This window comes from Lampris incognitus, chromosome 13 (assembly GCF_029633865.1).
Source record: "Lampris incognitus isolate fLamInc1 chromosome 13, fLamInc1.hap2, whole genome shotgun sequence".
Lineage (NCBI taxonomy): Eukaryota > Metazoa > Chordata > Actinopteri > Lampriformes > Lampridae > Lampris > Lampris incognitus.
Window position 1 is genome coordinate 42,963,210 of NC_079223.1, and position 72,089 is coordinate 43,035,298.

The window sequence follows — 72,089 nt, forward strand, 5'->3', positions numbered from 1 at the left end:
GTTTTTACGAGGCGTTTTCTCACCATAGACGTTGAAAAACCCCTCTTTTCAGAGAAAAGGACGAATTGCGTATAAATGCGCTGACGTCACGTCCGAGCAGCGCGTGGCCTTATGCTGCGTTCAAGACAGCGCTGCGGTTTACCAGACGTTCGAACTTGGGCTGAGGTTTCTCCTTAATGCAGCCAAAACGATCCAAATGAAAGATATATTCATGATATTTATTATATTTATGATCCACTGGCGAAGGGCGAGAGACTGGGTGTGCGTATTGCCCCGAATACAGTCGGAAATTTACCGATCGCCGTTAAAACCTCGCCGAATCGCTGTCGGGATGGAAAGGGACCGTCTCAAAAAAGTCACAAATGGCAGATTGAAAAAAATCAAATCACACTTTTCAAAAAAATATAAAAACACACTTGACTAGTCATATAACCAGTTACCTAGTGAAATACCTGAAGTTATATACGGTGGGAAAAACCCCAAAATAATTATGAAAATATAAACAACAATACTGTAACGTCCATGGATAAGTAGACACGCTGGCCGCTGGCCGCTGGCTGGCGGGTCTGACCGCTTTAGTCAAGCGGTTAGCGACGTCTCCTGCGGTGCGGGCGGTACGGGTTCGCTTCCCGGGCGCGGCAGTTCCTGTGGTTGCGTTGTTCCCCCAATTCGCTACAATACATTCCAAAGGGTCCAACAGGCAATGCAACAGAATGCACACCGCTCATGTAAAAAAATTGCTCAAATGAAAATTCTGCCCTATTTGTGCGATTTCTGATTGCATCTTTAGTTAAAGTATAGGAAGGCACCCAATGAATAGTATAGCCAGATATGAGAAAAAGAGCAAAGGTATGTACAGCCATGAAACATCTTTTGTACTGCTCAGTATATACTCCCTTCTCTTGCAGTGTTGATGTATAATTACCATACAGCACGAAGGTATAGCATGGTACCGCTACAAAATCAAAACATGCGAGATTGTTTTTTCTTTCTTTCTTCTTTTTACTGAGGGCAAAGAAGTTTGTTACAAATACAATACAAGTATTACATTTATTTCGTTTAAACCCCAAACAGTTTAATTGGAAGAAGAAGAAAAAAAACCCACACATCTGCATCATCATGGGCAGCAGCATCGCTAACAGTACTAACCGTACTACCTTTAGAAAGAATGTATATATAAAAACACGTTGAGGTGTTAAGACACGGACAGAGAAATACAACTTCCAGCTCCCGGTGAACCCGAACGTCACCCCGAGTCTGACAACGGATCCGGGTGACACAGGGTTAAAAGACAAGGTGGCGTGCGAAGCCAGCCGGAGGGGGGCTGCCAAAACGTGCACTGAACCTTCATGCCCAAGATTCAGGGGGGCTGTAAATCCCCAGGAGTCAAATTAAAAGGTTTTAGTTTCATCCCAAGTTGAAGAACCCAAACCTGCGGCTACTCTTTAGCCACGGGCGGCCTTCCAGAAACAGCGGTGGGAAACAGGGAGATTTGGCCCTGCACTCTACAGCAATCAACCATGAGGCCCTCGACCTCCAACTCCAGTGAAAGTGCCCATTCCCATCAAGACAGCAACTGGAGGGGGGGGGGTGGGGGGGTGGGATCAAACGAGGTCTCCCAACATCTCCTCTTTAATGACAGACTCGCCGAAAGATCCCGGGTTTTACTGCACGCTTGCTGCAATACTGCCGCATTGTCACCTCAGTGTTGTGTTGTTGTGTTGTGAAAAATCCCAACATGGATGTTTTCAACCATAGTCCGTGAGCTGCAAGGTTGATGTGGGTTATGAATAAACCGGAGCGCTGATCATGGATCAGCTTTGCCCACCTTATCCTCCGATGGAGAACGTACAAAAATGATCACGGGTCCGCGTGCATGAGAGGGAGCTTAGCATTACCAGTGGCATGCAGAGTGTCACCTCCTGGAGGCTTCGTTTACACCGCAGCACTTGATGTCCAGTTGGCCTACATCCCATTTTTCTGACACCCTGTTTACATCCATTTTGAAAAGTGACCTATATCTGAAGTCCGTGCTTACCCCATATCTCTTTGGTTTACCCCAATTTGGATGGGCCTACACGAGTTCGGTCACTGATGCGAAAGTAAACAATCAACGTGTGCACCGTGTCCTTCAAAACGTGAAGGGTGTGACATTCTGAATTGTGTGCAATTCGCAATGCCCTGGAAAATCCAATGTCGGAAGAAAAAAAACAAAAACAAACAAACAAACAACAGAACTGAGTCACTTAAACCAACCAGCTGACCTAAACGTTGAGCGTTACTGCTGAAGTGGCACGGGTCAGATACGTATTACGACGGTGTAACCTGGAAAAAAACACATGGAATCAGATATTTTCAGATCCGGATAGGGATCTGATATTTCCAGACATTACAAGTCATACGTCAATCAAAATGCGACACACTTTTGACAACTCATCGCATTTTGAATGACGTAACATACACGTGTGGTTATTTACTTCTGCCCGTCAGTACTATAATACATCCATGGTCAGTCCGTCCATGCTGGCTAGCCAATCCGTTCAGCGCATGCGCAGCATTTTAACCCCTCTCCCTAACCCTACAGTGCATGCGCTGACTTTTGCGCATGTGCAGAACGGATTGGGTGGCCAGCACGGACCGGGTACTGCCACTGACCCGGTGACCCAACGCTTGCATCTGGGTTTTCACATGCAGACCAAAGAGTTATGGTGGAAGCACAGGAGTCAGATATGGGTCACTTGTAAAAGTAGATGTAAACAGGCAGTTAAGAAAACTGAATATAGGCAACAACAACAACAACAAAAAAGGAAAAGGGCATCAAGACCTGCGGTGTATAAATGTAGCTTAAGGTCCTCTTTAGAGCCAAGAGCGTGTTGCAAGAACGGGCTCAGGAAAGCTTTAGGGAGAAGCGAAAGAGAGTGAGATGGGGGCTTTCTACAGGAAATCGGCAGGGTTTTGCAAACCAAATCTGAAACCCTGAGAAAATAAAATGCCAATGCTTTGGGAAATACTTCAGATGATAGTTGGTGAGCAGGGTGCCTTCGTCTTCTGAATCTCTTAATATTAAAAAAGCAAGTATTTTCAACAACATAAACACAGGCAGGATTTTATTATTATTATTATTTGTTTTGCCAGTAAGAGTCATGGTAGAATGTATTGGTTCTGTTTCAAGTGAGCTCTAAGCTCTGGTCTCTGTTTGCCCTCTTTATTCTACAGGCATGCCCGGGTCTGGACGAGTTTAGGTACTTTTTCTTTCAGCCGCTGGGCTCCGTGGATCCACTGGAATCCGTGTGATGAAGTGAACAATGTGTTTCTATCCTTCCTTAACCCCAAAGTGGCTACAGCTGCCCTGCTTCTCTTCTTGGCTCGCATGTGTCCGTGTGCAGCGAGCTATGCTCGGTGGTCCACAGACACCGCTGCATGGCCGCCACGAGGAATCAAACCTGTGATGAACGGAGACATTTGAACCGAACTGTGTCATAGCACACCATCACAAGGATAAAAAAAAAAAAAAATCATGTCACTGACGCTTGCTGTGAAAATGCCCGTGTTCAGGAAAGACAGTGGATATACATGAGACACAATATCAGAACATCAGGAATCCATAAATTCTGCTACGGTGGTTACCGAACATACAAGAGCTACAAACATTTACAAAAAGACCCTTAGTACAATTACAGCATGAGTACAAAACCCATCATAAGAAAACAACAGAGGGAACAGAACTTCACCGAACCCGGCTGAGACGTCTGAAGGCCCTTTTTTTAACGTCTGTCTGAGACAAGGGCAGTGACTCGAACCCAAAGTATAAAAATAGCTCTAATTTCTAATCAAGATTTCTATTTTTATACTTTGCACAAGTGACGCGACTTTCATTTTCTCCGGACCGCTCCTCACTCCAGGTTGGCGGACGAGCTGAAGATTTTCGTTCCGGTGTGGCCTACAAATACTGTGAAAAGCAGCCGCTATTCGAAAGTGTGGACCGCCTATCCATTACAGGAAATACAGAAAAATAAAAACAACCCGGGGTCTGAAAAACAAAACTTAGGTAAACCTGCAAAAATACAGCAAACATTTTTCACCCGATGACTTCCGACCCCGAAGACCTTCTTGGATTCAGATCTTTCTGAATCTTTAACACCAAAAACAGTCACAAAAGCCTCCCATTTTACCACGAAATGTATGCGACAACCCTTACAAAAAATAATTTATTCAAGCGTACTATTAGTATACTTATTTTAAACTAAAAATCAGTGAGTATACTTTCAGTTTACTTTTTAAGTACTTACCAGAGTAATACTAAACAAAATTATACTTAAGTAAACTTACAAGTATACTACTAGTACATATACTTGAACTTTACTTAATAAAATAAACGTCAAGTATATTATATTTTTGTAAGGGAAATCACTGGATTATAAGGATATTGCAACGGATGCACAATTCTGGAGGACAGAGGCCCAACCGTTCTTTAAAGAACAACTTTTGGGTGAAATCTAAAGTGCAAAATGATGGATGCGTTCTGTGGGGAAAAAACCAAGTGGTGAAAAAAACACGTTTAACCGGCTGATCAGTGACGCGGGACTTCGCCATGGATGTATTATAGTAGAACTACTATAACAGTCACACTTATAGTAGAACCATTATAGTAGAACTACTATAATACAGCCATGGATGTATTATAGTAGAACTACTATAATACAGCCATGGATGTATTATAGTAGAACTACTATAACAGTCACACTTATAGTAGAACCATTATAGTAGAACTACTATAATACAGCCATGGATGTATTATAGTAGAATTACTATAACAGTCACACTTATAGTAGAACCATTATAGTAGAACTACTATAATACAGCCATGGATGTATTATAGTAGAACTACTATAAGTCACACTCATAGTAGAACCATTATAGTAGAACTACTATAATACAGCCATGGATGTATTATAGTAGAACTACTATAACAGTCACACTTATAGGAGAACCATTATAGTAGAACTACTATAATACAGCCATGGATGTATTATAGTAGAACTACTATAACAGTCACACTTATAGTAGAACCATTATAGTAGAACTACTATAATACAGCCATGGATGTATTATAGTAGAACTACTATAACAGTCACACTTATAGGAGAACCATTATAGTAGAACTACTATAATACAGCCATGGATTTCCCTCTCTTCAATCCGGACCACTTCCGGCTCATTACGGACATGCTGCCCTCTGGTGGTCATACCGTTTTTGACAGCTGAGCTAAAGCAAAACGTCATATTTCTTTTTGCATTGAGCATTATTAACACTGATCCAAGCTTGTAAATCAACTTGGACAACTCTCTCTCTCCACGTCGCCGACTCGCTCCTGACCAGTTCCTCTTGTCAGTGTACCGTTCAGAAACTGAACCGTTTTCCAAAAAAACAAAACCAAAAAAATATATATTACTTTTTATCTTGACAGATGCATCATAAAATATTCCCTGTAGCAAGTGTTGAATAGGCAGATAACAATAAAGAGGATGTTAGAACTCAATCCAGCAGTTTTGGACCCCCCCTCACCACCCACCCACGAATATTTTCAGAAGATTCCAGTAGAAAAAAACGGAAAAGTGCAAGTATTCACAAGAATATAAAAAGAGAAATTATTTTGCTTTGTTTTGGGAGGATGGGTGAAAGTGGAAGGCTTGCTAATACGTCTTAAATGTTATGAAACTGTGGGTTTGTTATTTATATTCTCAACTATTATTGGTGGTACTCAAAAAATGACCCATCCTCCCCTTTTGTTGGGTCCCATCTAAGTTCCTGTCTGCAGCTGAATGCACGTTCTCCTAGATCGACGCAATGTCAAGCTACGAGTTCTCCTCTCGCGTCAAAGTACTTCTTCTTCTTCTTCTCATCTCATCTCGTCTTCAGCCGCTTCTCCGGGGTCGGGTCGTGGTGGCAGCAAGCCAAGTAGGGCACTCCAGGCGTCCCTCTCCCCAGCAATGCCCTCCAGCTCCTCCTGGGGGATCCCAAGACGTTCCCCGGCCAGATTGGACATGTAGTCCCTCCAGCAAGTTCTGGGTCTACCCCAGGGTCTCCCCCCAGTTGAATGTGCCCGGAAAACCTCCAAAGGAAGGCGCCCAGGAGGCATCCTTATCAGATGCCCAAACCACCTCAACTGGCTCCTTTCAACGCGAAGGATTTCTTCTTCTTGGGTTTTTTTTTTGTTGTTGTTGTTTTTTCCCTGCCGTGCTGCAGCCGCTGTGACTCCACAGGTGTGACCGGATGTCGACCTTTTGTACCCCTTGTGTTGTGTTACATGCAACAACAGCCTCCTAGTGAGCCTTTGATTTGAGATCTGGCCACGATTCTCAATGGCTGCCAGTCAACTTCCAGCTGTATTCCACACAGCAAAAAAAAAACGCCACAGCGCCTTCATGAGGGCTACAAGGGTAAAGTACTTCTGTAACGGTTCTCTCCTCGACACTCTCTCTACTGGTTTTAGGGTTCTGCTCTCACCCTGTCTCATGGGAGAGCTGGGACAAAGTCCAAGAACACACTGTTATTCTAGCAGAGTAGCTGTGAAACAACGAGACAAGCAGGCAGGAAGAAACATCCAGTGAGACATCCGGTGTCCTGTGTCAGAGGGCTTACAGCAACAGTCTGACGGAGCAATCTAAAGAGCCAGACCACTGACAACAACAGCGTCCTCGCTGATGCTGGGAGACAGCGGGAGAAGCCTCTTCAATAAAAGAGTTATTTTCAAATCAACACCATTTTCTCCACTACAAAGCAGACAATACTTTGGGTTGTTCCTGGAGTTTTAAGAGTACATCCGTTTACACGCTCTCATTAGTTTCCAGGATCCTTCAAACTCCAAGACGGTTTCTGTGGACTTGAAAGCCGCCTGTGCTGCAGCGGTCCGCCAGATTTACTGCATCCATCAGTCTTCAGCGAGATGCATTCTTCACGTGAGTGGGCAGGAGCGTTTCAAGGCCCTGGAGAGGGATTTTTTTTTTTTACATCACTAAAGCATGACGGGTATTGTGTACATGGATGGAAGCAGAATGCTGAGCCCGAGGCACCTCCTCTGACAAGGTGACCGATTCACGACCTATTGGATCACTGTTAATTTCACGTCACGAGGTCCAAAAAGAGCAGGAAAAAAAATCCAGGGAAACATAGCCCCCCCCCCCCCTTTTGTCCATGTAATAAATACTGTGCTGTGTGGAAAGGTTGTGTGCGAAACCAATCCTAACAGAAGACCCTTCCCTTCTGCAAATGAAAGGGACGTGAGCTCATCATTATCTGGAAATATAAATGGACTGGAATGGACCAAGTTGGGTGTCGGGCACGGCTATTTGACTGGTTGGCATCACAAAAGCTTGTTTGTGTTGAATATGGGGCTCTATCCCCCAAAAAAATGCTGAAATGCACCTATTTGGGCAGATGTTTGCTGGTTGGAGGAGGTTGGGCAGTGGGCTGGGAGCCATTCGGGAGCGGCAGCAAGGTGACGATGGGGTGACGGCGAGATCAGAGGACTGCGGCGGCGTTGCTAGTTTTCGGTGAGGGACAGCGCCAGGGCGGCTTGCAGCGCTGCCTCTTCGTCGATGCTGTAGTCCTGAGAACAACAGGAACACCAACCAACCATTAACACACCCAAACCACGGACGAAGGCCTGTCTCATCTACGTGTCATAATGTGACAACTTTAAGAAGTTATTCAACCACCCTGCATTTGAAGTATATTCCCTAATAAACGTTGTATCCAGATGAACTGATTCCACCTTCTTTTATTTTTTTTTGGTTTTGATATAATTTATTGATCCCCATAGGGAAACTACGCTCTGCATTTAACCCATCCTAGCTGTGTGGCTAGGAGGAGTGGGCGGCCGCCGTGCAGCACCCGAGGATCAACTCCAGTTCATCTTGCCACGCCTTGGTCATGGGCACAGACTGGAGTATGAACCCTAACATGCATGTCTTTTAGATGGTGGGGTAAACCGGAGCCCCCCGGAGAAAACCCACCGCAGACACGGGGAGCACATGCAAACTCCACACAGAGGACGACCCGGGATGACCCCCCCCCAAGGTTGGACAACCCTGGGGTTCGAACCCAGGACCTTCTTGCTGTGAGGCGACCGCGCTAACCACTGCGCCACCATGCCGCCTAGCCCAATATCACAAATTACAGATTTGCCTCGAGGGGCTTTACAGCAACACAACACAACTGCTGTAAGAAGCAGTTAAGATACTTTTTTTTTTTACAGGGGCAATAACGCAAGTAAGGACTGGACCCTTATGATATAATACATTTATAATATAATAGAAGCATTATCAAAACCACAGTTTAGTTCAGTTTCAGCTGTTCATGGGGGTCCTGCAGGAACAAGACCACACAGTACATAATCTTGATAAATGCTGACATCTACAGCCCCTGAAGTGAATATGGGACAATACCGTCTGTCTGTGTGTGTGTGTGTGTGTGCGTTCAAGACACATCCGGCTTACTCACCACAAAAGTGTCATAAGAGAACTTGTGTCTGTGAAGGAGGTGCTGGAGGAAGTTGGAACTCTTGTAGCTGGGGTCTCCCCATGGCATGGCCGAACAGACTGGACACACCTGACAAGGATCGTGCGCGCCACAAAATACAGACACACACACATATACACACACGCACAAGGGTCCAAATGGCCATGTTTGTGGAAGTCACCACTCAGTGCTGACAATACTGGTTGACAACGTCATAGCTTTTTGTAAATTACACTTTGTTGAAAATCTTTTAATTTTCACATTAATTTATGAACTAACAAAGTCCAGACTGGATTTATATTGAGGGGTTTTAACTGACGGAGTCTTGGTCCACCTGCTTTTACCAAGGCAGTTTCACTAGAAATCAGACCATTACTGCTTTGGACTGTGGGTGGGTCTTGTTTTCGTCCACTGGACATAACCATTTAATTTTTTTTTTGTGGATTCCCCCCCCCCCTTTTTCTCCCCAGTTGTACTCGGCCAATTACCCCTGAGCCATCCTGGTCGCTGCTCCACCCCCTCTGCCGCCGACCCGGGGAGGGCTGCAGACTACCACATGCCTCCTCCGATACACATGGAGTCACCAGCTGTTTCTTTTCACCTGACGGTGAGGAGTTTCACCAGGGGGATGTAGTGTGTGGGGGGGGATCACACTAGTCCCCCGTTCCCCCTCCCCGCTGAACAGGCACCCCGACCGACCAGAGGAGGCGCTAGTGCAGCAACCAGGACACATACTCACATCCGGTTTCCCACCTGCAGACACGGCCAATTATGCCTGTAGGGACGCCCGACCAAGCCGGAGGCAACACGGGGATTCGAACCGACGATTCCCATGTTGGTAGGCAACGGAATAGACCGCTACGCTACCCAGACGCCCAAGAATGAATACCTTTTAATGCAAACAGGCATTAAGGCAGACTTGACCTATTTCCAGTGAGATAGTCCTTCTCTATACAAGGTCCGTAATGACCAGTGTGTAGGTGCACCCCGTTTAAAAGAATATTCTCTTACCACTTTATTAGGATCATTACGGTGGTTGTCCATACAGTGCTTCACCAACTCCTGCTGGTCCAGGTTTCTGGCTCCACAGAAGGGACACACAAATGTTGACCGGTTGGGGATGTTGCTACACATGTAAGAATGACACCACACACAACACACAAACACACACACGCACCACACACACAAATCAACACAAGATCTGAAGAGCAAATTCAGTGTTGAACTCTCCTTACAGGAAGTTATACTGACTGACATTATGAACTGTTTCAGTGTTTGTGTCTATCAGTGTGATCAAACCTTGAGATTCGTCTGAAAATGATTTTACAACTCACTAATCCAAAGTTCAAAATTTCGATTTTTTTTTTTTAATTTGTGAGGTTGGAGTTGTCAGAGTTGCATGGTCTGAGTAGATATCTTTTACCCAAAGAGAGTAAATGGTTAAATGAGAATCTCATTGCGTACCAACAGACGAACCTGAAACCGACTTCTCTTCTTTGGAAATGGGAACAGCTTTGAGGAAGATGGTTACAGTGGTAGACACAGTGTTGTAACAGTGGAGATGCAGTAATGCTGGCGGGCGATTCAGGACCATGTATGGACAAGCTGTCCAAACACAGAGTGACTGGGTGGATCTTTGTCTAGCTTAAGAACCATCGCTACAATGCCACCGTTTTATAAAACATGCACAAGAATAATTAGTAGCTCAGGTTCACATCTTGTCAGTCATTAGCAGTGGCAGCTGGCCAGTACAGGGCGCTGGGGTGCCGCCCCCTTCAAACATCAAGAGATGAAAATCCACTTATACATGTTGAATATAACTTAGTTGTATAATGCAAATAATTATGAAATAAAAGTGTTTTTCAGTCTGTGAGCACCTGTCAGCAGCATTAAATATTGGTTCCAATGGTACTTGGTTGATTTCTGTCTGAATACATAGACTTCCTGGGTGAGGGGCGCTGGCCAAACGATACCTTATGTAAGCCCTCAAACTTGTGGCGAGCAGGTGACCTGAGGCTGCTGTCTGATTGGTTTCTTCAGATTTTCCAGGGGGCGCAGTTCTGTGCACCCCAGAAACTTCCACTTTCATTGGCAGTGAATTGGTATCGTTTTAATGTTTTTTTGATCTAATGTGATTGGACAATTCTCGTGGCTGTCAATCATGTGCACACCCACCACGACGCCTCGTCTCGACTGTCAATCATCCACCGTCTACGAACCCTGATCAAATCTATAAGCTACATTGTGCTTCGGAATAACTCCGTGACTGTGTGGACAATAAAGCAGCTGTCAGGTGTGCTGCGCCAAGGTAAACTGCCCCCCCCCAATTTTTTTTTGCACCAGCCGCCACTGGTCATTAGTCTGGATAAACTGATGGGAGTTCAAATCCTTTGCTTAAATCCTTATATAGCAACAGAGTAGAAATACTTATGACAGCTTTGCTGTGTTATAATGTGTCCCTTACTTCCTGGGTACAAAACCAACACATATGCATTTGTGTATGTGCATTTATCTGCATATTTTGTGTGTGTGTGTGTGTTTGGTGATTTAAGCATAAGTTTGCAGACAAGCAGAATAATACAATTAACTACTGCTTAATTGTGTGTGTGTGGGGGGGGGTGTAGGGGGGCTATGCAGCAGAATGGGCTGATGTCACCTTGGATGCAAATGCACATGCTTACATATGCATTTCTGTAATTGCCCATCCTTTTGTGTGCATGGGAATGAGCTGTTAGGTGGAAAGCTGAAAGTGTTTGTGCGTGTGTGTGTGTTGTGTGTACCTGGGTATAGGTTGTGAAGTGGGTACAACGGGGACAAACTTGGGACAGTTGGCTATCTGCTCCTGAACCTTGGGACAGGAAGTAATATGGGCCCTCATCTTTACCAGAGCCACCTTGGCAGAGACAGACAGAGACAGAGGGAGAGAGAACAACAGCTGTCAGGTCGACTTGGTACGCATCCCATTTTGTAAGGCTTCCTTCCCTTTGTCATGTCCAATGGTCGAAACAAAAAAAAAAAGAAATGGAGGGAGTAGTCAGAAGTGACCATGACAATGTAACGATCACAGATGAATAGACTCACTAGCCCTTGGCTAACGGTTGGACCCTTTAGTCGACTGGTTAAACATTGTCGCCCGTGGTGTAGGAGATCCGGGTTCGCGTCCTGGCTGCAGCCGTTCCCAGGCTGCCCCCCGAATTCGCTACATTGGGATGGTGGGACCATGAGGCCATCGGAAGTGCATGCGGCCAGAGGTGTGAGGGAGCAATATAGCGAAGTCAGGGGGGCAGCCGGGAACTGCCACAGCCGGGACGCAAACCCATGTCTCCTGCACCACGGGCGACTATGTTAACCAGGCCACTAAAGGGTCCGACCCGTTAGCCAAGGGCTAGCGAGTCTACTTACCCATGCACGTTACAAGTGTGTGCGTGTGTGTCTTGGTGTAATCGTGTGTCTACCTTCTTGCTACAGCCCCTGCAGGGGGCCTTGTACGCGGCCAGCTGTTTCTCCACACTGGCGCACCGGTCCACCTTCTTGGGGTCAAAGGGCATGCGACAGAGTGGGCAGAGAGGAGAAGTGACCTGAAGACATGGCTGCAAGCAGTCCCCACAAAACCTGAGAAAGGGGGGGTCAGAGGTAGGGAGAGAGGGAGAGAGAGAGGACATGACAGAGTAAAGAAGGGCATTACAGCAGATTCTCCTCACTTCCCCTTTCGGGATGGTGGAAGATCATTTTCAGTTGTCACATTTCATACCATCTTGTCTTGCCAGAACAACCACCACTCACCCAGCTGAAGCCTCAGCCAAAGTGCTGCAGTCAAACAAAAAGATATAATGGCAAATGAATAAGAAAAGATGGAGTGCTCACACAATGGATTGTTAAACCCACGCACAACATCCGCGTGGGTTTGACCATGCAGATTTTCATTATTTGCCAGTGTTTGGTCTTAGATTACCTTTATTACAGACACTTCAATGTTACCAACTGAGTGTAGGTGTTTGTGTTTGTCAACGTGACCAAGCCTTTGTCTGTGCTGTGAAACTCGTAATTATTCCCGCTACATTACACCGGTGTGGTGTGTGTGGGCTCTGCTGCGTGGGCTTTCCCTCTAGCAGGATTTATGATGAACACGAAATTCAATTTTTGGATTTGTTTTCGTCGCAGGAACTCTGGCCAAAAATGCCTCGGAAGAGGTTCACCGGAGATGGAAAACTTGCAAATAAAATAAAATTCTGCGTGGATCGAAGCGTATGGCTGTTCCTTTTATTATTTAAACTTTTCCCGCTAAAATTCTTGATAAAAGTGTTGGTCTTGGTTACGTTAGAGGAACAAATATGAACTTAAAATGATGAAGGCAGAAACACTGGATCAAGGACAGAAAATATCTAGATCGCTTAATGGATATAACTCAGTTGGTTTGTCCCAAATAAAATTCTATCAAAAATTCAAGGTGACAGAAAACCATTGCAGGGGCCAGAGGGGTCAAGTTGCAGTCGTCCATTATTTTCACAATGTCCTTCAATCTGCCCTATGATATTGAAACATTTGATTAAATTATATATGAGTACTCTTCATATTTCATCCCCCCCCCCCCCTTTTTGCTCCCCAGTTGTATCTGGCCAATTACCCCATTCTTCCAACCTGTCCCGGTCGCTGCCCCCTCTGCTGATCCGGGGAGGGCTGCAGACTACCACATGCCTCCTCTGATACATGTGGAGTCACCAGCCACTTCTTTTCACCTGACAGTGAGGAGTTTCACCAGGGGGACATAGCACATGGGAGGATCACGCTATTCCCCCCTAGTCCCTCCCCCCGAACAGGCGCCCCGACCAACCAGAGGAGGCGCTCGTGCAGCGACCATGACACATCCACATCCGGCTTCCCACCCGCAGACACGGCCAATTGTGTCTGCAGGGTACCAGCTGACCAAGCCGGAGGTAACACGGGGATTTGAACCGGCAAGCCCCGTGTTGGTAGGCAACGGACTGGACCGCTATGCTACCCGGACGCCCCTCCATATTTCATCTTTAAACTAGTTGTTTGACCCCTGTAACGGTTGGACAGAGGTGTTGGAGTCTGAAAGTATGACTGAGTTGTGAGGCATCGAGTCTGATAACTTCCAGGTTAAAGGTCAGAAGCTTGACGGGTAGGTAAGCCAACGACACACCAAAGAATCAGAGCTACACAAAAACACTCTAGGAATCCTCTCTTGAGAAGTTCACCAGTAGTGTTGCGTGTATATTTCATCTTCCAGCATATGGATAACTGGAGATCTTCAACTAAAACTAAGACCATTGTTATGTTCGGTGCTTTCTTGCCTGAACAAGAACACAAAGTGCCATAGATGCAAATCAAAACTGTTGTGTGACTTTTTTTGTGAACAGAATGATACGGGACAATTGCCTCAAGTTTGTAATTGGAAGTAGGTCTAGTATTGACTGCACATTTTCAACTGAGTAACCAACATTACATATTATTTACATTGTCTTGTCTGACTCATGTTTTCAGCCAACCGATAACCCAGAAAAGCAAGGTGACACATCAGGAACACCTCAAAACGTTTATCAAAAGACTGATTTGTTTGAGCAGGTTAAAGGAGATAGAGAACGCCTTACTTGTGTCTCTGTCGATGGAGTTTCTGTGAAATCCTACCTCGAATGAAACCACATGGACAAGACCAAGTGACAGAATACAAGGGAGCGACTAAGGGGGAAGGGTGGTGGGGGTGCAAAAAAATTTTTGGCCAATTTTGTCAATTTTCTTATGACCGAGAATGATCGTGTTGATTAAAAAAAACACAAAATCCTCTGTCGGCTTTGTGACTGAGTGAGTTAGACGACAGGTTCATGAAGCGCTTTGCATCTAAAACGTTTGTGATAAGGACTGGGATAAAATGGACCTACGCCATTACAGGAACTGTCAAAACAACGAAAACATTACAATGAGAGAAACACAAAGACTGGATGCCTAACAAGTAGGAAAAACATCGCTGTCATTCATCGGTATATGAATTGACGAGACGTCAGCAACCAAGTTCTCCTGAGAATTCATTTTATCTGGGCAGCCTGTTCCCCGTGTTCTCGTAGCCAAACCATACCTTTTCGCAAACTTCTGAAAACAACTGGCATCATCCAGTTCAATGAGTGTGTGCGCACACACACACACACTCTCTCTCTCTCTCTTTTTTTTCTTGTTCGTAGCCTTTTCAAGTTAAGAATGACACAATATCAACAACATTTCTCACATATCCTAAAATAGTAAACTGAGAAATCAAGAGCGCACGCCACATTTGGGTTTATTTTAGGAAGTTGTTTCTTATCCGATGTGAGGGTCTAAGGACAGGATGTTGTGTTGCTGTAAAGCCCCCTGAGGCAAATTTGTAATTTGTGATGTTGGGCTATACAAATAAAATGACCTGACTTGACTTGACAAAAAAAGAAGAGTGTAAGTTGTAATAAACCAATTAATACTTCCTTTAACCAGTGTGCTGGCATCTACACTTGTCTTCCATGAGATACGACAGTGCAGTGTGGTCATAACCTCCACATTAACGTGCACATGTGGTTGATGGTTATTGCTATTCAAGGCGCCATTCCAGCAGATGAAACTGTAAGCATCTATAAGTCAAGTCAAGTCAAGTCAATATTATTTGTATAGCCCAATATCACAAACAAGTCCTTGTATGCAGTCAGTTTACGACCTTGGCTCCATCCTTATCAAATACCAATGCTGCACCTGATGCCCCCCCCCAACGCTGCACCTGATGCCCCCCCCCCAACGCTGCACCTGATGCCCCCCCCCAGCTTTCCACATCTACTGCTTAACCTTAGAGGCAGCAGGTTTCTTCGAGACCGCTGATCATGACGTTCTTACAGATTGAGGCAGTGGACGAGAATTTCTAAGTCTGCTCTTTGTCGAATAGAAAAATCTGTATCTATTGATGATTACGCCTCCTCTCAATCATTTATTACCACATTTCCCGGACTACAAGTCGCACACAGCAAAAAAAAAAAAAAATGTGTCGTCGCGAGGGAAAAATATAAGCCGCTTTAGCGTATAAGTCGCATTTATATGATGGTACAGTAGTGATGCGCCGGTCAGGGTTTTTAGACACCCGCACCCACCCGACCGTTATGAGCATCAATCCGCACCACCTCAGCCGCTAAAATATGGGTTAACTAACCACCCGAACCGACCCGCAAACCTCCAGACGTAGCCTAGGCTACGGCAAAGTGAGCAGCGATGCACTATTTCATTTTTGGGCTGTTTGCCCCAAACAATACACTGACTGCAAGGCACAACCACTGTATCTCAGCCTAACAGTGTCTGGGTCTAGGCTGCTATAAATAAACAGATGAACTGCTCCAGATGGTGTTCTTTATTGTTGAATATTAGCAAAACAAGTAACGCCTCATTAAAGACATGAACTGTAAATAAAAGGTACGGGTAACACTTTGGCTTCATCTATTGAGTTTGTAAAAAAAACCTCATAGATGAAGCCTCAACACTAAAACACATGCACTGACCAAAACCATGACCACAAGTTGATGATAAAAGCTGCTTGCGTGCATGTGTGTTTTTAAGCGAGAGGGGGGGGGGGAAGGTGGGCTAGTAATGCACAGCCTAGCCTACTGCACGCAATGTTTCGGTGGGTTATTTATAACTTACTCAGAGCGCCGCTTCGCCACTTTTCAACCCGCCTGCCCGAACCCGTGATATTTTCTAGTAAGCGTTGTGGGTCGACCCACACTATCTAGTGGCCTTAGTTGAGATGCAGTGTATTCGTCCCCCAAAATTACATTGTAGTATAAGCCACTTTGGAATATAAGTCGCAGGAACAGCCAGACGAGTTAAAAACAAACAAACAAACAAAACGGTGACTTATAGTCCAGGAAATATGGTAAGTATGGTGTGGCTCTAGGTTCAAATTTGGGTGCAACTCTTATTTTCTCCATATAAGCTTCCCCTCCGCCACAATATCAATACAAAGTAATCAATACAAAATAATAAAATAGCAACACAAACGAGATACACTTGTATCTCTCGAATGAAGCAAGAAAAGACTGCCGAAAGGTTGACGAGAAGCATTTACTTATCGGATAAATTCGAACATCCCTTTTCCATCGCTCCATCTCGTATCGTCCTTTTTATCAATACGATTTTCCAAACTCCAAAAAAACTGCATTTAGGTTTTACCATATTTTGGTGTTTCCACTCAGGTTTTCATAGTTTTTACATCTTCGAAACACACCAGTATTTCTCCATCTCATTTACATCTCTTCATGGAAATGCAGCTTTTGTGGTCTTATTCCCTCCAGTGAGATAGCCTATGGATTCACGGTGTTATAGATCAGCTATTGTCTTAAATACGCCAAGAGTATAAATTACCCATTATCCAAACTGCTTATCCTGCTCTCTGGGGCAACGGGGATGCTGGAGCCTACCCCAGGGATATAAAACATTAAGAAAAAAATTAGCACGTATATCTTAAGAATCATATCTTATGCTTAAATGTATAAATCGTTTTGTAAGATCTTGCATTGTTTTGGTTGCTTGTTTCATGAGTCGAATTGTCTGAGGCCTCGTTAAACTGGATTGCATGGAGGGTACCAGCCAAAAAGCCATCTACTCATATATTTTTGGAATGTGTGCGTGTGTGGTGTTAGTGTGTGTGTGTGTGTGTGTGTGTGTGTGTGTGTGTGTGTTAGTTAGTGTAGATAGTGGGACCGAAAACTAAAGCACTTATGATCCTAATTCTTTTTGGAGGTGGTAGGTATTGTCTCAGAGAGTAAGGGAAAAAAATCCCAGAAAAGTTAAATTATGCATAATTATGCATAAATATGCAAAATATGCATTTTTCTAAAAATGGCTAAAAACTACTTTTCTCTGCATTTCACATGATTCTGAGCATTTGGGGGGAGGGAGTTGGAGTGGGGGGGCGGTTAGCCGGCAGGATGAAGAGGAGGGAGATTTAGACGGGTGGATAACCAAACCGCTACATTGTAGCGGGGTTCTTCTAGTTAAACTATATATAGAGAGAAGAGTATACCCATTTTCTCCTTAGTGATCTACCCATCCAGGTCGCAGTGCGCCTTCCTTCTCCACCACCGCTCCACCACCGAGCCACTGACTCCGTGTACACTGCGTTAAGGCAGTGGTTCTCAACCTTTTTGGGGTCCTGGACCCCCTGCGTATTTTTGATCTACCCTGAGGACCCCTCCACCTGATCTTGGGGGAGGGGGGTTGCAATTTGATAGAAACAGTAGAAACTGCATTTTAAATTGCATTATAGCATTTATTCACTCTTTGGGGCAAAAACAAGAGCTTTCAGTTGTAACTTAGATATAGTTAACAAAACAGAATTCTTATGCAGTAACTTTCAGATATATGTAACAAAACAGAATATGTATTCAGTAACTTTCAGATATATGTAACAAAACAGAATATGTATTCAGTAACTTTCAGATATATGTAACAAAACAGAATATGTATTCAGTAACTTTCAGATATATGTAACAACAGAATTTTTACGCAGTAACTTTTAACAATGCAAACGGGAGCGAGATCTCTTATTAAAACACAATAAATTACACTTGTGAAACAGATGTAATTAGAGAAAAAAGTCCTGTTACCCTTTATAGTTTAGGTAGATAAAGGTCTCAGTCACATTTGAGTAAAATAATCCTATTTCTATAAATGTCATAGGATCTTTTTTTTTAAAGATATTTTATTTTCGCGGACCCCTTGCAATTACACCACGGACCACTAGGGGGTCCGCGGACCCCCGGTTGAGAAACACTGCGTTAAGGCGTACGGGGCAATAACATGAACGCACGTTTGCATGACTGATGAAACTGAAGTTGATCTACAATAAAAACGGCGGGGCGGTCCAGGCTCCGGCGCCGGCTTCTAGTGCGGGCAGCAACTGCCAGATAAACAGGCAGAACAACAATCCGTGAGGGAAGTAAACTCGCCCGTCAATTCTGCAGAACGACACGAGGACGAATAAACACAACGCGTGGACGAGCCGCTGCGTGCGGGGCAAATATTCACCGGGCACCTAAAACCCACACGGGGGCAAAAAAGAAAAGAGACTTCTTACGTGTGTGCACAGCTTGCGATGCTGACGGGTTTGTGGTAAACCTCCAGGCAGATGGGGCAAGAGAACTGGCTCTCGACGCTGTCCACCGGAGAAGCCAGAGGAGGTGCACCGCTGCTGGGCTGCTGCTGCTGGCGGAGCTGAGCTCCGGCAGACGCGAAGCTCCGAAACATCGCCATCATAGAGCGGGCGGACTCGGAGGCGCGAGAGCGGAAGCTCTGCGGGGCTCCCTCTAAACCGCCACGCTGGGGTTCGTTCTCTTCATCCGCGCGTCGCTTTGTATTTCCGCCGCGCAAACGTGTCAGCCGACGTCTCCGCGACAGCAGCAACGCAAAACAGGACACAGCGGACCGGCATCGAACGCGGCATCGCGACCGGAGAGGACACGCCGAAGAAGTAAACACTGGCGGCAGCGGTCGTTGGTGAGAGCGGGGGTGGCGTTACCGCCGACATTTTCGCCGATGTAAAAGCCGTGTGATAGATTTACTCCGCTGTTACAGCCGGCCGCGGGCAGTTGTCAGATCCGTGATTTCGCGCAGCTCGGTTGGACGCTGTGCTTTATGGGTATTGTAGGCCTGTTGGTTCTCGCGAGGGAACGCGAAAACGCGCCCTCTAGTGGTTCCGACAGAGGACGGGTGTTCGGTTCACCGTTGACCATTTTTCGAAAACGGTGTGGGGGGGGGAATAATGTAGCGCAATAGTGAAAATAATGTAGTAAATTAAGACTTTTAATTTATAATGTGATTATGGAAGTTTGGAATGTGTGCTAAGGTGGTGACGCCACTTATTTTCTTATTTAACACACTTCGCTTACGTTGCCAGAAAACGTATTATAAAACTCCATAACCATATTATTGTAACCGGTTATTTTCTTGCCCGGTGCGGGATTCGATACGGGATGCACTGCGCCACAAGCCGACGTCACTAACCGCTCGGCTAAAGGGTCAGACCCGTTAGCTAGGGGCTAACGTGTCTTATTAGTAGTTTACAGTCGTCACCCTCCCCGGAAGCGCGCCCTCGCGCTTTGTTATTCCCGCACTCCGAAGAGACTTCTGAGGATCTGCACACTTCCGGATCCCACCGCTGCCACCAATGTAACCGAGGGTTTGTAGGTGTCGCCTATACGGTATGAAACTATAAAATAACAAATACGGAGGCTCCACTTTCACACGAGGACCACTTTATTTGGATTCTTCCCCCAACAGAACTCCGCAGCAACAACACCGCGTACAGCACTTCCGCTCTCTCTTCAGCCTTCAAAATAAGAGCTCAAGGCATATACCGTGGCAACAGCTTATAACAGGAACTTAAAATCACTAACAGTTAAGTCCAGAAAAATAGGTTACATTATGAATTAAGAGTCTTAATTTGATACATTATTTTTTTTACTATTGTGCAGGGTGTACTGCATAGTTTAAGCTATTTTTTTTTTAAATATTTGTAATTTTACTCGACCATCTTGTGAACGCGACATTTTCCACATGCAATGACTGTATCCACGTTATGGTGTCTAAAGTACGAAATCACACCCCAAAAAAAGCCAATTCTAAATTGTAAGTTTTCTTTTTAGGAAGCGTACGCGAAGCCAGAAAACACGTCATCAAAAAGCGACGTTATACTAAGCGCTGTAAAAACGTGGACGTCTCGGAGGCGTCGTTTGTCATTCTCGATGAAAGCCTGCATGGACACGGTAGAATAGGTCTTGCTGGCGTGTAAAAAGCGACAGCCTCAGTTGTGTGTGTGTTTGTGTGTGTGTTGCTGAACTAGGCTGGAGAGGGGCGACTAGTGCAACCGGGTGCGGTGCGGACTCAAAACACCACTTTCTCGTTGTGTCACCCGAGTCGACGGGAATCTCGGTTTGAAATGGAGCGCTGCTCTTTTCCGTCGGGAGAGACGTAAACCTTTGGCGAAGACTTGACTTACTCGACTAGGTGGCCATTGGCAGCCCCCTTTCTGCCTTTGATTCAGTCTTACGATGTGCCAGGTGGACGAGGAGTACAATGGTCTGCTTGAACGTCAAGACCCTCCTGGGTAGGTTCTCCGTTAAACCGGTTTCCTGTGTTCGAGTCCGTACTGGCCTCGTTACAAAGCTAAACGTGTGTCTGGTGCAGCCCGAAGCTCCGTCACGACATAGAGGAATATGGTGATGGATCGTCACTCTGTTACCCAGACATGCTTGTACTCAGATCTTGCCATAATAATTTGACTTGGTGCACATTTCGGCCGCTCATTATCAACCAAGGCTTTGTTTTTGTGTCGCAAATAGCATTTCACATATCTTTGCGTAATGTAACTGAACCCTGTTAAAATCAGTCTCAAACCTTTAGTGGCTTTCATTCTTCCATTTCTCAGAGTGTCCAAGAAATGTGTTAAATGCAAAGAGGCCACAGGAGCGCTGGTCATCAGAGCAGGAGACACTTTCTGCAGGTGAGGTGTTGGCTTCTCTGTTGTACATGTGTTGATGCAAGCAGGCCCGCCTAAAATGTGGACAAACTCTTATGTCCGAGGGCTCTGTGTACGAAACTAAGTTTTGAGAATTGTCCCCATTGCTGATCATGCTGTGTTGCTCTCATGGACTGGCCTGAGTTTAGAGCCAAGTCCAGGTTAAAATCAAATCATGAAACCCTTTCTCTCCAAAAATAGAACATAGTGGGAGAAACTACTATTCTGTATGTTACCGATGGGTATATCTGTCACAATTGAGGTGGCTCAAGTTCTTTTGCGCCCAAGTGCAATTTCAGGACAGACGACCGACAACAGGTATTTCTTGAGGTAGCAATTTAATTAAGGAAAAGGTAGAAAAACAATTTTAAAAATTGTCCATTGAAATACGTCCATAAAAAGTGTCTTTTGTGGTTTTCCTATAGGCTACAACACATTCCAAACAGTGTCTCTAGATCTGTAGTCCAAGAGGTTCCTATAATCCGATACTGCAAGGACTCCTATATTCCGTGTAGGCTACTCATCCAAATTTTGTCAGTCCGAGGCATCTGGTCTCCCCTTCAGGGAGCGCCTTCTCGTTCGTTGGATTAGTCGTCCCTCGTCGAGTGGATGCGGGATTCCGGGTAGGCGGCTGCGACAGCCAACCGTGGCCGCACTCGTTCTGTCCCCAGGTCCTGCTTGGTCTCCTCATTTAAAGGAGTCTCTCAATTTACTACACTTGGGCACAATCAAGATAATCGGGGAAAGGCATACAGAGCGTTGCTCAGCTCATGGGGAGAAGGCGTATCATTGGTTGAACGTCGATCTGCGAAACACGTGAGAAAAAAGCAGACTTCGTCACCAAGTTACACTCCTCCCCCTTTTGAGAGTTGACACCCGGCAACCTAAGTTAGTGTTCTATGATTGGTACCTTAGTGGTCTTTGCCCTCTAGTGGACCGCTGGGACTGTCGGGGTCTGTCCCCAGCCACTTCAGGGCGAGCGGGGGGCACTCCTGGTTCTATATCTGGGGGAAGCAGGGGTCTCGCCTCTAATGGTTGAGCCACTCGGCATGTAACCCAAGGTTGTTTGAACCACTCCCATCCAGCCCAGGCCGTGGTCGTGCTTTCCTGGACTGGCTCCTCCCCGACAGGTGTTTGCCACTGTGCCGGACATGCTCGCAGGTGATTCCTGTGTATGGTCCGCTCAGGGTCCTCCTCTCCTTCGGGGCGGCTCCGTTAAGTTGGGTGGCCGGACCGTAGAGCAGCCACCACCACATGGGGTATAGGGTCCCAACGATCTGCCAGTTTTCCATGTGCTCTCCTACGGAAACAACGAACAAGCACCCGCTCACCAGGTAGGGGGCAAGTGGCCTGTTGCTCCTGCGCCGTTGGTCGTAAGCCTGCCGTTGTCTGGTAGCTTTCCCCGCCTTCTCATAGGCCTCCAAGAGACCCTCATGATGATGTAGCACCCACTGGTCCACTGATCCACCTGTGCGGGGAAATTTAACTCCAGGGGTACATTCAATGGGCAACCGTGCATGTTTACCAAACATTATATAGTGTGGAGTGTCCCCCATTCCACTGTGGACTGTGTTATTATAGGCCTGTAGGATAGCGGGTAATTGTTCCTCCCAGTGTTGCCGCCCTTCAATGCTCAATGTATTTAACAGAGTCATTAGTGTCTGGTTCATCCTTTCACAAGCCCCATTCCTTTGTAGCCAGTATGGGCTAGTTCTGGTTTTTATATCCCCATATATAGTTCACAAAGCTGCTTGACCACCGCTGACTCAAAAGTTGCCCCTCTGTCACTATGGAGACGCTCTGGGCAGCCGAAAGTTTGAAAGAGATGTTTCCATAGTACCCGAACTGTGGTGTGGGCCGTCTGGTCCTTTGTTGGCACTGCCCATGCATATCTGGAGAATACATCCACCATCACCAATAAGTAGGGAAATGCATCACCTGGGCGACCCAGGGACAGGTAATCAATAGCCACCATTTCCATCGGGGCACTAGTGATTACTGGCATCATAGGTGCATGAGTCGAGGGCCCAGGTTTACTCACCACACATTGTTGATATTGGCCAGTCCCTTCTTGGATATCTGCTCTCATTTTTGGCCAAAAGAAACTCCGCTGTAATGCAGTTAGGGTCATCTCTGCCCCCATGTGTTGTAGTGCTTGGTGGTAGTGTCGCCATACTTCTTGCCGTTTCCCCTCAGGGACTACAATCTGGATAGGCTGTTCTCCTGTCTGTTCACCTAGTGCCTGTCTGACTTATCTTTTAATTTGTTTTCAGGGGCTGCTTCAAGGAGTATTTTGTACACAAGTTCAGGGCCATGCTGGGCAAAAATAGGATAATTTTTCCAGGAGAGAAAGTAAGTCGTGTTAGTGTGTGCACGCATCCTGTTATTACCCATGTACAATAGGTTGTCCTCGGCTGTTATTAAACTGTCTTGCTTAGAAATGTTGGCCCATGTTTATCACCCATGATACCGTAAGTCAAACAACTTGGCTGTGACTGGTTTTCACTGTCTGCAACACGGTTCAACAGGAAAAAATTAACAACAAAGCAATTATTTTATGACTTGAGAGGAGCGATGAATCGATTTCTAACAGCTCTTACTCGAACAGCATTGAAGCTCATCTCCAGGGCTTTGGTTGGTTGTCTGTGTTATAGGTGCTGCTGGCTGTCTCCGGTGGCCCCTCCTCCTTCTCCATGCTCGGTCAAGTCCAAGAGGTGCCGTTTGCCCACCTGTCTATCCGTCAAATGTTATATACCTCCTAACAATGAGCCACAATTATCAGTCTATCAGAAAAATTCATATTTTCTTATGTATAGATCCAAAGTCCAATTCTCTCACTGGATTTACAAAACATGGGAGCACGGATTTCATTCGTACTCACATCAGTATGTTGATAAATTCCAATCACTGATAAAAAAAAAGTTGCTGCATTATGTAATTAATCTCAAAACTACCCATCTCTTTCTACTTCCTAATCCACATGGGCTGTGAAAAAGATATATAATTTCCAGAAAGAGAGGCGATTTAAGTGACATCATCAAATCAAAATCTGGACAGTTCTCTAGTTTAATGGAAGGGTTCTGTGTATCCATTACTGAGAAACACACACAATTATAGTTTGATGTCTCCATCATTTCTTTTGTTTTGACAGCCATGAAAGCCTTCTCTCTCTCTCCCTCTCGTTCCCTTTCAGGGTTTGAGTCAAAATGCTCACAAGAAGTTGAGATTCACACCCGGCATTGTCCACATTGATGGTAAGTCAGTTTCATGCATAAAAGAACATCCCATTAATCTATTGCTGAATTTAACCAATTTATGTGTCTCTGTGCATTTTGGTGTTTTGAAAAAATGTACAGCCCACCATGTTTGTGTTTAGCACGTGTATGTTTTTGCCTCTGTTTCCAGAGGGTGGCATCCTAGGCCAGGCTATGGAGACAAGACAGAGGACTGTGACTGAGCTGCAGTCTGTGTTTAAAACCACAGGCTTACCCTACCACATAGTACCTCTGGAACAGGTCAGTCTACAGATAGTCCGTCCATCCATCCATCCCATCCATCCATTATCCAACCCGCAGGACCCTCGTCCATCTACGGATAATAATAATTCTAACTCAGTATTGTTGGGGTTGATAATCTTTTAGATGCCGGAGTCTAATTGATTATGATCCTGTGTGTCCTTACTCCCATTGGTTACATATAGGCTAAGAGACAATAACACCATTCATCGTCATTTGCGAATGTAACTACACACAGTGTAAATAATATATTTTATTTACATTTTTAGAGCATGAAAATAGTATATTATATCTGTTGTAAGATTTTTCATTTTGTGGAGGACAAATTTTGTACTATGAGGTGGTCTTTGGTAGGTTTGCAAAGCCAGCGTGCAAATTTCACTCCACTCACTGTGGTCTGCCAAGGCTCAATAGGCATTTGTTTTTATTAGGGGTGTCCCCCAAAGGCGTAGACCAAAATTACTTTGTAGGTGATTGGATCATCCAGAGCAATGAAACCTTATTGCCAGAACCAGAGCGCGGCACGGTGGCACAGTGGTTAGCGCAGTCTCCTCACAGCAAGAAGGTCCTGGGTTCGAGCCCCGGGGTAGTCCAACCTTGGGAGTCATCCGGGTCATCCTCTGTTTGGAGTTTGCATGTTCTGCTGTGTCTGCATGGGTTCCCTCTGGGTGCACCGGTTTCCTCCCACAGTCCAAAGGCACGTAGGTCAGGTGAATTGGCCATACTAAATTGTCCCTTTGTGTGTGTGTGTGTGTGTGGGGGGGGGGGGTGATGGTCTGGCGGCCTGTCCATGGTGTCTCCCCGCCTGCCGCCCAGTGACTGCCAGGATAGACTCCAGCATCCCAGACCCTGAGAGCAGGATAAGCGGTTTGGATTGGATAATGGATGGATGGATGGTCTGCTGGTAGTAAACATTACTGCTAGTGGCTCATCTGTGTAGTTGGTTATCATGTCTGTACATGAATCTCCCCGTCTTTGTAAATGTCTACGATCAAACTAATCCCACAGCAGCATCGACACAAACCTCTCCTAGTGCTGCCATTCTTGTTGTTTTTCAAAATACGGCTTTGTTCACTGTCATCATCATCTAAACCAAAGTTCACTGATTGGTCCAAAACATTTCTGCCATGTGAAATCAATTCTCAGTGGATGCTCTCCAGTCAGATATCTCGGATAGCGAAAGCTGAGCTTGCAAAATTAAGGCTGGCCTCACGAGGCCACTTCTTTGGCCAGTGCTGCTCTAAAACCTTCATTTTATGGTGATTGAAGTCCTATGTCATGTAACTCAACTGTGTTTAGGTAACTGGGAACTAGGAAACCTTATCAAAGTGAATGGAGCCTAACCTACCATCTTGTTTTGTTTTTCAGGTGCTTACTCTTCCCATCTCAGTCTTAGAGCCGTCCTCATCGGCCTCAGACCAACCAGCAGATAGCTACAAGAATGCCGTTGACAGCTTCATTCTGACCAGTCTCAGCCGCTGTCTCGGCCCAGAGCAACAAGCAGATCTGTCCGAGCACACCGGCCAGGGAGATGAGTCGCCCCTTGCCTCTCTGCTGGTGGACCAGTACCACACGGACACACTGCAGAAGCTGTTTTCCTCAGTGAAGACACAGACAGCCAAAGAAGACTTACTGCACATCCTCAGGTCAGACACACAAACGCACACCTACAATCGTATCGTTTATTTTCAGTCGTTTGTTTTAGTTTAGGTAAGGTGATGGTCAGTTTGATGTCATTGTTATACTAAACAGTAAACAATTTAGTCACGATAAACAAGAATTTAACTTGGGGATGGACTGAAATAAAAATTATTTGGACGAGAGAAACGGACACCAAAACTTCTTTCATTTCCAAAATTAGTATCGTTCTAGGAATAACATGCGTTTCATTTCGTATTTATGCTTTTGAATGGAGATACAATTTGAAAACTGCAAGAAGGGGGGGGGGGCTTTTATTTGCTCTATAAAACGTTCAGCCATTTCCAGATGACATTATAAGGCTGCAGCCGTTGATGGAGTGGTATTATCGGGAGGGTTAAGTTTGACCGGATGCCCCTTTGTTGTTGTCTGTCAGGCTGCCATGTTCCCAGGTGGCAAGTTAAATTTGACAGAGTTCCTAAGGGATGTAACCTCTCTTGATAGCCAGTGGAACAGTTTTACAAACTTCTTCTTGTCCTTATCAGAAGCGGTGACATGGCTCCATGCTGCAGGTATATTCACCGACACTTGTCCATCAGGCTGTCAGTCATTCACAGTGGCAGGGAGATGCACAGCACATGGTTTGACAAAAGGCTTATTAGGACAGACAGAGAGAAAACTCTTGTCACCCCCCCCCCTTTTTTTTCTCCCCAATTGTATATCCAGCCAATTACCCCACTCTTCCGAGCCATCCCAGTCGCTGCTCCACCCCCTCTGCCGACCCAGGGCGGGCTGCAGACTACCACATGCCTCCTCCGGTACATGTGGAGTCGCCAGCTGCTTTTCACCTGACAGTGAGGAGTTTCTCCAGGGGGATGTAACGCGTAGGAGGATCACGCTATCCCCCCCAGTTCCCCCGAACAGGCACCCCAGCCAACCAGAGGAGGAGCTAGTGCAGCAACCAGGACCACATGCCCACATTTGGCTTCCCACCCGCAGACACGGCCAATTGTGTCTGTAGGGATGCCCAATCAAGCTGGAGGTAACACAGGGATTTGAACCGGCGATCCCCGTGTTGGTAAGCAATGGAATAGACCGCCACGCTACCCGGACGCCCCACCCAGGACCTTCTTGCTGTGAGGCGACCGCGCTAACCACTGCACCACCGTGCCGCACTTCACTAGAGTCGATGCTGACAATGCTCGTTGCCACAAGGGCAGCAAGTCTTTTGCATGTAAGGGCGGAAACACAAGCAGTCTTTTGAAACATCTGGTGAAAGTGCATCAAATGCAGGTGGAAAAATGCACAGTTTTCAACTGCCTAGCTCGTAGTTCATCTCTCATTGCCCCATCCACCTCAGGAATGTTATATATGCTAGCAGCCTGGAGCCCACACGGAGTTAACTAAGTTATACAAACACGGGTTAATGATTAAAAGCAACGCTGTGTCCAGACATGAAAAACTAAACTAACTGTTCTTAATTTGTTTTGTTTCTTTCTTTAAAAATGAACAAAAAGAACCGATAAGAATATCGTTAAGGTACCGGATCGATAAGCAGTGTCGGTAAGAGTAATAGTACCGTTATAGTCGTAACAATACCCATCCCTAATTACCAGAACCAAAATCCCAGACCATATCCAGTCTAACGACACGATATCGATGTATCGGTATATTATATGAACAGACTCATATCAGCGACATCAGAAGATAGCCAACATTTCAGTGCACCCCCGATTTAGCTCAAGGTCCATACTGACATATGCAATGCTTTTTCTTCTTTGTGTTTTTTTCCCCTCATAGACAACATCTACTCGTCCACATAGCTCGGCGTGAAGGGTACAGCAAAGTGATGTTGGGAGAGAACTGTACCAGGCTGGCTGTCAAACTCCTGGCCAACATCTCGCTGGGTAGAGGCGCACAGCTGGCTGTGGACACGGTGTGTGTGTGTGTGTGTGTGTGCATGGTGAGAAAATGGCTCACCTCCACATTAATACAACACTGATAACTGTGTTTGAACTGTTTTCAGTGGCAGCCATGCTTGCTCCACATTCCACCACTGTCGTCTTAATGCTTGCAGCGTGTTTCTGTCAAAGCAGTGATTTTACATGGGTGTGTGAATGGATGGGTGTCCACAGGGCTTTTCAGACCCAAGATATGGCGACATCACGATGGTGAGGCCAATGAGGGACTATTCGGCTGAAGAAATCTCCCTCTACAACCACATGTGCAATGTCCCCTCCGTTTTCATGCCGAGCCTGGACACAAAGGTAGGATGTATCTTCTCTCTTTCTTTCTCCACATTGAAATGTTGTGGTTGTGTGTAACAATCCCGGATGTGTAGACTCGCTAGCCCTCGGCTAAGGGATCGGACCCTTTAGTTGACTGGTTAACGTAGTCGCCCGTGGTGCGGGAGACCCGGGTTCGTGTCCCGGCTGCGTCGGTTCCCGGCTGTCCCCCCAAATTCGCTACATGTGTCATAGACTGCATCTGAAACTCTTTTGCTTAATTCTGAGAAAATGATCATGGGAAAATAATTTCAAAAGTGCATTCCTTGTACGTACACCACCGTTGTAAAGTTTACTTTTAGGAGCCGATGTTGGTGAATGCAAAATTGGTCCTAATCTCCATAAAACACCATCCATGCCACAGGTACCCGAAAAGGCCAGCATCCAGCATCTTACAGAAAGCTTTGTCACGAATCTCCAGGCGGACTTCCCCTCTACTGTCAGCACCATCTACAGGTTAGTTATGACAGATACTGTGTTCATGAAGGTTAACGTGCACACTTTCACCTGCTGGGATTACAGAATGTCTGCTGCCATTTCAAGATTTGGTGTCACCATCACATGTGCTTTAAGGATTAGCCACATTCACAGGAAACCAAATTGGATGTCAGAGGAGAGAGAGAGTGGGGGACTACAAACTGATATTAATGTTATTAAGCAAGGACCGCCCCATTAAAGATGTGTTGAAATACACCTCTAATAGCTCCAGAAAGATCCAGTAGATTGTGTTCATAAAAACAACAACAAAAATATATCCTGCTCTCACCACTTAAACTACATTCACACCGTGCCTAAACGTATGTTAAGTTCACAACATCCCGCTCCGTACTTTCCAGGAGCATCTGAGTGCATGGCTTCTGGCTTGACACGAGCTGCTCACAACTTCTAGAAGTGTATCCTGGCAGGATATCTTGGCTAAAGGCACACCTGATCCATGAGCCTTTATTGCTGTGTACTTGTGGTGCAGTGGTTAGCGCGGTCGCCTCACAGCAAGAAGGTCCTGGGTTCGAGCCCCGGGGTAGTCCAACCTTGGGGGTCGTCCCGGGTCATCCTGTGTGTGGAGTTTACATGTTCTCCCCGTGTCTGCGTGGGTTTCCTCCGGGTGCTCCGGTTTCCTCCCACAGTCCAAAGACATGTAGGTCAGGTGAATCGGCCGTACTAAATTGTCCCTAGGTGTGAATGTGTCTGTGTGTGTGTGTGTGTGTGTGTGTGTTGGCCCTGTGATGGTCTGGCAGCCTGTCCAGGGTGTCTCCCCGCCTGCCGCCCAATGACTGCTGGGATAGGCTCCAGCATCCTCGCAACCCTGAGTAAGGATAAGCGGTTTGGATAATGAATGAATGAACATTCTGAAAATGGCTTCATACCAGGGACTGCACATCATACATGTCTACCCAAAGGTAGCTTCACCTGTAATATCCATGCGGTAAATAATGCCTAAATGGTTTTTATACCGTGTATAGTCGTTCTGACGTTCTTTGGCCAGTGAATGTATTTTTTCCCCCCTCCTTTTTCTCCCCAATTGTATCTAGCCAACTACCCCACTCTTCCAAGCCATCCCAGTTGCTGCTCCACCCCCTCTGCCGATCCAGGGGGGGCTGCAGACTACCACATGCCTCCTCTGATACATGTGGAGTCGCCAGCCGCTTCTTTTCACCTGACAGTGACTACGTTTACATGATGTTAGAAAAAGTCGATTTATTGTGTTAGTCCGACTAAAACCGGACTTTTAAAATACATGTAAACGTGTTAGTCCGACTGAAATCGCATTAAATCGAATTCCTCGAAGTCGGACTAACGCACCTAGATAATGCAGTTGGGGGTCGATTTACTCTGGCATGTATACGCTTCAATCGGCCCCGAACTGGCCTAGGCGTTCTGCGCATTATCCATAGTTCCCACGGCGGTCTTTCATCCAATAGCAACCAGCTGAAAGGGGGCATATCGCCACCTACCGTAATGGGGTCGGACATACTTCTGTCAATAAATCGATTCTCCCCCAGTTCAACGGCAGTAGTCCAACTACATAACTTAATAGAGCTATAACCATAGCTCGACTTACCTGTGCATGTAAACGCACTGAATGAGGACTTTCGCCAGGGGGGCGTAGCACGTGGGAGGATCACTCTATTCCCCCCCCCTTGAACAGGTGCCCTGACCGACCAGAGGTGCTAGTGCAGCGACCAGGACCTATACCCACATCCGGCTTCCCACCCGCAGACAAGGCCAATTGTGTCTGTAGGGACGCCCGACCAAGCTGGAGGTAACACAGGGATTCGAACCGGCGATCCCCGTGTTGGTAGGCAACGGAATAGACCGCCACGCTACCTGGACGCCCAAGTGAATGTAATTTTATTATCAGGTCAAAGACAGACAGAATTTGATCTCACTCTCCCGGCTCCTCTTAGTTAGGTCGAATGCAGTCGAATTTTGTTTTTTTTAAATCTGAGCATCTCCTGTACTTCAAAAACAGAAGATCATTTCTGTTGACTCGTTCTGCACAAACTAATAGATTTACCTTTAGTGCTCCAACAATACTGCTATGATGGTTAGTAGTGATTTGAGGACAGTATCCACTGGTGCCAAGATATTCAGAGCCAAAACAATAAATAAAAGTTATCACCATGTTGGCGACATGAAAGAGCAGGACACAAGGAGCTGCGAAAGAGATGATGCAAAGAAAGGCCAGGAGACAGGACTGCTGAGGTTCCCACTATAGTGTAGAAAGCACTTTGACTGTCTTTCAATGGTCCAACCATGCTCCAGTGATTGGTGTAGGGTTCATGGGGCAATGGCTGCTTGCAATTAAGGCGTTGTTGGACTGAGCTCACTCGACCATCAATTCTGGGAAGCTGCCATCGAGCTTTTCCTCCATATCTGCAAAATGTTGAAATGTTAATGTATAGGTGAAGGGGCAGCTGGCAGCCATTCAGTCAATCCATCACAATTACTGACTGTCACTCAGGTGTCAAGGTGTCTTATTTATACACGGGAATGACATAGACTACAAGATGGGTGCCACAGTGGCTATTCAGATCCTGTGTTTTTCTTACAGGATATAGTTTTGTGCATCCTCTATCTTCTATTTAGTCCAGGTGCTCCTTGAGCAACATCTGCTGAAACAGACACAAATAGCTGAGGATTAATGAGGTGCAGGGGGAACTGTGTCCTTTTCTGCCATTGCCTCTGAAACAAGACTCGAGCACCCATGCTTGCCTTACAAGGTCTGCCGCAAGTGCTTATCTAATATATGACCTAGTAGCTTGACAACCTAACCAATATTTTAGCTTGAGTCCAAAGACATGTAGGCCAGGTGACTCGGCCATACTAAATTGTCCCTAGGTTTGAATGTGTCGGCCCTGTGATGGACTGGTGGCTTGTCCAGGATGTCTCCCCGCCTGCTGCCCAATGACTGCTGGGATAGGCTCCAGCATCCCCGCGACCCTAATTAGGCTAAGTGGCTTGGATAATGGATGGATGGATAGATTTCGATCATGTTTAGTTACTCTATCGTAGCGTCTTCTCATGAGGTGACTCACTCAAATAATGGAGGATAATCTGTGTGTTTTGTGTACGTCAGGACCAGCGAGAAGCTCCAGACAGTGCGTCCCTCTCAGAACTCCTCTGGTATGAGCACCTGTAATAAGTGCCTCTTCTGTATGTGCACCTTGGATACTACTGTGGGTGAGTGTTGTGGTGTGTAGAGTGGCTGAGATTTACACATTTTGAGAGACTCTTAAACAGGGATACACTAATACCGATACTGGTATCGGTATCGAGCCAATACCAGGCTGAAGTGAGCATCAGTATCAGAGATTTCAGTCAAGGCTAAAATCCAATACCAAAAGCCATTAGTATCAAGTCATAAATAAACCAGATGGCTTATTAACTGCACTCTTGGCACACGGAAGCCTCCATTTCTTTAATGGTGGGGGGAAAATTATTGTATCTCAGTTATGTTGCCTATTGACTCCAAACTAATGGTCGGAGTCTGCACTTATGAGCGAAAGTAATGGATTCGATCTGGACGTGGTGTCGGCCGATACTTACACGTCCCTACTCGGAATCGGTCCTTACTGTGAAAGGAGATACTGGTGTATCCCTACTTGTAAATGAAATCAGACATTACAATGTATTAGAAACAGTATGGCAAATCTAAAGCAATACGCAGTTTTAAAGTGTTTGCACTAGTATACTGCCCACCGCTATAATAGCCCGACTCAAATCACACATGTCGGTGGTCTACAACAACAAAAAAAGCATGAGGCACGTGAATAGGATCAGACCACACATAATACACAAAGCAAGCACTGCTGTAAACCCAATACACCAAAAAGCTGGTATATTTATGTATGGGGGGGGTGTGTTTGGCTGTTAAATGCACATATTTTTATTACCTGGAGAATGTAGATAATTTGGCCATACAACTTTTGAAATCTCACGTCCCTTATTCCTTCCACCATCTTCTCTCTCTTCTTCTCCTTCATCCCCATGGTAGAGGAGTCTTCAGCTTTCCAGGCCATCTTGATTTCAGAGCAGCTTTCTCAGAGAAAAGCTGTGGGGCCAGAAAAGACCACCGGCACCGCCACACAGAGCCCAGGTATGTCTGCAGGACTGACTCTCAACTACCGAGTCTCATCCTCTCAAGTCATGCAAACTCGCTTTGTGTTAATACTCATCATCACCATTTATTCCGTGAAGATTTTCTTTCTTGGGAATAGAAGCTTGTTCATTTCTGTTCAGAGATGTAGTTCAGAAATAGCTGGGAACAAAAGCACTGAAATAGAAACAGGATTTCAGAGTTGAACAGTTGGAGGCCTGAAAATGGCTTTGATTTGGCAGCTCCGTTTTATTTTTTTAAGAGTTATGACGGAATTAAGTACCCAGTGTATTTATTTTGTCAAGATTCAAACCGCAGATACTCATCACCTCTATTAGTTTGTTTTAAAATTGACACATATGGTCTTGCATTTATTTAACTTTGCAAAAAGATTTGTTTTTGTAAGGATAAACTTGTCCTGATATCTGTTTTAATTTGGGCTGAACGTATAATTTCAGAACTGACATTGTAATATACACATGTGCAATATTCACGTCGCAAAGGGTGCAATGTAAGGCCAGTTTGGCCCCATCGGCCATGTCAGGTTAAACTGCTGATTGCTAGATAGAAAACGAAATTTAGCAACATCTGCTTTATTGTGACTACTCTTGAGGAAAAATATTCTAGTGCTGCTGACAAGTAATGTAATTCTAGACTGATTTGGTCCCTTCTGATTTGATGACTGATGAAATAAGACCAGCTCTTCCCCTAAAATCACACTGATCATTACTGGAGGGATAAAGCCTTTGCATTTGGAGCTTTGAAAGCTAAAAGGTTGCATATATCTGGAGAAATTATTTAACTCCTTTATATGCTTCAATATTGCAATACATATCCCAGGAAACAAAAATATTCCAGTGTTGATTTTATATATCTATCTATATATCTATATATAGATATATATATAATTCAGCTGTAGTCTTAACTCATTGTTAACTTTTGACTGTCGATGTTGGAATTTAGATATATGGAGCATATATTGAGTATAGGGATATGGAGGACTATCGTGATGCCTTGATACAATTCCAAAATTGTGTTTTGAAGCTCAGACTGTATTATTATTATTATTATTATTATTATTATGTATTATGTAAACGTATGGTTAAGTTGCTGTTTAGATTCTTTTTAACATTGGAAATTCATGTGTCGTAGGGTCGACTGCTGCCCCTGCCAACCAAGAACACTGCTGCTCCTTTGGGGGACAGCAGGGAGGAGGAGAGGTTTGTGGAGGAGCAGGAGGTGGAAGAGGTTGCTGTTCTTCTTTCAAGTAAGTTGTATGATATTTTTTTATACTAGTAATAAGGGAGTATTGGCATAATTTAGATGGTAAACGTGCCACAAATAAGGCAACACTAGGGACAAATGTTGCATTTCTTATGACCCTCACATTCAGCCTTATACACGAGAAAGGTCATAACTGGCTTTGTAAATTGCATCCAAACCATTTCAACTGCAAATCTGACAGTGTCATACTTGATTAAATTCACATTTTGGTATGTGTGCTTTATGTGTGTAATACATGCTCTACTCAGTAAATGCATCTGTTCACCTTACTGTTTCTTGTGAGGTACCATTAATTTACAAACTATGATGTCAGGCTCTGTGTGGTCCACTTGATCTTCAGACGTTAATCTAGATTTTTCCGTATGACAGCCATTTGACAACCATTACAGAGAACATAAGACCGTGAGATAGTTTTTGCAGTGTTTCATCACATTGTCTGATGTGTTTTGAAAAGGCTAACCACCTTAAGCACCACCAGCTTATCTGGTATATGACCTCACTGTCTGACAACATAACCAAAATGTTAGCCACCCCTTGTGGATCATGTGACCACTGAGTCACTCAGCTAGCAGAGGATGTCAAGACGCGGCACCTCCTGCAGCTGAGTTGGATCGTTTGTGTATACTGCAATCTGATGTCGACAGCACTCGAGTCCTGTTAGGTGTCGTTTTCCCATCATCAGAAGTAACAACGCAATGTGATTTATACACACCGCTTTACAATTACATTTGGCAGACGCTTTTATCCAAAGCAACATACATCTGAGAGTTAATACAACACGAGCAAGGCTGTAGTCAGGAGGTGACAACGCAAGTAAGTGTAAAAAAAAAAAACTAGGTTCAAGTCAGATAACACATAGGTGTCAACAGGCAGTGCACAAAGGCAAAGGAGGTGTTCAAGAAAGAGCTGGGTCTTTAGTTACTTCGTAAAGACGGAGAGGGAGTCAGTGGATCGAATGGAGTTTGGTAACTCGTGCCATCACCAGGAAACTACAGAAGAGAAGAGTCTAGCTAGTGACTTAGGGCCCTGTTGTGGTGGAAGTACCAGGCACCTTTCATTGGCAGAGCGTAGTGAGCGGGACTGAGTGTAGACCTGAATGAGGGAGTTCAGGTAGGCGGGAGCCGTTTTAGTTGCTGTTTTGTAAGCGAACGTTAAGGTTTTGAATTTGATGCCGACAGCAACTGGGGGCCAGTGGAGGGATATGAACAGCAGGGTGACATGTGCTGCTTTGGGTTGGTTGAAGACCAGACACGCTGCCGCGTTCTGGATCATTTGCAGAGGTTTGAAAGTGCATGCGGGGAGACCTGCCAGTAAGGAGTTGCAGTAGTCTGCAAGAGCCTGTACTAGGAGTTAGGCTGCATGCTCAGACAGGTAGGGTCTAATTTTCCTGATGTTGTACAGGGCAAATCAGCACAACCGAGCAATCGAGGCCACGTGAACTTTAAAGGTTAGTCGGTCATCAATCGTGACACCCAGGTTTCGGTTAGACTTTGTGGGCATAAGTTGGGTTGATCCAAGCTGGATATTGATCTGTTGTTATAAGGATGGACTGGCTGGGATGATAAGGAGCTCAGTCTTAGATAGGTTAAGGCAGCGGTGGCTAACCATGTGCCATGGAGAGCCATGCGTATGCAGGTTTCATTCCAACCCGACTCTACACCAGGTGATTTCACTGATACAATCTTCCTCTTTGGTTGAAGGGTTACTAATCACCTGGTGTGGAGTCCGGCTGGAATGAAAACCTGCATACACATGGCTCTCCATGGCACATGGTTAGCCACCCCTGAGTTAAGCTGAAGGTGGCGTTTTCATCCATGCAGAGATATCAGCAAGGCATGACGATATCCGTGCTGAGACTGTGAGGTCATCTGGCGGAAATGATAGGAAGAGCTGGGTATTGTCAGCATAGCAGTGGTATGAGAAACCATGGGAGCAGATGATTGCACCAAGTGAGGAGGTGTATATTGAGAAGCGGAGGGGCCCGAGCACTGACCCTTCAGGTACCACTGTGGATAAGCCATGCGGTTTGGACTCTTCTCCCCTCCGAGATAGTCTAAAAGATCTCCCGAAGAGGTAGGACTTGAACCAGCGGAGGGCAGATGCTGAGATACCAAGCTCAGCGAGTGTGGAAAGGAGGATTTGGTGGTTAACCGTGTGAAAGGCAGCTGAGAGATCTAGCAGCAACAAAGCTGAGGACTGACCAGCAGCTCTAGCCAAATGCAGTGATTCTATTACTGACAGTGTAGTCTCGGTAGAGTGACTCCGCTTAAAGCCAGACTGATGCGGTCTGTCTGCTTTGTCTGATTCGATCACGTATGTTGTCAATCAGATCTGGCATTTTCTTCTTTTACTCAGTAACTGGCGGGCATGGTCTGTCTTCCCTCATGTCAACTGTCAACTCCATCACTGTCCCACCTCTCACCTGTACACCAACTACACCGACTATATCTAAAGACTATATGCTCATGCCAAGAAAGAGAAATGTTGATTTTTGCTGAATGTTTTAGTTTACCTGTTAATTTGTGTGGCTTGAAATGCAAGAAGTATCTCTCTTGTGTCTGCTGTTGCCCCCCAACTAAACAATGTTTTCATAATCAGTTGTTTTTTTTAAAGTAAACGTGAAAGGAAACCTCTAAAGGCCATTTTTTCTTTTTGAGTTAAGCGGTCTGTGTTCACAGCAGGTGTTTGCATTGATAGCGAGCTAGCTGTCCTCGGTATCGCTGAAGCTGAGGCGTCGTGAACAGGACAGCAGCGCGGTGCTTTTAAATGGTGTTGAAATTATCTTCATAAAATGTGATTTATCTTCGCGAGAAGAGCTCCATTCATCCATCTCTATCGTACTGTGTTGTTGTCGTGTCCCAGGGCACCAGACGTCACGGAGCTCAAGAGCCTGTTGTGTTACAGCTGTCAGCTTACAGTCAAAGACATGGTGAGAGAAACACACACAAAGCAGCCTGCCTGGTGCTTGGTCATTACATGCTTTTTATCCATTTACGTTTGAGAGTTTCTGCAAAATGTTTCATTTCCTGATTCTCTCCTCTCCCTACTCTGCTGCTGTGTTTGACTGGCTTCCTGTATTTCTTGTTTTTTTTCTCTTTCTTTTTTTGTGTGCTATCCCTCCCTAGTCTTCCATAGAGGTTCTCCCGAAGTACATTCTGTCAGAGGCCCAGAAGAAGAAGAGGAGGTGAGTGTGATAGCGCGGTGAGAACGGGTCTCCTTAGAGACCTCTGTTTGATTGCGGGTGTTATGGCCAATTCGCTCTGAAAGCGTTTCTGAAGTTTCATTTTGGTCGTCTGTCTGACTGAAAAGGTGTACTTCCGTTTCAACTGAGGTTTCAGTCTGCACCAACTCTGACCCCCCGCCCCCCATCCTGCTCTGTTTTTTACGCATCAAGTCTATTTTTATACGTGAGTAAAGGGAAAAAGTCCATAAAGAGCCATTCACACCCAACAAAGCTCCATTTTCCATACAATTTTGTACAAAACAGAAGAGGACGGAGGTCTGCCAGTGTGTAAACTAAAGCTGGGCAATAATTCAATATCATTTATCTTCTTTCGATGGTATTGTATTGGGAATAAGAATATTGTCATATCATCATGATACCCAAAGGAATTGAATCAAGTGCAACTGGACTTGGTATATATATATATATATATGTGTGTGTGTGTGTGTGTGTGTGTGTGTGTGTGTGTGTGTATATGTGTGTATGTATGTGTATATATGTGTGTGTGTGTATATATATGTATATGTGTATATATACACACACACATATATTTATATATGTACATATATATATATATACACACGTATATATACACACACACATATATATATATACACACACACACACACACACACACACATATACACTACCGTTCAAAAGTTTGGGATCACCCAAACAATTTTGTGTTTTCCATGAAAAGTCACACTTATTCACCACCATATGTTGTGAAATGAATAGAAAATAGAGTCAAGACATTGACAAGGTTAGAAATAATGATTTGTATTTGAAATAAGATTTTTTTTACATCAAACTTTGCTTTCGTCAAAGAATCCTCCATTTGCAGCAATTACAGCATTGCAGACCTTTGGCATTCTAGCTGTTAATTTGTTGAGGTAATCTGGAGAAATTGCACCCCACTCTTCCAGAAGCAGCTCCCACAAGTTGGATTGGTTGGATAGGCACTTCTTTGAGCAGACTGAGTTTCTGGAGCATCACATTTGTGGGGTCAATTAAACGCTCAAAATGGCCAGAAAAAGAGAACTTTCATCTGAAACTCGACAGTCTATTCTTGTTCTTAGAAATGAAGGCTATTCCATGCGAGAAATTGCTAAGAAATTGAAGATTTCCTACACCGGTGTGTACTACTCCCTTCAGAGGACAGCACAAACAGGCTCTAACCAGAGTAGAAAAAGAAGTGGGAGGCCGCGTTGCACAACTGAGCAAGAAGATAAGTACATTAGAGTCTCTAGTTTGAGAAACAGACGCCTCACAGGTCCCCAACTGGCATCTTTATTAAATAGTACCTGTTAGAGCCTGTTTGTGCTGTCCTCTGAAGGGAGTAGTACACACCGGTGTAGGAAATCTTCAATTTCTTAGCAATTTCTCGCATGGAATAGCCTTCATTTCTAAGAACAAGAATAGACTGTCGAGTTTCAGATGAAAGTTCTCTTTTTCTGGCCATTTTGAGCGTTTAATTGACCCCACAAATGTGATGCTCCAGAAACTCAATCTGCTCAAAGAAGTGCCCATCCAACCAATCCAACTTGTGGGAGCTGCTTCTGGAAGCGTGGGGTGCAATTTCTCCAGATTACCTCAACAAATTAACAGCTAGAATGCCAAAGGTCTGCAATGCTGTAATTGCTGCAAATGGAGGATTCTTTGACGAAAGCAAAGTTTGATGTAAAAAAAATCTTATTTCAAATACAAATCATTATTTCTAACCTTGTCAATGTCTTGACTCTATTTTCTATTCATTTCACAACATATGGTGGTGAATAAGTGTGACTTTTCATGGAAAACACGAAATTGTTTGGGTGATCCCAAACTTTTGAACGGTAGTGTGTATATATATATATATATATATATATATATATATATATATATATATATATATATATATATATATATATATATCCAGCTGCACTTGATTCAATTCCTTTGAATAACCATGATCTGGATGAATGAGAACATTCACAGACATCATCATGATACAATTTTATTGTCTAAATTAATATCGGGTTCTTAAAATTTCTGACAAAATGATGTCTGAAATATTTGAAGTATTAGTTGAAAATTAGATTTGGTTTTATATTGTACTTTAATTTACCAGACAGTTCAAAGTGATGAACCTCAGCTGGATTCTGGTACTTTTTGCATATCTAAACAGATATTGTGGTATATATGGTGTAAAATTCCCTATGATTATCATAATATTTTTCATATCATCCAACACTAGTTTCAACTGTTATTGGTATGAGTACTAGATTCTAAACTGTGGCACTTTAGAGCCAAAGCATCTTTTGTTTGTCTCAGCTGATGTTATTATTTTATTTAAAATATAATATTATTATTATTATATTTTAGGGCAACACAGTGGCGCAGTGGTTAGCACTGTTGCCTCACGGCAAGAAGGTCCTGGGCTCGAACCCCAGTCCGTCCCAGGTCCTTTCTGTGTGGAGTTTGTCATGTTCTCCCCATGTCTGTGTGGGTTTCCTCCGGGTGCTCCGGTTTCCTCCCACCATCAAAAAGACATGCATGTTAGGGTTAATAGTCCTGTCTGTGCCCCTGAGCAAGGCAATGGGAAGAAGAACTGGAGCTGGTCCCCAGGCACTGCAGCTGCCCACTGCTCCTATACAATAGGATGGGTTACATGCAGAGAACACATTCATTGTAAGAATACAATGGCAAAATAAAGTGTCTTTCTTTCTTTCTTCTACTATAAAGCCTGTGTATTTTTTCACAAGTAGGCTTATATTTGCAGAATTTCTCCTTAAATCCGTCGATCGTCACAAAACCCCACGCCACCTGTTTTGCTTTTGAACGTAACAGCATTCTTTCCTATTCAACTTATTTTTCTTAACAGTGGGTAGTCCACTCTTTTCAGTGTGCATTCACAAGTGCTTGTCCACACTGTCTGTCTGTTAGCATGGACTCAGTCAGTATAAAATCTAACGCACAGACTGATGGAGACAAAGCCTGAGAGGGATTTGGCTGCCAGTAGGGGTCAGTGTAGACGCATCAGCAGTCACAACGTTTGTCTGTCCCTGCTCTTCTCTGTCCTGTAGGTCCCAGATGAGAGACGAGATCAGCGAGTTCCTGTTGGATGATGATGAAGACTGACGATGGAGAAAAGAGATGGACAAGCTTTAGATGCGAGAAGAATCCATCTGAACGAGTCTTTCTCTGAAACCGCATCTGGCAGTTCTCTCCCGTCTCCTCTCTGTGGAGAAACATTACAATCATAGGTTGGACATTAAAGAAAAGCACCGAATAACCTCCTTTAAAACTTTATTAACAATGTTAAGAATACCCACATGTATTTTTAGAGATGTCCTGAAATACCATCAGTTTGGATTTTAGGGAATGGGATTAATGTGGTTCGATTCCATTTTGGTCTCTGCTAAAATACTACTGTGGTCTGAAGCATTTCTTCATCATCTGAATTCTAATATGTTATTAATGTATCATGATTTAAGACTGATTTAGTATTTTGTTAGTGCGCTCTGAAGTTCTGAGGAGTTTGTGGCATTAAATTATAGTCTTTTCCTTATTGTCTGCTTTAAAAAAATCATTTGTGACATTAAAACCTTCTTTAACATACCATTCAGCGAAGTAGGTAGAAACATAGGGTTTAATTTTCCTCTGCAGCCAACTCAGATAGGGAGAAAATACATTCAGATCTGGAAATATCAAGGTTGAGTGATAAAATACGGTAATTGAAATCCAAAGTCTAGAATGATTAGTCACTAATAGATTGATAGAAATGGAATCAGATATTGATAAACACCTTACCATGCTAATGAATCTTTCACGAGTTGACCATATTACCCATATGTCTATTTTCCTTTCACCGAGAGAAATTCTTCTTTCGGTTGCTCCCGTTAGGGGTCGCCACTGCAGATCATCCGTTTCCATCTCTTCCTGTCCTCTGCATCTTCCTCTGTCACATCAGCCACCTGCATGTCCTCCCTCACCACATCCATAAACCTCCTCTTTGGCCTTCCTCTTTTCCTCTGCCCTGGCAGCTCCATATTCAGCATCCTTCTCCCAATATACCCAGCATCTCTCTTCCACACATGTCCAAGCCATCGCAATCTTGCCTCTCTTGATTTGTCTCCAAACCGTCCAACCTGAGCTGTCCCTCTAATATACTCATTCCTAATCCTGTCCTTCTTCATCACTCCCAATGTAAATCTTAGCATCTCTGCCACCTCCGCTGTCTCCAAACCATATAACATAGCTGGTCTCACAACCATCTTGTAAACTTTCCCTTTAACTCTTGCTGGTACCCTTCTGTCGCAAATCACTCCTGACACTCTTCTCCACCCACTCCACCCTGCCTGCACTCTTCTTCACCTCTCATCTGCACTCCCCTTTACTTTGGACAGTTGACCCCAAATCTTTAAACTCATACGCCTTTGTCACCTCTATTCCTTGCATCCTCATGATTCCACTGTCCTCCCTCTCATTCACGCATAGGTATTCCATCTTGCTCCTACTGACTTTCATTCCTCTTCGCTACAGTGCATACCTCCACCTCTCCAGGCTCTCCTCAACCTGCTCCCTACTCTCGCAACAGATCACAATGTCAGCTGCGAACATCATAGTCCACGGAGACTCCTGCCTGATCTCATCCGTCAACCTGTCCATCACCATTGCAAACAAGAAAGGGCTCAGAGCCAATCCTTGATGTAATCCCACCTCCACCTTGAACCCATCTGTCATTCCAACCACACACACCTCACCACTGTCACACTTCCCTCATACATATCCTTCACCACTCCTACATACTTCTCTGCAACTCCTGACTTCCTCGTACAATACCACACCTCCTCCTTCGGCACCCTGTCGTATGCTTTCTCTAAATCCACAAAGACACAACGTAACTCCTTCTGGACTTCTCTATACTTCTCCATCAACATTCTCAAAGAGCGGAGAGCTCAAGATGGAATGTACGGTTTAAGGAGAACAGACAGGTAAGATGGGGCAATCCCATTAAGGTTTTTATAAGGGACTAGTTTCAATAATAAAACACTGTATCCAGACAGCCTGGACGATAGCCACATACTACATATCACCATTCATATTAGTCATATCTGTGAGACCTGCCATACACTTTACATACCCCACTGATTTCATATTTCCACCATTGCTAACAAAAGGCCTTCATGAAATTTAATGAAATAAATAATTATCAAACGTATAAAATAAATGTAAAAATAAAAAATACCGGTGCCCCGTTTGTTCAACTTATTGAGCACATACCACATAAAGCCGCATCCTTACTGCAGTGGGTTCAAATCCAGCTCGGACTCTTTATGGGCAGCACGGTGATGCAGTGGCTAGCGCAGTCACCTTACAGCAAGAAGGTCTGGGGTTCGAGCCCCGGGGTTGTCCAACCTTAGGGGTTGTCCAACCTTAGGAGTCATCCTCTGTGTGGAGTTTGCATGTTCTCCCCGTGTCTGCTTGGTTTTCCTCCGGGGGCTCCGGTTTCCTCCCACAGTCCAAAGACATGTAGGTCAGGTGAATCGGCCGTACTAAATTGTCCCTAGGTGTAAATGTGTCGGCCCTGTGATGGACTGGCAGCCTGTCGAGGGTGTCTCCCTGCCTGCCACCCAGTGACTGCTGGGATAGGCTCCACCATCCTGTGACCCCAGTTGGGATAACTGGGCTTGGATAATGGATGGATGGATAATCAAACCTAATCTGTATAGAAAATGTCTTACATTAAAATTCAATGCAATGCACTTTACAAGTACAAAGACAAAAAGGTAATGATAAAAAAATGATAGAAATAGATAGAATAGAATAGAAACATTTATACCCACAAAGAATGAAGAAAATACAAAAGAATAAAATGGCATGAATCAAAATTAAATTGGAAAAAAATTAAATTGATCAAGACTGATTATGACCATCAGTGTTAATGGTTTGGCCTTGAAATTGTCTTTTTTCATAAAGTCTTATGCAAGTCTCAGGCAGTCAAAATACAAGAACTTATCCCCCCCCCCCCAAAAAAAACCAAAAACAAACAAATAAAATCTGTCCCCAGCCACTTTTAAGACAAAATGTGTGCAAGTTATTTTATCCTCTATATGCACATTTTTGATTCCCAGGTGATGGACGAGCGTCCCTGCTGGCATGGAGCTGGAGGTGGACAGACTTCTACAGCCCATCACAGAGACACCTTGTCAGTCACATTATCCCCTATGGGCAATATAAAGTCTCCTATTCTATATCTTCAGACATAAATACATAAACTCAAATCCTGGACCACAAAGCAGAGCTGCCACATTTTGACAGTCCATGTGCAAGATATTCACACTGAGGTCTCTTAAAAGCAAGCAGTGAAAAACCAAATAAGAACTGATGACTTCCCAATTGGATTCTCCCCCATGTCTGTCTCAAGTCATCAATCCATCTCACCTTGATATGCATTAAGTATAGTATTTTAGCAACTCACTTCCTTTATGAGGCTTTTAAGATACTACGGTATTCAGTTCACAGCAGCATTTCCTCTTTTTAATCTCTTTTTATAGGCAATGATTTATCCACTGAAACTGGCTTTCATTTCATTTCTTATTTCATTTCATCCACTGCAGCCTGAGGAAGGTTGTTGAGACTGAAATGTTGCCATCTCTCTGAATAAATAATATTGGGCCCAGACTTTGGATGTTTTTCAATTTCATTAATATGTCTGATCATAAAATATCACTTATTCACTTCAACAGCATAAGCCTATATGCCAACTTTCAAAACATCAAACAATTTTTGAGTCAGTTCAAGAAACCATTCAATATAATGGCTATATCAAAGACTTGGCTCAGCCCTGAGAAGCCGTTAGAGCAGTAGAGGAAAATGAAATCATGGATATTGTAAGCAATTGTAAGAACAAAACTTGTACTGACTGGAATGAAATTGATATGACGATAGTCAAAAAAGTCATTGATGGTATTGCAAAACCACTAACTCACATCTGTAACATGTCATTTAAAACTGGTAAATTTCCAAGCAAAATGAAAATGGCAAGTTATACCATTATAGAGCATCCCGCATCCCTCCATCCTGCAACCCTAAGAGCAGGATAAGCTGTTTGGATTATGGGTGGATGGATGGATGGATACCATTATGTAAACCTGGGGATAGACACCACGTCACAAATTACAGGCCTGTTCCTTTACTTTCCCAATTCTTCAAGATATTGGAAAAACTCTACCAGACATTCATTGAGAAGTACAAATTGCTGACTGACAGCCAGTATGGATTCAAAACAACAGACCAACATCAATGGCGCTAATTGAATTAATAGAAGAACTAACTGCATTGACAAAGAAGTATGCAGTCAGAATATTTACAGATCTAAAAAAAGCTTTTGATACCATTGATCACAATACATTAATTGATAAATTGGAAAGGTATGGTGTCAGCAGACTTGTGCTGAATTGGTTGAGAAGCCATTTAAGAAACAGGCAACAATTTGTTTAGATAGGTGAGCATAAATCAACATACACACATACTAATTGTGGAGTCCCTCAGGGGCCAGTATTAGGCCCACCTGAAAATGTTTATTCTGTAGATAAATCATATATTTCGAAAATATCGAAATTTGTTCTATTTGCAGACAACACCAATATTTTGTTCTGGGGAGAATTTACAACAAGTTTTGGAGGTGCTCATAACAGAAATTAGAAAATTAAAAAGGTGGTTTGACATAAACAAATTATTCAAAATTTTAACAAAACAAAGATCACGTGTGGAAATTGTAAAATAAACACTCAATTACAAATGATGATAGACAATTATATGAAAATAAATGTCTAGGTGTGTTAATAGATCACAACATTTTGCTGGAAACCTCATATAAAATATGTGTGAGCAAAGCTGGCCAGGAGCATTCCAGTTGTGGGAAAAACAAGGCACATTCTGGATCATAAAGCATTGTACGTACTATATTGTTCACTTGTATTGTCATATCTGAATTACTGTGTGGTGGTATGGGGTAAAGCAACCTACGTCCATTATGCAAAAGGGTCACAAGGACACACTAACACACTGTTTTTAAAGTCACATGCCTTGAAGTTCATGGACCTCATAGAATTTAACACAGCACAAATAATGTATAAAGCAAGAAATAATGTACTACCGGGTAATATACAAAAAATGTTCTCGGGGGGGGTGGGTGGGTATAATCTGAGAGGAAAGTTTAATTAAAGAAACTGTGTTCGTACAACTATGAAGAGTATGTGTATTTTGATCTGTGGGTGAATTTGTGGAACAGTTTGGATGTGAAACTCAAAGTACAAACATTCAGTTCAAAAAGATTTAGAAAAAAATATTTTAAGAGTTGCAGGGATGAGGAAGGGCTGTGATAACTGGTTAAGTTTTCTATTATTGACTGGGTGATATTTGGGTTGTACATAGAAACTTTAGGTAAGATAAGATTATGAGTTAATTGAGTCGTGGAGAAGGGGTAGGAATAAATAAGTGTATACTTCCTTACTCCTTTTTGAACATATATTTACTGTATTGTTTATGAGAATTTGTTATTGAGTTTGTTGTATAGCTTTGTTGTTCATTTTAATTTAATATTATTTTGTTTTTATCTGTATTCTGTTCTTTTTTTACATGTTCAAAATAAATCAAATCAAATTCATGTGTGTATATCTTATATTGTGTTTGCTGTGTTTGTCTGTGTCTGTCTTGCACTGTTTGGTGAAGCCACAGCCCTCATTTCATTTTTAACATGTGCGTGCACATTGTTTTTAATGACAATAAATTGAATTGAATTGAATAATATGATGTTTTGGTTGTGATTGTGATCAAACTATTGATGAATGTGATCATGTCAGCGTGTTGTCGGGATGTGGGTCCGAGTCTCCACCCTGTTTCTGTTAGTAACGGGGTGGACAGTGAGGCATCATGGGAGATATCGAGTGTCCATCGTGCTATGACACATCTGACTAGATGACAAAAAGTAATGTGTGTGTGAGACCAGTGTGTGTGTGTAGCTATGAGGAGTGGCTGCTGTTCTGTTCTGTTCTGTGGGAGCATCTCTATTAGTGACAACCACATGGTCCTCTTATTGAGACTGCAGTGAGTTTGTAGGACAGGTGGAGCAGCCCCGTCAGCTACTGAAACAGAAACACAGTCCTGCCCCTCAACTCACACTAAGAGCCTGATGGGCGAGGACAGACAAGTTAAATGTGCTAATTAAAAATGGTATCATCCTAAATTATCCCAGCAGTCATTGGGCGGCAGGCGAGGAAACATGTTGGACAGGTCGCCAGGCCATCACAGCCCCCCCCCCACACACACACACACACACATTCACACTTAGACTGCTGGGATAGGCTCCAGCACCCCCGCGACCCTGAGAGCCGGATAAGCGGTGTGGATAATGGATGGATGGATGGATGGAGCATCCTAAACTAGGAGTGTAGATATTCATTACTGTCGTCAGAGGCGGACAAAGATAACACACACCAAAATGTGAAAACACATCCCAAATAAAATATCAAATACTGGTGCCAGAGAATGTATTTGTATGAAATAGATGTATTTTCCATCCATTATCCAAACCGCTTATCCTGCTCTCAGGGTCGCGGGGATGCTGGAGCCTATCCCAGCAGTCATTGGGCGGCAGGTGGGAAGACACCCTGGACAGGCCGCCAGACCATCACAGGGCTGACACACAAACACACACAAAATACACAATAGTGTTATTTCAAATAGGAATCCTACCCATCTGATTGTAGTCCTCCCCACAGTCAGGATTGGGTTGATGTATGAAAAACAATAAAGAACAAGAAAAAGGAGGTCTATGTGCGTCATAATGTACATGGAGAAAAATATTCATCGAATAAATACAATACAAAAACTTAAATTCAGGTGTTCGGGTGGCGTGGCGGTCTATTCCGTTGCCCCGCGTTACCTCCGGCTTGGTCGGGCGTCCCTCCAGACACAATTGGCCGTGTCCGCTGGTGGCAAGCCAGATGTGGGTATGTGTCCTGGGGCCTCATCCATCAATCCTCCGTCGGTACAACTTTGTCCTTACACACCCATGGGGTTTTTTAGCCCTGAAGTTTGTCTCAGAGACCAGTGTAGTACCTGGGTAACCCCTGAATTTAGACACCAGCTGACCAACACTGATGTCTTTGCAGGCCCGGGTGATTACTCCTTGCAAGAGGCAGACGATAGATGTTAGGGGGATGCAATTACAAATAAACCATCAGGCTTTGCTGCTGCCTGTCAGACAATCTTGAGAGCTAAACAATTCCATGGGTGTGTAAGAACAAATTCATACCTACGAAGGATTAATGAATGAGGCCCCTGGTCACTGCACTAGCGCCTCCTCTGGTCGGTCGGGGTGCCTGTTCGGGGGGGGATTGGGGGGAATAGCATGATCCTCCCACATGCTACGTCCCCTTGGTGAAACGCCTCACTGTCAGGTGAAAAGAAGCAGCTGGCGGCTCCACATGTCGGAGGAGGCATGTGGTAGGCTCACGGATGTAGTATACTATGTATATGCATGGGTAGTCTGCAAACTCCCCGGATCGGCAGAGGGGGTGGAGCAGCGACCGGGACAGCTCGGAAGAGTGGGGTAATTGGCCGGATACAATTGGGGAGAAAAAAGAGGGTAACACCCCCCCCCCCTCCCCGTAAATTCAAGCTTCAACATTGTACTGTCAGATCACAGATAACCTGGAAGAATTTGAAGAAGACATGTCATCAGACACTGTTATGATATGTTAATGAACGTATTGAAACAAACAAAAGGTTCAGTCTGGAGATTTGCGCTGCAGGCTGAAGGTCAGAGGTCATTCTCTTCAATGATAGGCCTCATACGAGGCACTGAACATCCTCAGCCAAGTGGGTTGGTCAACCTATAAATAGTAAAGCGGTATTCTCATTAAAACTGTCTCATTAAATGTTTAATGTCACTGATAGACTCTGACATAATTAACTTGACTTTAAAAATAAGCACAAACAAACTGCAACTGCAATAATCAGGTGGTTTTTTGTTTTCTGACAGCCAATGATGTGGAATAGATGAATGGGCCATCCATTATTCTTTGTTTCGTTCTTTCTGTGTTTTGGTGGAGAGCAATCTCTCATACTAGCAAAATCTGGAAAGTAGCTTTGCTGAACTTGATTTTGGGAGGTGCTATCTCCTTAGCCATTTAGTCAAGCTATGAAGAGAAAAATCACTTTATTAAAACTATATATTTCTGTTGGAAGTTGCGAAATTGATTTAACGACAGTTCTGTGTAAGAATTTGATCGACGGCAAACGTCAATGTCAGCTACAGCCTGCTAGATTGCCCTGCTGTGAACAATACTCGCCCAGCTAAACTGATACTGAGATCTTATTGGTTGAAAAATGTGAACATGTCAGTCCAAGTAAAACATCCCACCTCCCCTTCCCTGTTACGTTTAATAGCAGAAAGAATCCGTGGCGACTCTGAGGGTCCTGCTGCTGAAGTACAGAGAGACTAGTTAGTGGCTGCAGCATTTCAGGATTACTCCATCCTGCAGCCCTTTCCCAGATAGCATCCAGATGTGGGCCACTACAGGCAATAATGGGAGCACTGATGGCCTTCTTCTGGCCTGACAAAATGCATATGAGCTTGAAGTGGCCTACATGTATAATAGCAAACATTACCCAGATATGCCAAATCAAATGTGGACCTTTTTTGGCAAAGATGTGGTGCTCTCGGCAGCATGTAATCTGGACGTGACCCTGAAGTGCCCCGTGTGGTAAATGGTGAATATGGCCAATATCACAAAACAAATATGGGCCACCTTTGGCAAATATGTGGCACATGCAGCACTGCTATGGCTTGGTTCTGGCCCAGATCTGGCAAACAGGAGCGGACCGCCAATTGACATCATTCCACGTGGCATGTGGGCCAGATGAAGTGTCGGGTGTGGGACGGGTCCAGGCCACAGCAATTTTGCTATCTGGGTTGTGAACCCGTAAATGTGTTGTAATTGTATTCATTGCTGAGAAAATTCATCTGAGTGACTAGTCCAATCCACACTGAACCCCCCCCCAACCAATGTCTTGTCATCATTTCAACCAAATACAGACTGATGTACTGTTGAGTAGGTTTACATATGGCTTCAACATTTCTTGAATAAAATGATCATTTAAAGGCAGAACTTGATCTCGTATTGTTTCCAGATTCCAGTTTTCAGTTAATAGGAAAGCTCCAGTGCAGAGAGAACAGCAGCACATGAGCTTCACTTTGGTTAACAGACCTCCAGCAGCTGCCAGTCATTCACCCTTCCAGCAAAAGGGTTTGAGGCTGATCAATCTGGAGACTTCTCAGTAAATCAGACTTGCACGGGTGGACTTCACTCTCCATGTTGGCGTCTTTGAGTGAAATCAGCTGGTTTTGGTATGAAAGGTTAAAAATGTAACACAGCTGTTTCTCCCAGGCTTTCAAGAGAACAACGAACCATGAGGCGAATCTGGCTTCTGTTGGAATGAAATACAGAGAAAATATTCTCAATCAACATAGATGATCTGTATATTATTCAGGAAAAGGCAGAACAAGCAAGCTCTATTTTACGAGAATCCCAAACACACACACACACACTTAATAAAAAGTTTCCTTTAGACAGTGATTGACATAATGACGACATCTTCTCATGCAGCAAAACGGTGGCTGTTAACGCATACACTGATGAGTCAAAACATTATGACCACCAACAGGTGAACTGAATAACGCTGATCATCTCCAAATAAGCGCACGTGTCAAGGTCTGGGTAGATTAGATGGTAAGCGAACAACACCTTGCATGCAGGAGGAATGGGCAGGAGTGAAGACCTGAGCAACTTTTACAAGGGCCAAATTGTTATGGCCAGATGACTGAGTCAGAGCATCTCTAAAACAGCAAGGCTTGTGGGGTGTCCCAGGTCAGCAGTGGTGAGTACCTACAGACAGTGGTCCGAGGAGGGACAAATCATAAACTGGCGACAGGGTGTTGGGCGCCCAAGGCTAATCGATGCATGAGGGCAACAAAGGCTATCCTGTCTGGTCCGAACTGACAGAAAGTCTACTGTGGCACAAGTCACAGAAAGTTTTAATGATGGTTACAGGAGGAATGTGTCACAACACACAGTGCATCGCTCCCTGCTGCGTGGTCGCAGACCGGTCAGAGTGCCCATGTGTCAGAACTGGACCATGGAGGAATGGAAGAAGGTGGTCTGGTCTGAAGAATCACATTTTCTTTTACATCATGTGGACAGCCAGGGGACAGGCATGGGCACAAGTCCATGAATACTGGGATGGCATCCAGCACTTTAACTGTGCCCGTCCACTGCCGGATCTACCATATGGTCAACCTGAGCACGTGCCCAGGGGCCCCTGAGTGCAAAAGCGCCCTCTGCGATGGGAGGGGGAAAAAAAGTATGCATTTATTTTTTATGTTGGGCTCTACTGAAATGATACAAAACTTGAACCATTCTCTTTTTCTTGATAATTATCCAATTAAAATGCCGGTACTTTCCAGTAATGGAAAACGAAAAAAGGGCCCGTCAAGTTGAGCCGGTACCATGTAGTGGAAAAGGGGCAAAAGTCACGCCATTCAAGTCCAGAAATTAACAGCTGACCCTGGATCTGCCAAAAGTACAGATGTGATTTCCTTAGTGTATGTGTGCCCTCACTGATTTTAATGTATGGACAGTCCACATAACTCGAAACATTTGGGCATTTAATTTCAACAAGGCCAAACTCTGGCTGCCCTCTTGGATCATAGTCATACACTATGCCATCAGGTGATGACCCCATCCAAGGTGCGTCAGGGTGAATAAGGACCCATAAGGATACTGATTGACCTCCCTTGCTCTGCAGCACTCTTCTACTGCTGCAGGTTCCATGTCCAGCCCCCTCCTCATGTCTGATGGCTGGGTCTCAGAAGCCTTTTAGCCAGATTTTCAGCAGAGGTCTGTCCCCTGGTGTGACAGACCTCTCTGAATTTGGTGAAGGTGACACGGGACCACCTCAGTTGGTGCCACTCTACACAGGAACTCTGCTGTTTTGTGCTGTTCAATTTTGTGAGCTGTTTCAAATGATGTTGCCAGGGACGTGGAGATGCTGATGCTCAGAGCAGACAAAGGAACAGGAAGAGGGTCCCAGCCTGTAACCAGAAAGTGGCAGCTGTGGGGGAGAAGGGGCATCTGAGTGTGGACGGGTTTTCAGCACTGTCTTTGTTGGCAAGTGATAGGACAACACACTTCCTTCTTGCACTTTACCGAACTTAGATTCTACCAGAGGTACATTATCAGCTATGACCATAGTTGTTATGAGAGGAGTCACATCACTAGAAAGGTCACTGTTGACCCCATCCATCCTGAGCGTGGAAAGTTCAGGCACAGGTGAACTGACTACCTTATACAAGTTACTCCTATGAAAAAGACAAATAAAAAAAGATGACTCATTCTTAATCAAAAAGATGAACTCATTGTTTAAATAAAGTAAGCTGCTAAGGCATACATTCAAATGAAACACCTGAGAATAAAGAAATACCTTATTTGTATTTAAGGAGTAGTAGAAAGACCTTATTTGTGTGAAAAACTTGAAAAGATTGGGTTTGGACTTTCTTGCTTGATCAACTGACAGTATGAATACTACCAATAAATGCTAAAATAAAATTTATCCTATAATGTAGCAGATGATTACTTTATCTGATATCTTCCTGATAGGATTACTACAAAACTATATTTTAATAATAATATAATAATAATAACGATAATAATAACAACCTGATGCCTTCTACCAGTCTCCTTTCCCGAGGTCTGGCTGAAAGAATCACCATGCCATTCACCAGACCAGGTTCAACACCCTGCATTTAAACAAAAACAAGTTTTCAATAAACATAAACAAATATCCATAAATAAAATAGAAGTATCATGTTAAGAAAGTTAGTTACCATGGTTTTTGGTTTATGCCATGTCTGTTCAGTTTCCGAGCAGCTGTGTGTTGGGGGAACAGAGGTGATCTTCAGCTGGGAATAATCTGCAGTCTGGTAAAGAAGTGCTGCCACATGGTTGCATAAAGCTGCACCTGCCACACAAGTACACTGGCAGCTTTGTAGCTGCACAGGATGGGAATCCCTAAGTACAATCTGTGAAAATACACATATCTGTTACAATACATACTGTACTTGCTGCAAATGTAGTTAAACATTAAAACATCCTTTTTATAAACAATGAATTAGTGAACTTTTGTTATAAAGGAGAATACATGCATACGACGAGAAAAATATGAATGATGTATGAATTTATGAAGGAGAAAAATATAACCAAAAAAACCAAAACACAGTTGATATGCACTAAAACTTGTAGCCAAATCATTATTAATCTCACTTTACTTATTTAAACGAATAGAGAACACAGAACATGTGTAAAAGAAGTGACAGAACTCAGAACGCAATATTGTTTCTGTGCATGGATTACATTTACACATTTTTACACACTAGGGTTATGTGGGGTATCATACGAAATATATATTTAACGTAGCCTTTAAGAGTATTAGATTCATAGCAGTGATATGATTCATCTCATCTCATCTCATCTCATCTTTAGCCGCTTTTCCGGGGTCGGGTCACGGTGGCAGCAAGCTAAGTAGGGCACTCCAGGTGTCCCTCTCCCCAGCAATGCCCTCCAGCTCCTCCTGGGGGATCCCAAGGCGTTCCCAGGCCACATTGGACATGTAGTCCCTCCAGTGAGTTCTGGGTCTACTCCGGGGTCTCCTCCCAGTTGGCCGTGCCTGGTAAACCTCCAAAGGAAGGTGCCTAGGAGGCATCCTAATCAGATGCCCAAACCATCTCAACTGGCTCCTTTCAATGCGAAGGAGCAGCGGCTCTACTCCGAGCTCCCTAAGGATGTCCGAGCTCCTCACCCTATCTCTAAGGCTGAGCCCTGACACCCTACGGAGGAAACTCATTTCAGTTGCTTGTATCCGCGGTCTCACCCTTTCGGTCACTACCCAAAGCTCATGACCATAGGTGAGGATTGGAACGAAGACTGACTGATAAATTGAGAGCTTTGCCTTCCGGCTCAGCTCCTTCTTCACCACAATGGTCCGGTACAACATCCGCATTACTGCTGATGCCGCACCAATCCGCCTGTCAATCTCCTGCTCCATCCTACCCTCACTCGTGAACAAGACTCCTGAGATACTTGAACTCCTTCACTTGAGGCAACAACTCATCCCCAACTCGGAGGGAGCAATCCACCATTTTCTGGTAGAGAACCATGACCTCAGACTTGGAGGTGCTGACTCTCATCCCAGCCATTTCACACTTGGCTGCAAACCGCTCCAGTGCGCGCCGGAGGTCGCGTTCTGATGAAGCCAACAAAACCACATCATCTGCGAAGAGCAGAGATGCAATTCTAAGGTTCCCAAAACGGACACACTCCTCACCTTGGCTGCACCTTGAGATCCTGTCCATGAATATCACAAACAGAATCGGAGACAAGGGACAACCTTGGCAGAGTCCGACACCCACCGAAAACGTGTTTGATTTTGTGCCGAGAATGCGGACACAGCTCTCACTTCGGTTATACATGGACCAGATGGCTTGTAGCAACTGCCCCGATACCCCATACTCCCACAGAACTCCCGACAGAGTACCCCGGGGTACATGGTTGTAAGCCTTCTCCAAGTCCACAAAACACATGTAGACTGGCTGGTCAAACTCCCATACCCCCCTCAGCACTTCCGCAAGGGTAAAGAGTTGGTCCATTGTTCCATGGCCAGGACGGAATCCACATTGTTCTTCCTGGATCTGAGGTTTGACAATCGGTCGGAGCCTCCTTTCGAGCACCCTAGAGTAGACTTTTCCAGGGAGGCTGAGCAATGTGATGCCCCGATAATTGGAGCACACCCTCCGATCCCCTTTTTTGAATATGGGAACCACCACCCCAGTCTGCCACTCCACAGGTACTGTCCCCGACCTCCACACGATGCTGAAGAGGCGTGTTAACTAAGACAGCCCAACAATGTCCAGAGCCTTCAGCATCTCAGGGCGAATTTCATCCACACCTGGCGCCTTGCCACCGATGAGCTTTTTAACTACCTCAGAGACCTCTGTCAGGGATATGGGTGGGGCTTCCCCTGACTCAGGGGAACTGTTGACCCGGACTGGGGATGTTGTCGAGCCGGGGAGGGGAACTGTTGACCCGGCCTGGGGATGTTGTCGAGCGGTGGAAAGAACACTTTGAGGAGCTCCTGAACCTGACTAACACGTCCTCAGTGGAGGAGGTAGAGTCTGATATGATTCACAGAAACTTTATTGATTTGACGAACAGGAACCTGTCTCATGAACCAGTCTGCACTGCACCTGCAGGATAACTTTCCGTTACGCTCAGTGAGGCTTTTGGCTTTTCCTCATAGATCTATAGCACTCAGCCCCAATGGATAGTTCTCCTGTTGAATCCTTGTTTGAAACTGAGATTGACAATGACGTTAGGAAAATTCTAACAGTGATCGACACATAGAAACATTAGCAGTAACTTATCACTACGCTAGCATTGGCTAGTACAAAAACATGCTAGGTGCTAACATTACACGTCCGACTCTTACCTTCGTAATTGTGGATGTAGCGTGAAACGTGAAGTTTGAAGCCCTTCTCCTTTTTGATAACTGACGTGTGGCATGCTTCTTGGATAATGCGACTAACTAACGTCGTTAGCCGTGAGTTTGAGTAGATCTCGGAGAGAGCGAGCGAAAAACGCCATTGCTTCGCTGTCGTTGTCAGTTGCCCGTATCACTTCCGGCGCTGCCCGGAAAAGGTGGCGCTGGCCGAGTCGGATCGTTTTATCGGCGAGACGGCTGAAGAAGTGGTGACCGGCGAGCAAGCGGCAATGCTAACGGCTAACGGTCAAGTCGGGTGTGCCGCAGCCGTGAATTTTGCTTTTGGTAAGCGCTTTTGCGCTTGTGTTATTCCTTCAAATTCATTCAAAGGAAGAAGAAGAAACACGGATTTGTTTATGAGAGAAGCTTGGCGCGCACCTTTCCACGCGGCCCCTGCTCGTTATTTGGGACACGTGATGCGGGACGGGAGTCGGCGGTTGTAAAGTCTTTTGATCGCCATTTAAGTTAGTTTCATGCCATAAGTGTTTTGTTTTTGTTTGGGTTCGCTATTATGTTAATCTAGAAACAAGTTTTAAACATTTTGAGTTTGTGGATAAACGTAATTATTTTTGAAGTGGCGCGTGGCGGTTTTTTCTTCTTCTTTTTTAATGTTTATATGACCCACTGGCCGTTAGGTCGTATCAGTGAGAAGTGTGCGGGAAAACTTGCCAAGCAGCAGAAAATGGACGACGTTACCCAAAAGCCCAGCGGGGGCTGCCCAAGGAAAGGAAAAGGACGCGAAAGAAGGGGGCACGATGATAATACTAATGATGATAATGATAAAAATGTCCCAATAATGAGAAGCTTCTTCAAAAAAAAGCTAAACAAAGTGAAGAAGAGGGCATTCCGACGGCGGATGTCGCGCTAGCTAGCAGTAACGATAGCCCGGAAGCGTCTACTGTCGGTTGCAGTGAGTCACAGCTGGATTTTGAGGGCTTGGATCCCAGAGTTTGCTAAGAAAAAGTCAAAAAAGGAGAACTTCTAAAGGTAAGAACAATTTTATTGTGCTGTCTGTGCATTCAGTGTTATCCGTCATGATTATGTGTTGCTGTAACGGCCCTGTTAGTCCATGGGCCAGACGATATTTCGGTACACTCAAGGTGGCAAAACTTACTTATAATTTTTGAAAGGATCCATGTCTGTAGATGATATTTTGGTATGATAACCATTCCTGAGTGGCAGCTGTATCACAGTTATCAGCTCATGAAGTTAACCACCCGCTAAACTAAATTGCATTTTAGACGCTGGTGCATATCCTGGTTTAGCCTCATGGTCAGGACATTTTTCAATGTTCTATAATATTGTCTTTGGTATCATTTTAAAGGGGACCTTCTTAGCTTTCATTCAAGCCCTGTTGTGGATATTTCTCACAAATATAGAGGTCACTTGAGCTCTTCAACCCGTCAATAACACACATCTTTCTGCAATTTTCGCCTAAACTATATACTTTTTTTTTTTTAGCCCTGTGGCATCTAGGAATATCAGGGACACAAAACACAAAAACTGGAATACTCACAGGACTGTAAAGATTCAGAAAATGTATAATATACCCATACTATTTCATTGTGTGAGGTGATTGTGAGCCTTAAATGAGAACTAGACCAAAGCCAGTTAGGTCACAAACTGGTCTCTATACATTTGTTTAAATACACAATCAAAATACATGATAAAAAGGAATACCATAGTGAGGTAATGAACTATTTTAATATTTTAAACAACATTGACATGTACACTACCGTTCAAAAGTTTGGGATCACCCAAACAATTTCGTGTTTTCCATGAAAAGTCACACTTATTCACCACCATATGTTGTGAAATGAATAGAAAATAGAGTCAAGACATTGACAAGGTTAGAAATAATGATTTGTATTTGAAATAAGATTTTTTTTACATCAAACTTTGCTTTCGTCAAAGAATCCTCCATTTGCAGCAATTACAGCATTGCAGACCTTTGGCATTCTAGCTGTTAATTTGTTGAGGTAATCTGGAGAAATTGCACCCCACGCTTCCAGAAGCAGCTCCCACAAGTTGGATTGGTTGGATGGGCACTTCTTTGAGCAGATTGAGTTTCTGGAGCATCACATTTGTGGGGTCAATTAAACGCTCAAAATGGCCAGAAAAAGAGAACTTTCATCTGAAACTCGACAGTCTATTCTTGTTCTTAGAAATGAAGGCTATTCCATGCGAGAAATTGCTAAGAATTTGAAGATTTCCTACACCGGTGTGTACTACTCCCTTCAGAGGACAGCACAAACAGGCTCTAACAGGTACTATTTAATGAAGATGCCAGTTGGGGACCTGTGAGGCGTCTGTTTCTCAAACTAGAGACTCTAATGTACTTATCTTCTTGCTCAGTTGTGCAACGCGGCCTCCCACTTCTTTTTCTACTCTGGTTAGAGCCTGTTTGTGCTGTCCTCTGAAGGGAGTAGTACACACCGGTGTAGGAAATCTTCAATTTCTTAGCAATTTCTCGCATGGAATAGCCTTCATTTCTAAGAACAAGAATAGACTGTCGAGTTTCAGATGAAAGTTCTCTTTTTCTGGCCATTTTGAGCGTTTAATTGACCCCACAAATGTGATGCTCCAGAAACTAAATCTGCTCAAAGAAGTGCCCATCCAACCAATCCAACTTGTGGGAGCTGCTTCTGGAAGCGTGGGGTGCAATTTCTCCAGATTACCTCAACAAATTAACAGCTAGAATGCCAAAGGTCTGCAATGCTGTAATTGCTGCAAATGGAGGATTCTTTGACGAAAGCAAAGTTTGATGTAAAAAAAATCTTATTTCAAATACAAATCATTATTTCTAACCTTGTCAATGTCTTGACTCTATTTTCTATTCATTTCACAACATATGGTGGTGAATAAGTGTGACTTTTCATGGAAAACACAAAATTGTTTGGGTGATCCCAAACTTTTGAACAGTAGTGTACATATATTTAGTCAATGATACATGTAATCCCATATCATTAGTGGGTATATGTAATGGTAATGGGTAGGGTAATGGGTATATGTGAATATGGTTACATTATTGTTATCAAGCTCTGGGTAACCAAGTCCAGAATCAACATCCTGTGCATCAATAGACTACTACCACAGTAATACCATCAGAATCATCACACTGTCATTCATCAAACTGCTCGTTTCTCTCATCATCTGACTCCCCAAGTTCAAAGTCCAGTTCTGGACCATCCTGCTGTTTTTGGTTACTGCAGGTCTGTAACCTGCACATGTCTGTGCATGGAAGTCCATTTGACAGGCACATGCAGCTTGGCATTTTGCATGAATGCACACACTTGCATGTTAGCATTTCCAAGACCACATCTGGTGCAGGTGGGGAGCGCATCCAGTAAATGGCCAGCTTGCCTTCATCGTCTGTCCATCCATACTCAGTAGGGCTTGGCACCACAGGGTTAGCCTGCAGACAGCACTTCCATATTGCTGCCTGATAGTTGGCTCGTTGAACATGCATAAAGAGACAGTCTCTACATGGTGGCAGCTGGCTGGACTCAACCTCTCCCCTTTTGATGCAGAAGAGCTGGTAACGCAGTTTGTTCACCTCAGCAGTGCTGCTATTAGCAACATACATCCGACAGGTGAACTGCTCAATTTTCTGGAACAGCTCATCACTCACATTCCATGTCTGTCCCAGTTGACTAAAAGTCTCTTGGCAGGAAGTGTGCTTTCTCACTATCTTCAGCGCATTCAGCTTCCCTCGACCAGCGAATGCACTGACAGTGTCGCAGCCTGTGAAGGCATGTAAGCCAATTAGGCTGTCACAGATGCTGTCTCCAAGTGAACTTGCCAGTTTGGTGATGTCGACAAACCGTGTGCGGTTCTGAGTCCCACACTTCTGGTAGATGGGACAGGTGATGTCCTTCTGGAAGCCAAGACAAAGCACCATGACATCAGTGTCCTCAGCTGTGATGATAACTGACTTTGAGCCCGCATTTGCTGAATGCAATGCATGCAGGAGCAGACGGGTGTCAGCTTCTTCATGTGTGGAGTGCAGTTCTGCTGCTTCCTCACACCCATCTTCTGTCAACTTGTAGCAGGTTTCCTCACAGGTCATGTACAACACCTTGCCATGCAGCATAGCTCTGTATCTTGGGAGTTTCCACTCTTCCACCAGAAACTTGATGAGACTGGTCTTGTTGGAGGAACTGCACAGAAATTTTCTCCACTGCTGGACGTGGTGTCCCCCTGCAAGATTCTTGTACTGGAGAGTGATGTCTCCACCCCGGTTCAGTCGTTCAGCATCTTTGATCGAAGTCTGGTGATAGACATCAAAAACAACATCAATCCTCCCACTCTGTGCTCCCTCATGGAGGACCTGGGTCAAGGCTGACTCTGCCACCTGTGCAAAGGTTTTGTTGTTACAATTCATTTTTTGGACCAGGCTCATCCCATCAATGATGGAAGTAGATGGGATTGGGATGTCTTCTGCAGGAGATACATTCTTTTCAAGCTCTCTGGCAAGTGCAGCCTTGTTTGTTTTTCGTAAGGACCCATCAGCATTTGCCAGTGCCCATGGTAGTGGGCCCAATGGGTAGGCAAGGACATCCTTCAGATTCACCTTCCTGCTTTCAGCCACCAGGATCATGTGACTGAAAAGGTTTCTATCTGCCTTCTGAACCACATCCTGTGCTTTCTTTCCATGAGCTTGTTTTGAGCTGACATTGGAGAATGTTTTCAGACTTTGCTTGGTCATCTTGTCGTGGAATTTCACAGGTGGTGGGTCTGCATCTAACCTTGTTTGCTGGAATGCTTGGTAGGCCTCTTCTCCTTTCTCAAGAGCTCTCAAGAGATCTATGGTCACATCAGGTGGAGCCATGTTGCCAGTGGAGAGGCTAACCAAATCAGTCTCATCAGGGGACATAGGATTGAGCCAGTTATTCTCCATAAGGTCCATGAGAGACTGGACATCTGCTTCATCTCTCTTGATCCTTGGACTCTGTAGATCTGGAATGAGACCATTTGCACCTGCCTTGACCTGTCAGGTCTCTCAGCTGTCTGAGGTACATGCTTCTATACTCAGCTGTGAGATAACATTTGGTCACAGCTCCTGGCTTCAAGCTGAATCCCTTTGTCCCTCCAGCTGTTTGGGTGTCTTTGTTCACCGTTTCTTCTATAGCTTGGTCAACAGGGATTCGGCCAAAGGGATTGGTGGAGCCCAGTTGGACTGAGAAGCCTCCTTCCATGAATTCTGTGTACACATCTGGGTGTGTGATGGGCAGCTCAGACATCTGGGCGTAGTAGTAGGGGAGGTAGCGTGCATAATTCATCCTGTCATAAGCAAAGCACCATGGGATCATTGCTCGAATGCTAGCCAAGTGTAGCATCCAGTCTCCCTCTCTGGATGCTCGGATGAGCCCCAACAAGATTTCAACCATGTCCAAATAGGACATCCAGAAGTTCGAGAGGCTGCCGTTTCCACCTCTAAGGAACTCACGGTAGACTTCAAATAGATCCATGATGCGTGTACAAGAGCTGTTCTCGAGGACCTCCTTCAAAGCATGTTGTGAGACTTCTTTCCCAAGGCTGTCAGTGGTCTTCAGTGTCTCATTCAGGTGAACCATGTCATTCCTGTGAGTTTCTTCCAACCAGGACAGGAAACCATTCAAGGTCAGTCGCATGAGAGCCTCATACAGGAGCTTGTGTAGTCGCACTGCCCTGTTGTACTTGCGGCCATCCATAACACCAGCAATTGAGCCTTCTGCAATCATGCCAGACTCAATGCAGAGGTCTTTCAGTCCAGCATCTTGGAGACGCTTTCCTATTATTGCCAGCAGTGTGCAGATGGTGTGGAATACCCCAAGCCTAACGATGATATCATGGAACTTGTCATGGTGTTTCCATGTGATCTCGACAGCCTTCGCATACAGGGCTTGGTCAAAGACACAGACAATCTTCCTCAGGCCTAAGCACTGCATGATGCTCAGTGACTGGTTAAGCACCTCGTTGACAGTAGACATTTGTGTCGCTGGAGCATTGATGGTAGGCAGATAGCCTATATTGTCGGGGATGACCGTCATCTCTCCTCGAGTCAGGATGTTGAAGCCTGTCCAGCTGCTGACTGACTGTTCTTCTTGTTGTGACATGCGTGCTAGGACCCAAAGAAGGTTTTTCTCTCTGGCAAGCTTAGTATTGGCTGCAGTATCGGCATCTGACTTTTTGCTTTGTGGTGGCCCTACCCGTTGTCCAGCATTGTAAATTGGTAACATTGGTGGGGGTCCATCAATGCTTCTCTTCTTTGTTTTGGGAACAGTGGGCATGGGTTGGACAGGAAGTGGGTTGACTGGCTTTGCTTGCACAGCAATCCCATTGACTCTGTGAGATGTTCCCTCACCACTGACAGTTTCTTCAAGACGGTCGATATTGTCCCAGGCTAAAGTTGTGAATATGCCAGGATGGATGTTAGCTGGAAGGGCAATGCCACTCCCTGATGATGAGAGTTTCTGGAGACACAGGGCAGTGTTGATCTCTTCCATCTGTGAATAGGACACACTGTGACCAAGTCGGTTGAGGATGTTTATCAACTCTACATTTCCTGTCAACGATTTGACACTGAATGGCAGAACAATGTGCTTGGAAGGCTTGGTATTTCCACATGTCACTGCATATACTATGTCATGGCCAAATGACTGCAGAAGGCACTGCACTCTCTGGGATGCATGATCAGGATCATTTGAGCCTGTGAGTAGAGAGTACAGGAAGATAATGAGCGACTCTGGAATGGTAGGACATTCTGCTTCTGGTTTGACTTCAGGCGGCCAGGTTTGAGGAACATCTTGACTTTTAATGTCTGCTCTCAATTTGATGGCTGCTTTGGCTATAACATCTTGTGCACTGACACTTTTCAGGGTCTGCAGCTCCCTTTTGAGAGACTGATTTTCTTTGGCAAGTTCCCTCATGGACAAGTTATCGGGATAGAGGAGGAATTTTCCTTTCTCATCAGGGAATATCTGCAAGGCTCCAGCAAACTCACTCTCCAGGTTTCGCCTTATGTGCTTCTTGGTTGATTCCTTGACTTGGGCAATGCCTTGGGAGTTCATTGAAGCTACCAGTCTAGAAGAGAGATCAGTCATTGTCATCACTTGAGGATTGCCAAAAAGCTCCATCCTGATGAAGAGGAACAGCTCATTGTATGCCTTATTCACAGCAGCTTCATACTGGGCTGCAGCATCATCATCTTCATTGCTGGCAACCTCTCCTTTGGAAACCTCTTCTTTGGTGTAAAGTCTATAGCATGACCTGTGGTAGTGCCCTTCAGCTGCTACAAGGTCTCTACTCACAATGGCAAGGATTCTGCTGTCCCTTTTCTTTGTGGCTGCACTCCTGATCTTTGCATCAGCTCACAGTTCTCGACACTGCACCAGTACTTCTCTCGTATTCTGTCTCTTGGAATATTTGCTGTTTTTCTGACAAAATATGCACTCTGCATCATAGTCGAACTACTCTCTTAGATTGTTTCTCTTCAGCAGAGACACAACTTTTCTTTTCTTTTGCAAGGAGGCCATCAAGAATTTGCTTCATAGTGAAGATACTGCGACACTTTCTGTGGTAGTAGATTGCTGGAATCTGTCCCTCAGGAATGTCTTTTGCCAGTTTCAAAACTGGTGCATGATTTCGTATCTGAGCTGCCCTGAGCAGAGTTCTCCATGAGTCGACACTTTGTAGTGAAACCAGCTTATCTGTATCATCAGAACAGTGGATAATGCACTCCACCCGTGGGCGCTTTGGTATTGGGTAAAAACTTGCTTGTTCACCAGTGGCCATATTCAGTCAGTTTTCACCTGCCACATACAAACAAATACATGTAACTTAGGTGTATGAAACTACTAAAACAAAGTTTACTTTGCTTCACCAGCGTCATATTACCATTATTTATCTTACATAGCCACAAATAGATACATTACCTAGTTGCTATGCAACAGCTGTATTTTGTCCACATGAGGCCGCTAAAATCAACACAAGATGAAAGTTCCTCGTAGCCACTTTAACTAATCATATTAACATATACATTAAAAGAACATGCTAACATTATGGGAAATTAGCTTACAATCTTCTCCAGAGTGAGACAAGAAGATAGATACCAGTTTCCTCTATATGTGTTTAGTAGAAAGCTATCTGGCTGCACGTTAGCCTAGCTTAGCACAATGAATGGAAGTACACAGTACTGGTTATCCTTGGTTGTTGGCCAACTAAGAACTGTCCCAGAGTTTAAGCTAGGCTAATCAGTACCAGGGGTGTTGAAATGCCATATTTGTAAAAATCTGGGCAAATACACAATCGTGAGAGGCACAGAAACAGGTTTCCTGAAAGAAAAATGAAATAGCTGCTCATTTGGAAAGGTTATCATGTATTATTTTACTTCTGTTAGTGTACCAAATAAAATGGCACCAGTGAAGTTGTGTCACCTTGGGTGATATCGATATCTGGTCCGACCCATGGACTAACTGGCTTTGGTCTAGTTAGTTTCTTAGTAATAATGCCCTTCTAATTTAAGGTTCACAATCACCTCACACAATGAAATAGTATGGGTATATTATACATTTCCTGAATCTTTACAGTCCTGTGAGTATTCCAGTTTTTGTGTTTTGTGTCCCTGATATTCCTAGATGCCACAGGGCTAAAAGAAAGTATATAGTTTAGGCAAACATTGCAGAAAGATGTGTGTTATTGACGGGTTGAAGAGCTCAAGTGACCTCTATATTTGTGAGAAATATCCACAACAGGGCTTGAATGAAAGCTAAGAAGGTCCCCTTTAAAATGATACCAAAGACAATATTATAGAACATTGAAAAATGTCCTGACCATGAGGCTAAACCAGGATATGCACCAGCATCTAAAATGCAATTTACTTTAGGGGGTGGTTAACTTCATGAGCTGATAACTGTGATACAGCTGCCACTCAGGAATGGTTATCATACCAAAATATCATCTACAGACATGGATCCTTTCAAAAATTATAAGTAAGTTTTGCCACCTTGAGTGTACCGAAATAGGAAATTTTGGGCTCTGGCCCATGGACTATGTGATGGCCCTGCGGCCTGTCTAGGGAGTCTCCCCGCCTGCCGCCCAAGGAATAGACTGCACCATTCCCGCGACCCCGAGAGCAGGATAAGCGGTTTGGTTAATGGATGGAGTTTATTTGATGTGCCGTTTGTATAACATGTGTATTGCGTCACTGTAGAGTGATGCTGCTAAATTGCGTTGGAGTCGGTTTGTCAAGTTCATTGTTTGTTGGCTTTTGCAGTTCTGTGTGAAGTTGGCTAGTTCACTTAGTGAGCCTTATTTGGTTATCTGCATTCAGCTGTGCTGTGCGATTACCTTGTGTGGCATTGTTGTAAACCCATTCCTAGTTGGTCACATTATAATGTAGCCGGTACATATTATGTGTAATAACTGGTGTGCTGTCTGCTCGCATGGTTTTCAGTGGACACAAATGTTGCCATAGTGTAGAGTCGTACACTGCCTTGGGATGATTTAATCCATTGTTTCCCTTGTCTTGTGATTTGTGAGTGAAATGGCAGTACTTGGTCTGTTGAGCTTTGTTAGCCATACCTGCTCAGCTGGACTGGTTATTCACCCTTTGACCAATAGCTTGCGTGATTATGGTGTGTTGGATTTCACATGCCAGCTTGACTGGAAGCTCAAAATAATTAGGTGGGGTTTAATGGCTGTGTGGGATGGCTGTGGTGTGTGTGGGACTAGCGGGGGGGGGTGTTTCAGTGCCGAGGGGGTACTGATCCAGCTTTGCCCCCACCCATAGGGTTAGTGGTTGTCTCAGGAAGGGCATCCGATGTAAAATTTTGCCAAATCATTATATGGATTGACAAGACCATACCTGATCGGTCGAGGCTCCATACAGGATTGGCCGAGGCCCAGGTTAATGACGGCCGCCATTGGTGCTGTGCGCTCACAGGGTTGATGGAAACTGTAAAATCTGATGTGGCGACCCCTGAGAAACAGGGAACAAGCCAAAAGAAGAAGGACGGCCAGATGTGTGTTTGTGTGTGTGTGTGTGTGTGTGTGTGTGTGTGTGTGTGTGTGTGTGTGTTGTTTACCTTGGGAGGTGATGGCACCAGGATGCATTGTGGGAAAACCACAAGCCGCTGGAAGGAGTGTGATACTCTGGGCAATGTTGTTCTGGGATACCCTGGGTCCGACCATTCATGTGGATGTCAATTTGACACGTGCCACCTACCTGGGGGCAACAGGGGCTCAGAGGTACAGCAGGTTGTCTGTTAACCGGAGGGTTGCTGGTTTGATCCTCTGCTCCTCCTCGCAAAAGACACCAAACTCCTAACTGCTTCAGATGAGCTGGTTGTTACCTTGCATGGTTGACACGGCCATCGGTGTATGAGTGTGTGTGTGTGGATGTTGGGCATTCATTGATGTAAGAGTGGATGTTGCAGCTAGAAAAGCACAATATAAATGCAGTCCATTTACCTAAACATCATTGCAGACCAGGTACGTCCCTTCATGGCAATAGTATTTTCTGATGGCAGTGGCCTCTTCAGCAGGATAATGCACCCTGACACACTGCACACATTGTTTAGGAATGTTTTGAGGAACATGATGAAGTGTTCAAGGTGTTGCCCTGGCCTCCAAATTTTCCAGATCTCAATCCGACTGAGCATCTGTGGGATCTGCTGGACCGACAAGTCCAATCCACGGCGGCTCCATCTCGCAGCTTACAGGACTTGAAGGATTTGCTGCTAATGTTTTGGTGCCAGATACCACAAGACACCTTCAGGGGTCTTGTAGAGTCCATGCCTCGGCAGGTCGGCACTGTTTTGGCGGCACACGGAGGACCAACAGCATATTAGGCAGATGGTCATAATGTTTTGGCTCACCAGTGTATAATCAGATAATTCAGTTATGCCACAAATATGATGAAAGTCTAAAATCTTTTTAGGGTTGGCACCTGTCTCAAGAAAACAATTCCGTGACCTCATTGAATGCATTAATTTTTACTCAATTTAAACGTTTGTTTTCGGAGACATTTGCATGGACTTTAATACGTTGGCACAGGTGTCGGGAAGATCACATTTTACAATCCGAGGTGGGGTGATTGCATTCTGTGGACTGCTGCTTTAATACGATGTTATGTGGGAAACGACTATTGACTAAAACTGGAATTAGAGTGTAACTGGTAACAGTTGATATCAATAACTAGTAACTAATGTTATAACTGATGATTGTATTTATCTTTTCCTGTCATATGGCAAACAGCCATGGGCCTCCATCTGAAACGGTCGCTATCATGTACTGTGGTGTTCAGATATGTAGTCATCGGTTTTTGTGCTTGTGTATATGGGCTGTAACACAAAACTCAAACTCACCAACAACTTATGAAATATCTTAGTGTTGCAGGAAGATTTGTTTTGAGACCTTTAATATTTTCCCCAGGAAAAGACCCTCGCAACATGTGCCTCACCCAGAAATTCAGAAATACCTCGACCTTTATTGAGTACATCTCCCTGTTTGCCCGTTGCAGGCAGCAATTCAAGACCAAGTTTGTGTTTTTCCGAGTTTCTTTGAGCTGTTATAACCCACCTTAGTACATCCCATTTTCGGTGTTTCTAAATGCAGACACAGTTGTGTGTCTGACATTCTTGTGTAAGAAGTGGGGTTGTTGTGAAGCGTCTAGTGTGTTGGTGTAGTGTTCTGTGCCTGTCAGGTGTCACTCTCAACCTTCACCACTGGCTAGCAGAAATGCCAACAGCAGAACCGAGCGCGTGAGTCTCTCCCTGCCAGTACATAGCCTCTCCAACAGCAAGCCCTGTGTAGTGCCTCCTCGTGGCGACACACGGTAACTGGGTACACCTTGGACCCTGGCTGAACTACAAGGGGCTCAGAGGAGGTCTGGCCCCTAGATGTGTGGTACGCAGGCCCACCGCTGTGTGGCTATTCCCTGATGCCCACGAACCAGCCCCCAGCTATGGGTTAAATAGTGCCACTGCCTAGTGGATACCTCGGGAGAGGAACAGGCTACGGGAGTAAACCCCTACAGAAAATCTACGTCCACAGTGCTGTTGTTTTTGTTTTTTTCTTGCCCTTTTGTATCTGTTTAAGTTGGAGAGTACTGCTGGCATCATGTGTGGCTGCTACTTCTCCCTCTTGTAGCCCCCCTTCCCCATAGGCGGAAATCACGGCAGGAGGCATGACCCCCCCCCCCCATCCTGGGAAAAATTTGATATATCCTCCCTAATATTTCGCCCCTGGTTACAGAACTACTTTTGGTGTCCCCCTCAGGAATTGCGCTTGAGAAAATTTCATGTAATTGTCCCCTCCAAAGTTGATATCAGATTTTCGCCCCTGCCCTTCCCATCCACCCTTGAATGTTTATGCAATGTTTATCTGTTGTCTTGTTTCACCCCGTTTATTAGTTATCGACTTTGAGTGTTAGAAAAAGGCTATATAACGTTGATTTATTATTATTATTATTTGTGCCATATAATTGGCCTTTATACCCAACATCAATGCCAGACATCATCGAAACACTGTTGGGCATCATTTTGCATTTTACAGAGTGGGGCAGCATGGCTTTGGGGGTAGAGTGGGTTCGTCCAGTAATCGAAAGGTTTCTGGTTCGATCCCCAGCAGAAAGCGTGTCAAAGTGTCCTTGAGCAAGACACCGAACCCCCAACTGCTCCTGATGAGCAGGTTGGTGCCTTGCAATGGCAGCCATCAGTGTATTGAGGCTTACATTAGAGCGCTTTGAGTGGTCGATAGACTAGAAAAGCGCTGTATAAATGCAGTGTATTTATTTATTTTATTTAACGTTGATGTGAAAACCCAACTTGTCGTTTGGGTTGTCAGGTAAATGTGGACTAACATGTGATTAACAAACTCGACTAACATGTGATGCTGCATTGTGACTACCGCCCTTATTGTGCTTCTTAACATGGATTCTATAACTCAAGTTAGCAATCAAACTCAAGTTGACCGACTGTTCCAGCCTGATGCTCCTGAATGTCTGTTTTCAAGACAAGATTCTCTCATTTCCACCTCCAGTCACTCTGAACTGGGTTGAGCGTTTCAGATTTTGCCCCACAACCAGTGGCTGCTCATCTTTGTGCTGTTTGCATATGGACAGTGCAATGCCTTACTCCAAATACTCAACACACGTGTACGCTCACGCACAGCCACATGCACACAAAGAATAGAAAATAGGTGTACACGTGTGCATCTGTTGTCTATTTTTTGTGCCAGCCCCTGTTCTTTGTGTGGTGTTATAATCATTTAATTAGTTGTTGCTAATGTAAAACTTCCACTTGCTTTATTTTTTTTCTCAAGGTCAGATTTTTTTTTGACACTTCTGTGCCAATGCAAGTTGGGGGGGGGGGAGGAGAAAAAAAGGTGTGGTTAGAATAAGGTTGGAAAAATAAATAAATGACCCACGAATCCAAAGATAAAATTCAAACATCTTTATATCAACTCCAGCAAAAATACAAAGTTCTTAACATAAAAGATGTATCATTCTTGGGATTACCACATATAAAGCATCGTTATTTCTTTCTGATATACAAAATCAAAATCTATAAATATCAACTGCAAAGAATAAACATGTTCAAGTCAGATATTTGGTGGGTTGTTGAACTGAAATCTACTGAATGCATGTGTGGTCTATGTGGGGTTTTTAAATAACAATAAAAAGGACAGGACTTGGATGGGTTGCATTTACAAATGGTTACTCTGTGAAGAGAAATGAACTGTAATAAAAATAACACTGCTAAAAAGAAACTGTAGTTTCCATAGGACACACACTAATGGAATTTACATCTGAGGAAGTACAGAAAAACTTCACATTACGAAAGCATCTGTCAGCCAGTCAAACAGACAAAGAAAATTACCATCTTAAAATATTGGGATGAACAATTAGGAGTTGTGACAATACACACACACACACACACACACACACACACACACACACACACACACACACACACACACACACACACACACACACACACACACACACACAAAAAAGCATTTCTTAAGTCTGAATGCTGTGACCGTGTGAATGAGGGAGAAGGGAGTCAAATTCTCAATGCAATCTGTAAGCCCGTAATGCTCCATTAATGCCATGAGGGGTCACAGCACTGTATCCTACCAAATACACACATTCTTTCCAGGGATTTGTAGTCCAAAAACATTCTTGCCCAAAAAAAACCCAAAAAACAAAACAAAACCAACACACCCTTGTCACAAAGTCAACCCTGATGGTTTTTCAGTATAGCTTCAATATAGGCACCATAATGTGCATGCATAGTCTTGAATGGGTTTTGTTTTCTGACAGTACATGACAAGTGTAGTACAGAAATTCAGTTTCATGTTCTATGAAGACAAAGCTCTTTTTCAAGAGTTGCAAAAAATGGATTTGCAACCGTTTTCACATTAACAAGACAAAATGCATGCAAATAGCAGGTAAAACGCTAAAAGTAAAAAAAAAATCGTTCTTAGCTTTAAGCAGAGAATGATGAGGTTGACGGCCAGATGTAATTGCAGCGTGACATAAATCAAATTTTGAAATCCACTCTACATAATAAAAACAAAAACACACACACACGGGAAAAAAACAAAATGTACAACACTTTGTTTTGTCAAAATGCAAGCACAGAGAAACGGAGAGAGAGCCCATCTGCTCCAAGATTTAACACAAACCCAAGTCTGCCTCGACTTCTATCACAGCTACAAAAACAATTACCATGTTAATGCTTTGGAGGGAAAAAAAGTTCATAAGAATCAACAAAAAAGTTAAAAGAGAGATTATCAGAATAAATCATGATGCCTCCGTCCACATATTGAGCAAGGATTTACACATAAGAGCAGGAGACACATGCTGTGTACTGTATACAGGTGTGGAACGGAAACCGTTTGCATACATGGAAGGAAGCAAATTCATATCGACAGCTTCTCCAATAAATGGAAACTGTGCAACAGCGAGAAAACTGTGTTACCACATTTAGCGACACATTCTATTACTTTACAATGAATAAATAAGGCACCTGGTCACAACAGTCACATATTCACAACGCTCTGATAGACAAGACAGGCTGGAGATACCAATGCCCCAAATGTTTGATGCAAAAAGATTATCATTAATTAGAATTTTTTCCATGCTTCTTATTTCATGCGACGTTAACATTTACATTTCAACAATGTTTACTAAACGTGTTCAAAAGAAACTACCCTGCAATTAGAAAAACATTGAACATAACTGATTTTGCGGTTACCTCGTTAACATAGATTTGATGTTAAAGCTTCATGTATACCAATTTGCAAAAACAGATTTTGGCAGAGTATCGATGTTATCAATCAATATCTCCAGCCATGCCACAGAGTACTGATGCACAAAGCCAAAAGGTAGACTACCTCCGCTAAACATCACACGGGACGTGGGAATACTTTTGAACACTCAAAACACCATCTTTTTAACATCAGAATTTTGAAGCTGAAGCTTTACAAAAGCTTCAATGGAACTTAAATATCAGCTCATTCTCTTCAACATATTTCACTCCTGATAAATGATTTCTTTAAGTTCAGAGTACACAAAATAGTTGCTTATAATCTTTTTGAATATATTTCAGATAAAGGACAGAAAAACAATAAACAAATCTTAACAAAACAAACAAATCTTGAGAACTATATTCTTGCTGCATGTTTCTTAATTTACATTTTGTTTTTATTTAGAATGTGACATTCTGGTACGCTTTGCTTGGCTCTCTGAAGGCTCCTGGGCTCTCTTTGTTGCCAATTTTGGAGTCACACTTTGTGAAGGCGGGGGCACTGAGCCTTTTCTGGCCACAGATTTTGGAGTCCCACTCCTTGTCAGTGTTGGTTCCTGGGTTTTATTGGCAACAGATTTAAGGGAACCACTATATGCACTGGATTTTGAAGTTTTTCTTGAAGAAGAATTAGGGCTTCCACCAAGAGGGATTGTCGCCTCCATCTTTCTCTGAGACCTAGTCAGGACCTGGTCAGATGACGTCCCAGCCTTGACATCCATACTTTGCTGTAAAGCTTCTATAGAATTCTCAGCAGTTTTAGCTTCAGTGACTCTGCTTTGAGATGGTTCCTTTGATTGGAAATTTGTGCCACTTTCTCTAGTCAGAGCAGGCTTTTCTGCCTCGGTATTCTCTAATCCTAACTGTTTTTTGTTCAAATCAACACTGCTTGTACTTGCGTGGACTATATTGTCTTTCAGTGCTTTGAGAGTCCCTAGTCTTTGAGAACATCTCTGTGGTGAAATCGCATCCTTCCTTACCAGATCCCTTGATGTTCTATTACTGCTTGGAGAGTTAGTAATACTCTCCTGAACTGTTGGCTTTTTGTCAGGCTTTCTACTGGGGCTTGTTTTGGCTCTCTCCATCTTTGCATCAGACACTTTTACTTGTTTAATGACAGACCTAAGTGACTTTTGTCCCTTGAGAGCTGAATTTATATTTGACTTAGAGACAGGCCTACTAAGTGTTTTCAAACCAGTGGTTTTCAGGGTTTTTGGGGTTTCCTTAAACCTAACATTAGTGTGCTGAACCTGCATCTTTTCTCGAATGTTAGAGTATTTTCTTAGGATCCTGGCACTAGCTGGGTTCTTGGGTTTACTTGAGGCTTTCAGGGATTCTGCCACCTGCACGTGGCCGTCGGCAAAAGTGCAGTGCGGCTTGGGTAGGGCCTGGGTAGGAGTAGGGAGTTCTTTCTTTTCTTTCCCTTTGACAGTTTGTGGCTCTTGTTCTAATGCTTTAGCGATGAGTTTCTGACTCTTAGGGTTGCTCTTAACAGGGGAAGCAATGGCAAACTTCTTTAGATGCTTCTTTAGGCGCTCTGCCTGCAGAC

General features: G+C 44.2%; 2 protein-coding genes across 4 annotated transcripts; one reads left to right on the forward strand and one right to left on the reverse strand.

Annotated features, from left to right (window-relative positions):
• Positions 1–6,758: 6,758 nt before the first annotated feature.
• LOC130122833 (E3 ubiquitin-protein ligase RNF166) lies at positions 6,759–19,005 on the reverse strand. Of its 2 annotated transcripts, none has more exons than XM_056291869.1 (6): positions 18,621–19,005; positions 11,977–12,133; positions 11,302–11,414; positions 9,533–9,599; positions 8,504–8,611; positions 6,759–7,610 (listed from the first exon to the last, which is right to left on the reverse strand). In XM_056291869.1, the coding sequence occupies exons 1-6, from the start codon at positions 18,797–18,799 to the stop codon at positions 7,545–7,547; spliced, it is 690 nt and encodes a 229-aa protein (XP_056147844.1). In that variant the 5' UTR covers positions 18,800–19,005; the 3' UTR covers positions 6,759–7,544. The 2 variants fall into 2 exon arrangements, with proteins under 2 accessions (XP_056147844.1, XP_056147843.1); XM_056291868.1 differs by having other exon boundaries at positions 9,533–9,647.
• Positions 19,006–20,241: 1,236 nt separating this feature from the next.
• Positions 20,242–41,192, forward strand: ctu2 (cytosolic thiouridylase subunit 2 homolog (S. pombe)). 2 transcript variants are annotated; one of them, XM_056292048.1, is made up of 16 exons: positions 20,242–20,648; positions 20,970–21,044; positions 23,333–23,411; positions 23,714–23,773; positions 24,253–24,313; positions 24,465–24,574; positions 25,943–26,220; positions 28,013–28,148; positions 28,348–28,482; positions 28,862–28,953; positions 32,075–32,178; positions 32,993–33,094; positions 34,247–34,361; positions 37,241–37,307; positions 37,504–37,562; positions 40,667–41,192. In XM_056292048.1, exons 1-16 carry the CDS (start codon positions 20,593–20,595, stop codon positions 40,719–40,721), a joined length of 1,584 nt encoding a protein of 527 aa, XP_056148023.1. In that variant the 5' UTR covers positions 20,242–20,592; the 3' UTR covers positions 40,722–41,192. The 2 variants fall into 2 exon arrangements, with proteins under 2 accessions (XP_056148023.1, XP_056148024.1); XM_056292049.1 differs by having other exon boundaries at positions 28,348–28,479.
• The last annotated feature ends 30,897 nt before the right edge of the window (positions 41,193–72,089 follow it).

Bases quoted from the DNA above. Each gene is read 5' to 3' on its own strand.
- LOC130122833 (XM_056291868.1), bottom strand. From the start codon at position 18,799: ATGATGGCGATGTTTCGGAGCTTCGCGTCTGCCGGAGCTCAGCTCCGC. The intron at 11,415-11,976 runs GTAGACACACGA...GTCTCTGCCAAG, and splicing joins GCAGGGGCTGTAGCAAGAAG to GTGGCTCTGGTAAAGATGAG. The intron at 7,611-8,503 runs GTGAGTAAGCCG...TGTTGTTCTCAG, and splicing joins TCTCTTATGACACTTTTGTG to GACTACAGCATCGACGAAGA.
- ctu2 (XM_056292048.1), top strand. From the start codon at position 20,593: ATGTGCCAGGTGGACGAGGAGTACAATGGTCTGCTTGAACGTCAAGAC. The intron at 23,774-24,252 runs GTGCCGTTTGCC...GTTCCCTTTCAG, and splicing joins TGCTCGGTCAAGTCCAAGAG to GGTTTGAGTCAAAATGCTCA. The intron at 28,483-28,861 runs GGATGTATCTTC...TCCATGCCACAG, and splicing joins CGAGCCTGGACACAAAGGTA to GTACCCGAAAAGGCCAGCAT.